The 72,089-nt window shown below is 36.9% G+C and overlaps 2 protein-coding genes and 2 long non-coding RNA genes across 6 annotated transcripts; 1 reads left to right on the top strand and 3 right to left on the bottom strand.

Moving 5' to 3' along the window:
• Positions 1 to 5,393: 5,393 nt before the first annotated feature.
• LOC142520515 (thylakoidal processing peptidase 1, chloroplastic-like) lies at positions 5,394 to 20,549 on the bottom strand. Its single transcript, XM_075623519.1, has 6 exons — positions 19,582 to 20,549; positions 6,597 to 6,665; positions 6,443 to 6,511; positions 6,272 to 6,358; positions 6,115 to 6,182; positions 5,394 to 5,949 (listed from the first exon to the last, which is right to left on the bottom strand). Exons 1-6 carry the CDS (start codon positions 20,329 to 20,331, stop codon positions 5,829 to 5,831), a joined length of 1,164 nt encoding a protein of 387 aa, XP_075479634.1. The 5' UTR covers positions 20,332 to 20,549; the 3' UTR covers positions 5,394 to 5,828.
• Positions 20,550 to 27,901: 7,352 nt separating this feature from the next.
• On the bottom strand, positions 27,902 to 44,481 carry LOC142520110 (uncharacterized). The gene is made up of 3 exons (XR_012813906.1): positions 44,362 to 44,481; positions 28,615 to 28,669; positions 27,902 to 27,999 (listed from the first exon to the last, which is right to left on the bottom strand). It is a non-coding gene; the product is annotated as an uncharacterized LOC142520110 (long non-coding RNA).
• Positions 33,201 to 37,571, bottom strand: LOC142521398 (UDP-glucuronate:xylan alpha-glucuronosyltransferase 2). 3 transcript variants are annotated; one of them, XM_075624603.1, is made up of 3 exons: positions 37,189 to 37,571; positions 36,456 to 37,072; positions 33,201 to 34,295 (listed from the first exon to the last, which is right to left on the bottom strand). In XM_075624603.1, the coding sequence occupies exons 1-3, from the start codon at positions 37,380 to 37,382 to the stop codon at positions 33,361 to 33,363; spliced, it is 1,746 nt and encodes a 581-aa protein (XP_075480718.1). In that variant the 5' UTR covers positions 37,383 to 37,571; the 3' UTR covers positions 33,201 to 33,360. The 3 variants fall into 3 exon arrangements, with proteins under 3 accessions (XP_075480718.1, XP_075480717.1, XP_075480719.1); XM_075624602.1 differs by having other exon boundaries at positions 36,456 to 37,083; positions 37,194 to 37,571; XM_075624604.1 differs by having other exon boundaries at positions 36,456 to 37,083; positions 37,189 to 37,303.
• A 19,480-nt stretch (positions 44,482 to 63,961) lies between the features above and the next one.
• LOC142520066 (uncharacterized) lies at positions 63,962 to 69,423 on the top strand. The gene is made up of 3 exons (XR_012813895.1): positions 63,962 to 64,073; positions 68,655 to 68,709; positions 69,325 to 69,423. It is a non-coding gene; the product is annotated as an uncharacterized LOC142520066 (long non-coding RNA).
• Positions 69,424 to 72,089: the final 2,666 nt, after the last annotated feature.

The raw sequence follows: 72,089 nt of genomic DNA, 5'->3' as shown, positions 1-72,089 counted from the left end.
AATGGCAGCCAATTCAAGATCATGAATTGGGTAACGAGTCTCATGTGGCTTCAGCTGTCTCGAGGCATAAGCAATAACATGCGCTCGCTGCATCAGAATACAACCCAATCCTCGGTGAGATGCATCACAATATACAACAAAATCACCCGTACCTGACGGAATATTCAACACCGGAGCACTGGTCAATCTCTTCTTTAACTCAACAAAACTGGACTCACAGTCTTCAGACCATACAAACGGAGCATTCTTCTGAGTCAACTGAGTAATAGGCTTGGCAATACTCGAGAAATCTTTAATAAATCGACGATAATATCCTGCCAAACCCATAAAACTACGAATCTCGGGTACTGATGTCGGTCTCGGCCAAGAAATCACGGCTTCAACCTTGCTGAGATCAACTGATATACCATCTCCGGATATGATGTGACCCCGAAATACAACCTATCTCAACCAAAACTCGCATTTCGACAGTTTAGCATACAGTTTCTCAGCCCTCAGAATTTTCAATACAGTTCTCAAATGCTCGGCATGTTCAATCATATTTTTCGAATAAATCAAGATATCATCAATGAATATAATAACAAAATCATCAAGATATCTCTGGAATATGCGGTTCATCAGACACATAAACACAGCTGGAGCATTTGTTAAACCGAAAGGCATGACAATAAACTCATAATGTCCATACCTGGTTCTAAACGCTGTCTTCGAGATATCAGAATCTCTGACTCTCAGCTGATGATATCCAGATCTCAGATCAATCTTGGAATATACAGAAGAACCCTGCAACTGATCAAACAAATCATCAATGCGAGGCAAGGGATATTTGTTCTTTGCTTTGTTCGGTTGCCGGTAATCGATACAGAGTCTCATAGAACCGTCTTTCTTTCGAACAAACAATACTGGAGCACCCCAAGGAGACACACTCGGTCTGATATACCCCTTGGCCAATAAATCATCCAACTGTTCTTTTAACTCTTTCAACTCAATCGGTGCCATTCGGTATGTTGCCCTCGAAATCGGAACTGTACCTGGCATCAACTCAATACTGAAGTCTATCTCTCGAATCGGCAGAAAACCAGGAATCTCATCTGGGAAGACATCAGCAAACTCGCATACCACTGGCAAATCAGCCAATGATGGGCTCGATTTCAGTAAATCAACTGAATAGATAAGGAATCCATCCGCTCCTTTCTGCAATAATCGAGTCATAGACATAGCAGATATCAAAGGAATCTTAGATCTAGAACCCTTACCATAAAATTTCCACTCCTCAGCCATCTCAGGTCTGAATCTAACAATCTTATGGAAACAATCAACGGTAGCTCTGTACATTGTCAACATATCGATATCGATAGTACAATCAAAATCAGACAACCCAAGTACAATGCAATCTAACTCAATCTCATGCTCATCATACAGCAGTATACAAGATCTAACAGATGTCACTGATATCAAAATTGTCCCTAAAGGAGAAGAGACATATACTACAGCAGCTAGGGACTCAACAGGAAATGCATGCCATGCATCAATGCAAATCTCTCAGATATAAATGTATGTGATGCACCAGTATCAATCAATACATAAGCAGGATAACCAGAAATAAAACAGTTACCTGCAACAACATCATCAGGTGCGTCCTGAGCATGCTCCTCTGTCAAGGCAAATACTCTGGTCTGCTGTATAGGAGGCTGGCTAACAGTCTGGCTTCCTCCTGGCCTCTGCTGTGACTGGGTCGATGGTGTTGGCTGAAAAGAGTGAACAGCTGATGGTCATATCCCTATCTGAGCCACTAATCCCGATGACTCTGCTCCCTGGAATCCCTGAGAACCTCTCTGGGGACAAACTCTGGCAAAATGACCCTGCTGTCTGCATATACGGCAACTGCCAAACACTCCTCGGCACTGCTCTGTGGAATGTCTCCCTCCACAAGTGCTCCAATAAGCTCCTGTATAACTCTGGCCCTGACCGGTCTGTCTCGAGCCACTAGAACTGGATGAACTGCTTCCAGATCTCTTGAACTGTTTCCCTCTAGCTTTCAACTGATCTTTCCTTCCACTGCCATTGCCACTCTCAAATCTGGGAGGAGTTTGTGGAAACTGAGCTGAGGATGGTTGCTGTGGTCTCGGTGCTGGTGCGACATACCAAGCTCCTTTCTGTCTAATCAGACCAGCTTCGGCTCCCTTTGCTCTATTCAAGGCATCAGCAAAACTGTTCGGTCGTCCAGTGTTCACCAATGTAAAAATGTCAGGATTCAGACCATTGATAAACTGATCAGCAACAGCTTCTTCATTCTCAGCCACATGAGGAGCAAATCGCAACAATATAGAGAACTTGGCCACGTACTCCTCAATGTTCAGCTGACCCTGTCTCAGATTTGCAAATTCTGCCCCCTTGTCTTTCCTGTACGATACTGGGAAGAATCTTTGATAAAACTCAGTTTTAAAGACATTCCAGGTAATAGTCGTACCTCGATGCTCCAAAGCCCTCTTTGTCGTAATCCACCAGTTCTTTGCAACGTCATGCAACTGGTGCCCAATCAGTTTCACTCTCCGCTCATCTGTATAATCCAATGAGTCAAACAGCATCTCAATGTCATCTAGCCAACTCTCGCAATCAACTGAAGTCTCAGTACCCTTCAGAGTCGGTGGATGGAACGACTGAAATCTCTTCAGCAATGTTTCCATTGGTGTTGCTGTCACATCCATTGGAGGATTCGAAGTACTGCCCTGTTCTGGGATTCGTCGGGGAGGCATATCTGATTATCAAAAGGGTTAGCAACCAAATGCGACAAACCTGTTTCAGTCCTCATCTGATCATCTTACTGCTGATCAAGAATTGATTCTGATTCATTCTCAATTAATACACATTACCAATCAAATCAGCTAATTCAGGTGAACATGTATTAAAGCAGTAATACATGCTAGCAATCACAAGTAGGAAAGAAAACTCAATCTACCCCGCTCACTAGCTTCTATCTCAATCTAGAGGATCTATCGCTCTGATACCACCTGTTGTGGGGACCCGGACGCTAATCATCTTCTTAATCGTCATTGGGATAAATAGATCAATTAATTAATCTGGGTCTAAATTTTTTTTTAAAAATTGCGGAACGTAATGTAATTCAATCTAATATACATATCAGTATAAAAGTTCAAGTATTGTACAACAAACATCGAACTCAAACTAAGGTTCAACAACTAAATGTCAAGTGCTGAATCCTATCTACAGCAACGTCAAAGTCCGTAGTCTCCACTCTAACCACGATCTCTCATCATCTCCTCGACCCTGATCATGTCCCACCTGTTGCCATTCACACATACAAACACGACAACAGCCGGATAACTCCGGTGAGAATAAAGTCCCAGTATAAGCAATGTATACATGCGATGCATAAAATCATATACAAAAGCATAAACCATGTATTAAGAACATGAATCATAATTTATGACACATTAGTGAATATAGATAAAACTCTCTAACTCGTCATCTCCGACTCGACTCATCTCTAATCTAGGGATCCCGGTTCCTGGACATTAACACATATATCGAATCTCAGCGATAGGAGTCGATCCACCCCTAAGCAATATCGATATAAGTCAATAATTCAGTGTCTTGGCATATCCGCCACAGACTTGACATATCCGCCAAAGCTATCCTATGACAATGTGCAATGGGCCAATGACCACTCTATTACTGTCTGGCCCTTCTGTCAATGACTCTCGCTCAATAGCTATCGGCTATTCTCTACTTTCTATAAATCAATAGATTAATCATATCAATGTCAAACAATTGCAATAAAATAAAGTATGACGTTTTAGGGAAGCTAGAGTCCAATCTGACTCAAGTTAATCTCCCGATTCAACATTGATTTATACCTTCCGTTCGTAGTCTCGGTCTGAAGAATTGGAAATTCTGAATTCAAGACTGTCTCTGTCAATCTGAAATGACATATCGAGAATAGTAATATCAACATTCCATTCCCAATTCAATACTAAATCCGATCAATCTGAATCTAATTCAAAATTAACAGCATAGCGGCACAATCCCGATATCCCCGTCAATACAATATCAACATATATAAATTACAAATCATAACCCATATCCGCTACAATCTGTAATCAATCAATAATCCAAATCTGTTCAATTTCAATCGATAAAATTAGAAAGTCATAACAATTCCAAAATCAACTTGTTCTTCGATCTGACTTCGATTCTACGATGTCTAACATATCCAGAACACCATATAATGATCAAATAATAATTCATCCAATATCATAATTTCAAATCATGAAGTAACATAATAAAACTTACATCTCTTTGAAGTTCTTGACGAGAGGATCACAGAACTGTGTTCGGATCGAAGTTCTGATAACCGGATCTTGTAGAATCGAATTCTAGGCTTTGGAAAGAAATCTTGGAGAAATTCTATGGAGCTCTCGGTTCTTCCCGTAAATGGTGAAGGAAATGAAACTTTATTTATATCAAAATGCATGACAAGTGTCCCACTCAAGTCATAATAGCACTTTAGCCCCTGAAATCTTCACTATTTGCAATTTGGTCCTCACAACTCTTTTTAATTCAATTTCAATCCTATGGAATTGTAAAACCATGGAATATGACGCAACATTCCAAAATTCATAAATTAAATAATCTCGGATTAAAATAATATAATCTCGGACCTTACAATAATTGTCGTAAAGAATATGAAGAAATTAGTTAATATATTTTCAAAAAAAAGTTGATATTTACACTTCATTTTGTGTTATCTATATTTCAACTTCATGTGTAAACATGTTCAAATTTATTCGCACATGAAATACAAATAACAAAAAATAAAATGTAAATATCAACATTTTTTTTAAAATACTTCATTATAAGTCATATTTGAATTAGCAAAGTTGAAAATGAGATTCGAGTTTGATATAAAAATCACTTTATTTTAACGAAAAATAGTAAAATGGCTAAATTGGCTGATTTGGATTTAATCTTTAACAAATCTATATATATAGATATGAAATATGATAGTATTCAGTATATATGGTAACATGTTGATGCACTTCTTCAAACACAACAATATTATATAAGTTCGAATAAATCATATAAATAATAAATTTAAAACACAATAATATTTCAAATATAGATAAAAATATTTTGCAAATATTTATAACATCATCAAAATTAATTCAAAAAAACTCTTATAATAGATAAAAATATTTTGCAAGTATTTAAAATATCATCAAAATTAATTAAAAAAACTCTTATAATATCGTCTCATGTATCAGATTTGATAAACGAATCTCAAGAAAAATATTATTTTTAATGTCAATTTTTTTTTTCATTTTAAGTATATACGAATCGATCATCTCACAAATATAAAACAAAAAAATTATTTGGTTAACAATTTTAGATATTGATTTGAAATGTCATCCAAAATCTCTCTATCTTCGTCAAGACATAGGTTGATTTCCAAAAAAAATTGGATCTAAATCGAATCCATTCACCCTGAAACAGATGGCGAAAAAATTTAAGTTCCCAGCCACCCTAGGACTCCTCACTAGGGAATCAAGCTTGAACATTTATTTTATCTGAGGGGAAGATCACCCAAGTAGCAAGTAAAATGCTAAAGAACATACATCATCACCATTCACCATAATAAACTGGATTACCTACATGGTACCGTCGATTACCTCGACCACGACAAAACCAACAAAAAAAAAAAAAACTAACTACTTACAGGGGCAAGGGAAGGGCAAATGATTCAAGAAAATATCTTGACTGAGCCAAACTTGTCTGGAAACCATTTCCTTAAAAAGGAGGCAAAGGTATCATGAGTATGCAACGGTGCTATTTTGCTGGAAGGAGTCGAACAGAGAGCCTGATACTTTTGAAGGAGGCCAGTACCGCAGGACTGATCTACCCACGATATCTTTTACAGGTAGCGGACCCCTAAAAGGAAATAATTCTGACTCAGACCATTTTTTCAAATTCATTTTAAAGATCTCCGTGCGGGCTATACAAATTAGGTGCTCTATAACCACATTTTCCAAAAGATTGTGAAAACATTAAATAAGATATCAGCATTGATTATGCATACTGCAATTTAGTTATTACCAGTTATGAGAGTCAAAACTGTTGTTACGGTTATCTCCCAGCACGAACACGTAGCCTTCAGGTACAAGCTAGTTTAAAACAGAAACAATGAGTTGCTCTTATAATATTACTCACATAAGATGACAAGGTGACCGTGCAAACAGAAACAAAACATTACCACTGGCTTCATTTCATAATCGAGTGGCTCCAAGATGAAATCCTCATCTTTAGCAATGCCATTGACAAACAATTTTCCATCATGAACCTGAGAAAGAAATCAAAATGAACCGGTTAATGGTGAAGACATGAGAGAAACAACTAGATCCAAATACATGAAAATAATGCTTACCTCCACATAATCACCAGCTTGCGCTACAACTCGTTTGATAAAGACATCGTATGGGCTATAACCAACTTCCTGCAGTTAAAGATAGCTAGTCAACTACCTATAAGACATGCACAAAATTATTTTGTCAATGATTCTGTCGATATGAATGGGATACCTGAAGAACGGGAGGAGCCTTGAAAATCACAATATCTGAGACTTCAGGTTTCCTGAATATATAAGAGACCTGCATAACAAGGTGAGAGAACGTGATGGACCAAAAGATTGGTTTGTAAATTCAGCACGTTGAATTAAAAAATAATAATAATCACGGATAATTCAAAAACTAGTATGACTATTATATCTACACAATAAAAAGACCATCTGAAATAGATTCACTAGCCAACCATTAGCATGCATGAAGTAGTCAGTTATCGAAGAGCAATTACCAATTAACCATCATTCAAGAAGTGAGATTCATAGATCATGAAGAATATGTAAAAGTTCAGAACCATGCACAACTCACAACCACTGATAACAGTCTTGATACATTAACGGAGGCAAGTAACAAACTATATTGCACGTGGTACTGAGACAAATACAGTGAAGTCCATAACAACTTAATGCTTTGATCACAGTTTCAAAGAATAATTAAGAAGATTGAAACAATCCTTAAACATTAACTGATACAGAAGGCACAGACAAAATTAACAAATTATCATAACCAGTGCCAATGCCTGTGCATCGTTATGATTTTTAGAGAACAGAATCTATCAAAACTATACGCTAGCCAATCCACATTAAAACTCTAGCCATATAAGAGGCCATATTCCAAGTCTTCAATTAATATGGATCCATGATTGTTTTATTTGTATCAAAAAGTTCAATACTAATTGCCATTGAATCTTGCAAAAGTTATCTGATGTTCTCACATAGCAATGAAATAATTTGTTTGTTACTTTGTTTCACTTGTTTTATTTTGTGAGGTTGCGCATTCTTAATTTCAACAATTATTTTTTAATCCCACCTTTCAAAATAGAGGAAGATCGAACTTTCTGATTGTGAAATGAATAAGAAGATGCCTTCCCCCTCTCACCATTTAAGTTAAATTCTAACTGGATATTGTTCCTTCAGGTTGAATTTGGATGGATTGATTTGAAAACTATGGATTTCGATTATAGTTTTATTGTTAACAATGAAACAATAGATGAAATCTTGCATCTACACCTTACTTATACATTAGTTACAAATGCAAAGTAGAATGAATTTCAAATAACTCTATTGTTGAGAAAACTTGAAATTCATCATAATTAATATGAAACACTATAAAACATGCAATGACTGAATTTGAAGATTATAATCTTGTTTCTCTAAATTACAAAAATACCTCTGAATACATTTGAAATCCATAGATTTGAAATTCATCGATCCAAATTCAACCTCAGTTAATTCCCAATAGAACATTACTGTGCTGGAGAAGGAAATAAAGACAGTCAAAAAGTAGGAAGATTGAAACATATCAGAATGTTGGTCATCCACATTCCGCTACGTATGAGTAGATAGAGAGAAATAAGTTAGCTTTCTTCCATACCTCATGCAAGTATTTGCATGCGGCAAAGAGATACAGGGAGTTCAGCAGAGGGGAAGGTGGTGGTGTTTCTTGTCCACGGATAATAACATCTTTACATTTTTTTTTATATGAAACAATATTATATTAATAAAATAAAAGCTATTAATTACAAGAGCGGACGAGTGATCCGCATGATAAAAAAGAAAAACAAAAGTCAAATCATATTAACAATATATATATATCCAATCTCTCAATAAATCAGAAATCGAGAAATTCTTAAACTCTATATGCTTCCCAATTCAGCTAGTTGTCCGAGTCTTAACCTTGTCCCAACATTATCCAACCGACTGTTATGAGTTGTCAAAATTCCTTCTATTCCGCTCCAACAAAACTGACCAGCAAATACAATGAACCACCAGTCCAAAAAATTCTTCCCTTCCTGTCAAGTTCACGTCCAAGATCTGTAGCAAATAGCTCCTGCACAGATCTTGTGGCTACCCATACCAAACTCATCTCCTCCAATGCTCTGAACCAAAAACATCTCGTAAAAGGACAATGAAATGATAGAAAAGAAAGGAATGGATTTCAAATAACTCTATTATTGGGGGACCTTGACATTCATCATAATTAACATGAAACACTATATAAACATGCAATGAGTGAATTTGAAGTTTATAATCTTGTTTCTCTAAACTACAAAAATACATTTGAATACAATTAATCAATCCAAATACAACCTCATGTAATTCCCAATAGACCATTATTGTGCTGGAGAAGGAAATAAAGATGGTCAAAAAGTAGGAAGATTGAAACATGTGAGAATGTTGGTCTTCCACATTCAGCTATGTATGAGTAGATAAAGAGAGAAGATAAGTTAGATTTCATGGATACCTCATGCAAGTATTTACACGAGGAAAATAGATATAGGGAGTTCAGAAGAGGGGAAGGTGGTGGTGTCTCTTGTCCCCAGATACTACATCTTCACAATGCTTTTTTTTTATAGGAAACAATATTATATTAATAAAATAAAAGCTATTAATTACAAGAGCGGACAAGTGATCCGCACGATAAAACAGGAAAACAAAATTCATGATCATATTAGCAACATATATAATTCCAATCTCTCAATAAATCAGAAATCGAGAAATTCTTAAACTCTGTATGGTTCCCAATTCAGCTAGATGTCCAAGTCTTAACATTGTCCCAACAATCTTCAACCGACTATTCTGAGTTGTCAAAATTCCTCCTATTCCGCTCCAACAAAACTGACCAGCAAATAGAATGAACCACCACAGTCCAAAAAATTCTTTCCTTTCTATCAAGTTCACGTCCAAGATCTATAGTAATAGATCCTGCACAGATCTTGTGGCAACCCATACCAAATCCATCTCCTCCAATGCTCTGAACCAAAAACATCTTGTAAAAGGACAATGAAGTAAGGGAGAAGAAAGGTCTAGTCATAAAGAAATACTCGTAGAAAGATTTAACTTAAAATATTCCTGAAGAATCCCCGACCCATACCCTTGATATCTTCAACCTCTTCAACCAACATAGCCCTCTCTAAAAACCATAACAAAGAGCTCAACTCATCCACTTCGTCATCCCTCAAGTCCATCCTAAAATGCAGATTCCAAGAAATGAAAGAACAAAAGGAAAATCCTCCGCCTAAATAAAATGAAATAGGCATATTATGAACAAAAGATATCTGAAATAAAGAAGGATAAAGATCCTTAAAAAAGGATCTCCCCACCTCTTTTCCTCCTAAAACCCGATCTTGTTCCCTCCTATAACCACCGCCCCTCACTAACTAGTTAATAGTCGAATAAGTTCTAGAAATGAACTTCCATGGAATTCTGAATGCAACATTTCTTGCTAAGCCCACATCCCAACCATTATTTTGTAACCCGTATTTGCTCACTATAACCTTCTTCCATGACTGCTAATCCTCAACAGAACACCACCACCATTTCCCCAAAAAGGTCTTATTCCTCAAACAAATGTTCACAATACCCAAACCTCCTTTTTATCGGTTTACACACCTGCTCCCACAAAACTAGACGACAATGTAATTCCCCATCAGCTCCATCCCATAGATAATCCTGCATAATCCTCTCCATAACCTCTTCTATATCCCTTGGAATCCTGAAAAGAGACGTGAAGTACATTGGCAAAGCATTCAACACCGCTGAAAACAAGGTTAATCTGCACCCATGGACAAAAAAGCTTTCTTCCATCTAGTTAACTTCAACATCTTAGACAAAACTAGTTCCCAAACCGAGATTTTCAATGGATTTCCATAGTGGAACCCCTTAGATATGGGCCAATTCTCTCTCCCACATCCAATCTCTCCGGCTAACCCTTTCACTTCTTATTCTATTTTTTTATAAGAAACCAAATTTTATTATATTAGAAGTTAAGGTTACAAAAGACGAAGAAGTTATCCACAACTACTTAAATGATAAAAGAAGCTATGTAATATCAACAACAAATAAAGCTACAATCCCTAAATAAATCTAAAATCGAGAAATGCTTAAAATCTGAGTGCTTCCTTGTCCAAAAGGCAACCTTAAACCTGATCTTTTCCCAAAAGTCATCAATCGACTATGTTATATTGTCGAATATCCTGTTATTCTGCTCCAACCAGATTGACCAGAAGATACATTGGACTGCCACATGCCAAATAGTACTTCCTCTCTTTCCAAGATCATGAACAATATCTAATACGAACATTTCACTGGCTGATCTTGGAGCAACCCACACCAAACCAAAGCTTTGGACCAAATACAATCCGTGAATGCACAATGCATTAGCAAATGATCTCGAGTCTCCTCCTATTTCGACAAAGGACACACCAATACGGACATAGTGCACGATTAGGCCATCTTTTCTGAAATGTGTCGCAGGTTGGCAATTTATCCAAAGCCACATTCCACGAGAATACTTGAACTTTGTGTGGGATCGGTGATTTCCAAATGAATTGAAAATGAAGAAAAGAAGGAAAGACACTGATCGAAAAGAATGGTTCATAGAATGATTTAACAGAGAAAGATCCTGAGGAGTCCTATTCCCAAACCCTGAGATCCTCACCTTCCACATCCAGCCTAACATTTTCTAAAACCGCCAAAAAGGGTCTCGATCAAGGCACCGGCCTTCTCGTGCCACAGCTCTAATCCGAATGGCGTGTTCTTCCACTATTCACGCAAGTTCCAGTTCGAGCAAGAAAAGAACGGTTTTTAGATAAAATAAACAAACTAGAAAACAGATCTGTCGTTAAGTCCGGCTTGCAGAACCGTCTTTCGGATAACTGTTAGTGTTAGTCGGTTAGCTCCTTTTTTCAGTTGCTGTAGTTGGTAGTAGCGATAAACACTCCTATTATATATATAAAGACTTAATGAAGTGAGCTTGGTACCGCGGAAAGCCTGTTCAAGGGGGTGGAGGAGAGAAGGGACTCCCCCAAGAGAGGCCCGAGCACAACGTCTTCATGAGTTAAGTGTTCCCACCTTGGGAGCTAGGTAAGATAGTAAGGCCTGCTTTGTTGAATATCCTTTACTGCCTTCCTTTATCAGACAACTATTCGAGTTCCACTTTTTCTACCGGGCAGAGCTGCAAAAGTGGCTTCACCCTCTTTGCCCACCCTAAAAAGATCTTCAGAGAGGCGTTAACCAGAAAAGGTAGGGCCGGGAGGGAACGATTTCTGGGATTTCTATCTATCCATCCGTAAAGAGAACGGAGGCAGCCGAGACCAACTCCTTGGAATCCTTATAGGGATTCTATTAAATTCGATCTAGAGCTTCTATTCGAGGAAGAACAACCAGACGAGTACGGTTCATAGCTTTTGGTTGACAGATTGAGGTATCCTGATAGCTTGTTAGCGATTACACCCATTGCTGGGATCGAAGAGCTAGCTTAGAGCTTTCACTTCATTGTTCAAGCTCTTGAACATAGGTTGAGTTCATACATTGAATGCTTTCCTATTCAAGATATACTACCAATTCCTTTGAAGCTACTACCACTACCGAAGCGGGCTTGCTTGTTTTGGTTACCGGTTGGGGTTTCAAACCTCTCTCTTTCAAAACATTCTCAGTCCAGAAAACGAGTTCCTCGATCAGATCTACGCTACTGGAGCTTCCTTCTTGCTTGCCCCCTACCTCTCCTTAGTAGCCTTTGGGCGCTAGATCTACTAAATTAAAGAACAAAAGGATTGGGGATTAAGACTCTCGAAAGCTAAGTAATATTGCCACTCTAAAGCCTGCTTCATTCGAAGAATCCCGCTAACGGAAATCCAGACTCGACGTTTAAAAGACAAAACGGATATCAAAGAGTGAAAATCGAACTAGTTTAGCTCATCGAAGAGAAATGCCTAGTATGGAGAAAGATAGGCAAGGCAGGATAGCAATAGAGGTGCGGAGCGGAGATTAGCGCTTTCTTTCATTTAGGAAATTAGCCCTAGAAGGCAGGCTACTGATTAGCAAGAGAAGAAGCAAACTAGAGTTGAAGAAAGAACGGACAAAGAACTCAACTCACTCACTTCTCCATCACTCAAATCCTTTCGGAAATGCAAAACCCATGATAATTTTTCGATCTCCTTCCTCTTCAACGAAATGAATAATAGGCTTGTTATGAAGCAAAGAGATCTGAAACAAATCTGGGTATCGTCTTTAAAAAATGACTCTCCCCAGCACTTATCTTCCCAAACTCTAATGATATTCCCCTCCTTAGCCATTGCCCTCACCTGTTGATAAAAAACAGGGTAAGTATGAGAAATAAATTTCCAGGAACTTCTAAATGTAACGTTCCTTGCTAAACCTACATCCCATCCATTATTCTGCATCCCATATTTGCTCAAAATAACCTTCTTCCATAGCCGCGCCCCTTCTACATAGCCTTTCCACCACCATTTCCCCATAAGTGCCTTATTCCTCAAACAAATTTTCCCAATACCCGGTCCCCATCTATCTTTCGGTTTACAGCCTGCTTCCATGCAACCACATGACAATGTGAACCTCCATCAACTCCATCCCATAAAAATCCCTCATAATCTTCTCCATACCCTTCGCTACACCTTAAGGTACCCTAAAAAGAGACATGAAATACAATGGGAAATCATTCAACACCGCCGAAATCAAAGTTAATCGCCCCTCTTGACAAAAAGGCTTTCCTCCAACTCCCCAACTTTTTCAACATCTCAGACACTATGGATTCCCAAAATTTAGTTTTCATTAGATTGCCCCTAATGGAACCTTCAGATATTTAATAGGCCACTCCTCCCACCTACACCCAATCCCTGTAGCCAACCCCTCCATTTCTGCTTCTATACAATTTATTCCCAATCGTGCACTTTTTTCCAAATTGATCTTTAATCCCGACATTTGGCAGAATGAGTTCAAAATCTCTAATAAAAGGCGCATATGATTCTCACTCTCAATAAAAAAAGTATCGTTCGCAAATTGAATATGTGATATCTCAACTTTCTCTCTACCAACTTCCATACCCCAGGCCTTGTTCATCGCCTTCGCCTTATTCACCAATCTACCCAACACATCTACCACAAGATTAAACAGGAATGGACAAAGTGGATCCCCTTGCTTAAGACCTCTCTCTCCCTTGAATTTTCCCATCGGCCTACCATTTATAATGACTGCTTTTCCATCTCTCTCTAATCTCTTTCTTTTGTAAAACAAACTCCAAAAAACTCCAATCCACATTATCATAAGCTTTCTCAAACTCAACCTTAAAAACCTAGACTTTCTTCTTTTTGTATCTCATCTCCTCCACCACTTCATTGGCTCAAGAATTTATATTCCTTCGATGAAAGCACATCGATTCTCTGCTATGGTTGTACTTAAAACTTCCTTCAAATTTTTTTTAAAGACTTTAGCAATAATCTTATACATGATAGTTGTCAAACTGATTGCCTAAAATCCTTAACCTTACCCGCACCTTGTTCTTTGGTATTAGGCATATATATGTTTCACTGGTGATGTCATTTACAACACCTCCTTCAAAAAAATCGTTGAAAACCTTCACCATCACCTTCGACAGTATCCCAGCATTCTTGAAAAAATGCCATTGTAAAAACCATCTGGGCCTGGAGCCTTTGAACCATCAATCTCAAACACCGTTTTTACAACACCCCCTCTCGCTAATCCAACTTTCTGATTTTATATTCTAACTCCGCATATTTTACATCAACATCCCCAAAAACCTCTTTATTTCCATTTCGTGATATCATTTCTTATGCCTTTGAGTTTCCTCATGAATTTGTACATTTCCCACCCCTGAAGAACCGTATTGCACCACCAAGATGTTTTGATTTGAAATTTTTTGTGATTCAACCACGCATTCTCAAATCTAAAAGGCGACCACCCCCACTTTACCTTTGAAGTGTCTAACATAACTGGAAACCGCAAACGACTATCATTTTTTACAAAGAACGGAGTATTCTCAGCAAATTGAATGTGGGAAATCTCCACCGTCTCTCTTCTTACTTGCAAACCCCGGATTAAGTTCATTTCCTTGGCTTTATCAATCAATCTACCCAATACATATACTAACAAATTAAACAGGAAAGAGGAAAGTGGGTCCCCTTGCCTAAGACCCTTCTCACCCTCAAAATTGCCCCTTGGCCCAACATTTATAAGAACCGAGAACAACAAAAACACAACCCTTAATCCACTTCCATCTCTCCCCAAACCCTTTTTTTAGCAGAACAAAATCCAAAACACCCCAATCCACATGATCATAAGCCTTCTCAAAGTCTACTTTAAAAAACTACCCCATACTTTTTTTACATCTCAACTCCTTCACCAACTCATTATCTACGAGGCAACAATCTAGAATTGTCTCCCTTCGATCAACGCACTTTGAGTTTCTCCTATTGTTGAGAGGTAACACTTTCTTCACTCTTACTAACAAGACTTTAGCAATAATCTTATACAAAATGGTTGTCAAGCTGATAGGCCTAAAGTCTTCACCTTAAAAGAATCTTGTTTCTTTGGTATCAAGCAAATATATGTCTTCATTGGTGATATCATTTATAACACCCCCTCAAAATATTAATCAAACAATTTCATCATATCTCCTTTTACAATATCCCAACACTCATGATAAAATGCAGTTGTAAAACCATCTGCGCCCGAAGCCTTTTATCCAATGCTCTCAAACGCTACTCTTTTAATCTCTTCCTTTGAAAAAGGCATCTCCAACTCTAATCCAGACTCACCATAAATAGAGCACCATTCTACTACCACGCCCTATCCACTTCCATCAGATTTGCTTTATAATTTTCGGAAAAACTCTATTGTAGTGTACTCAATCTGCTAACCATCTAAGGTTACCGATCCATTTGCCTACCCAATTTATTGATAGATGACCTGCTTCTTCAATGATTTAATAGAGAATGAACATATTTTTTGTTATGATCCTCTTCTCTCAACCATTTCACTTTCGTTTTTTTATTATCTATCTGGCTACTTCGACACAATAACTCTTCTAGGGCATACTCAGCTTCCTTTATCTCAAATGCTAACAGCTCTAACCGTTGGTCCTCACTCTCTTTCTCATCCAACTATCGAATTTTATTTTCTAACTCCAAATATTTTACCCCTACATCCCCGTAAACCTCCTTGTTCCACTGAATTATATCATTCTTTATAACTTTAAGTTTCCTCATAAATTAATATCCTTCCCAACCCTGAAGATCTAACTTATTCCACAAAGATGAAAATGATGGTTTAAAACTTTTATGATCTAACCACACATTCTCAAATTTAAATGGTGACGGACCCCACTTCGCCCTCGAGGTATCTAAAACCACTGTAAAATGATCTGATGTGAGGGGCAAGATTGTTTGTTTAAAGAAAGAAAAAATATCCACCTATCCCCCTAAAAACAAGAATCAATCAAGCCTACAACAAATGAATGAAGCCCTCAAATTTGACCAACTTTGTATCCAACACAGTTAGATCACGCAGTTCCAATACCTTACCAACGAATCAAAACACTTCGTGGTAGTAGTGAGGGACCTATTATTCATCTTTTCACTTAGTGATCTGACAACATTAAAATCCCCTTTTCACACCATTTCTCACCACAAATTACTCTCAACCCCGCCAATTCATCCCATAACACTTTTCTATCTCTCGGATTACAAGGTTCATAAACTGCTGAAAACCACCACCTGTCACCACCATCATTTTCAATTTGAACAGAAACTGAGAACTCTCCAATTAGGTTATCCCTGACCAAAACCAATCTAGAATCCCACACTATCAATATACCCTGTGATCTACCTATAGCTGGTAGTAATACCCACTCAACGAATGTGAACTTCCACAAGCTTGCAATAAATCTCCTATCCACCGACTCTCTTTTGATTTCTTGAATAACAACTATGTTCGGCATTTCTTTACGCAAGATTGCTCTAGGCAGTCATCTACATCTACTCGAACCTCCTCCCTAAAATTCCAAGAAAAGATCTTCATTTAACCACTGCAGAACCCCTATGAGTCGATCTTTTCTCATTATTGATCCCAAAATTCAACCTTTTTATCTCCCTGGATTTGTTATTCCTCGACCTACTCCCTAATTCATTCACTAATAGCACATTTTTTATCCCCCAACCTAGAAAGACAGTCATCCCTGCCATCCAAACCCGCTGAACGCAATGTCGGACCCTCTCCCTCCCCGTGAACAATACGCCCCTGCTTACCCTCGGTAAAGCTATCCTCCAACTTACCTGGCTTTTCAACCAACCTTCAATACCAAAATGAATTTTTCTCTTGTAAATTCCCTATGGCCTTAACTGCTATGGATATTTATTCCTAGTTGTTACATGTTAACTTGACGCTAATCTTAACAGACTGACCTCACATCAAAGGGTTGTCAGATATCTGAGAAACAACCATAATTAATTTTTCAACTTGTCTAGGAACATTTATAAATCTCAGTTTACACCAGCTTGGCTGTGTATGCATATATCAACAGCCCCATGCTACTGCAATAAGTGTAAGTAGCAATGGATGTTCTTCATCAATCGATCTTGACAAATATCCGTAGAACTAATAATTAAGATGTTTAAAAAAAATTAAAAATAGTTTTTGTTGTTTTTTATGTTTAAGATAACTTGTAAAGATTTTTAAAATGCTTTAAAAATAAAAATATTGATTCTAGATAAAACCCTAAATAGAGCATATGTTTCTCCAACTTCATATCCCCTTCAGAAATTTCTCTGTATCGCCCAAACATGGAATTATTTGAGCATCTATGCTAACATTAACTTTTAGAGAACATACCGAAAAAAACATTTTAAAAAAAAAATTGTGCTCTCTAGTATCTAAACTTATGTTACACGTAAGAGGAACTTGGTTTATGTTTTAGGTGGGCACTGTAAGTTCAATAACTTAAACATTGCTACGTTGAGTTCGTACTCTCTGACATTGAACAATCCCAATAACGTAAAAACAATGACATGAGCTTAGACAATAGCTCATACAATTCCATTTAAAAATTTGGAGAACCCACAAATTAAGAAAAATGATGTCGTGCTCCTAATCCAAAATAATTATGAGAGTAACTCTATAGAGAGCGCTTGTCTAATAATACTGAGAGAGTCGCATAAAGAGAAGGTCTTGGTCCTGTATCACTAGCACAACTAACTTGATTAAATAATCCTACAAGATAATTAAAAAAATCCGAGCCATAAACTCATCAATCTGAGTTGTGAAGTCATTGGTCCGAGCTATAAATTCAACGATTAGAGCAATAAAATCTGTACATCAAAGCTCCAAAGACCACCAATAAATTTGTGAAGGACTCCAATTAGAGCTCCAAAGCTGTCACCATGCGTAAAACAGTCGTATGATCATAAGCTTATTTTTGAAAAATAACCATAAGAAGCTCCCACTGGAATTCATAATTGTAGCTTAGATTATCAAGATCAAATCAAAGCAACTATAGTCCTTAAGATCAATTTCCAGCTACAAAATGGCTTAACATATTCATCTTAGCCAGAAAATCCATAAAAATTGAGAAATACCTTCCTAATCCAAAAATAATAAATCACCTTGGCTAAAAATAAAAAAACAATATCTCCAAATGAAGCTATGACATAAGGTCTTGTGTCCTAAAATAATCCAAAAAGACGAAATATGATTCAACCAGGATATCACCACTTGCACAACCCAGTTTAAGGAGTCCAAACTTAGAAGATTAGGCTCAGAAGTGATGTTCTAGCATATCCAAAGTATTGTTCGAAATATGACATTGATATGATCCGATGAGGTTAGGATTCTTAGTTTTGTTCAAAACTTATAATGACGAGAGATCTCACGGAGAGAGTCGAACAACAATAACGATGGTGCTTATCAAACTTAAATAAAAATCCAAAAATGATGAATCTCATCCGATTCCAGTAAATTAAGATAAATTCATTTCCCCCACCATCAATTTTATAACGATAAAGTCAAATGTTGGCCAAGCTGGAGCTACAATGGAACAAACAGAAGCAATTGGGTGCTAAGTAAAGACAGTTGTGGCCAACATAGAGGCCATAGGAAGCCACATGAAGAGGGCCAACAAAGACTGAAATGAAACTGCTTGGTGCCAAACTGGCACTGCCGTGGTCGAAAGTGAATATATTGACCAAGCAGGTGTTGACTAATGTCGATATACCAAAACCAAGCTGATAATTGATCATAACTAGTAATTCAATTCAATTTCAAATACATGATAACCATCTGAGTCTCTGACATAAGGTTGGCGTATTTAGATCAATGTCAGTTCATAACATTATCGCCAACAGAAAATCATCTAAAACAATATGGGAAACATATCAATATATGGTGACCCAAAACTTACAGTGTCATCCATTTATACTTGTTTCCCATTCTACAATCGCCACTTGTGTATCCATACAACATTGTTTGATTAATATTTTCTTTCAGCATACGCAAGTGACAGGACTGGAGAACCAACTTACATCAATTACCCATTTTTCTACTACCTTATCTTCTATTCTCTCCATTACTACAATTAGGCAATTGATTATAGGCTTAAGGAACACACATCGAGAAAACACAGTGAAGAATGAAATCATCAAATATCCTATATTTCACTGCTAAAGATCAGGATGGGACTTTCAAGAACAAAAAGTGACTAGTAATTTTTCTAATTGGAAATTAGGAAGTATATATTCTAAGTATTACTTATTACACTAACCGAAATTCAAACCATAACTATGCATTATAATTTACATTTCTAAATGTTGTAGTTAGTATATCATTTTTATCACCTCCATTACAAAAAACTAATTTAATGGCTTTTGTTGGGCACTCACACACCCTTTAACGCCCACACCCCCTAACCCGTTTATTTCAATAACACAAGAATGTTATTTAAGATATGTCCTATTCAATAATCATGGAAGATTTGAGGTAGCATCTCATATAATAGATCCATAAAAGTTCCAACAATAAAAATCACCATCAGGAATGACTTCAGAATAGCTCCATTCGTAGCAAAACATAAAATATTTAAAATATATATATAAGAATGATGTATGGAATCAGCTCAAATGTTGATTCCACGCGAGTACCTTCTCTGCTAGAATGCGATCACCCACATCAAACGTCGGGCACATAGAAGTTGAGGGAATTGCCCTTGGCTCAGCCAAAGTTGATTTGAATAAAATACGAACGCTAAAAGCAGTGAAAGCAGCCTTTGCCTCGTCCGAACTGAAGCAAAGATCCATCATTTTCAGCAGCCAAGCATTACTACTTGGAATACTTTGCGGTAAAGCCTTCACACTACTAGTGCCAGCACTTTTGGCCGCCTCCGAACAATTCCTACCACCAGCAAAACTCCTACTTTGTACTTTGCCTTTACTGAGGTTCGTACATTGGGTTCCACACCTATCGACGTACCCGACTGCAGGCTCGTTACAGGGCAACCACTTAGAACCATGCAAGAACGGGATAATCCACGGTGGCTTCAGCGGAGAAATACCCAAGCTACCCGCGTTAGAAGAAGCCCCCGTTGACTGTTTCACCAAAGAAATTAGTCCCGTCACGACATGTGAATGCGCGCCTCCGCCAAGAATTTCCCCAGCCAGCCTCGAATAGATCGAAGACGACGCCGGATTCATAGAACTAGGGTTCAGTTTCGAACGTCGGATATCTGCGTACCTGGAATCAGGATTGGGAGACTGAGAATACTGGAACATCTCAGACAACACAGCGCATTCGTGGAGGAATCGAGAGACGGCGCATTTTCCTGAGGCGGCGGGGGATGAAGCGAGATTTGAGGCGATGTAGCCGGAGTAGCAGACCGTGAATTTGATTGCCATTTGCGCAGTCTGAAAGGAAGGGCTTGGTCTTAAGATTTAGGAAGAACTGACGTAGAAAGCGTCAAAAGAAGGTTATAAGGGACAAAAGGGGAGACTGAAGAGAACAGGTAGTGCCGCCGAGACAGCGAAGGACCGGCGGAGATAGGGCGGAACAGTCAATACAGCAGAGAAAGAGCGACTACGTTAAGTTGATACAGCAAATAAGTTCTGAGAAGAAAAACTCGGTATTTTGTTAAGAGCGACCACATTAAGTTATGTTCTATTTTCTGCATTTAGCTTATTTCTGTATTGTTTTAGGACCTTAATTTGTGGATGAGATCATAGTCGATTTTGTTCTTGAATTTAGAAATTTTAGTTGTATTGATTTATTTTGTAATCGATGAAGGTATATTTTAATTAGGTCTAAAATCGGTCAAAACTAAATTTCAGAAGAAAGACGTGACAAGAGTAGACAAGAACTCATCGATAATTTGAGTTGATTTGAATAAATCAAAGTGTATACAAACATGGAGAAATTATAAATAGATAATGAGAAAAATCATGGGGAGTGGGAAGAACCACCCAAAAGATAAGAAGAAAGACTAATATTATGCAAACAATTTTTGACACGTCCAGTGGAACACAAATATGATGCCAATAAGAAAAGAAAACGTCAATCAAGGGGATGAGAAGTATTTACCAAACTTGGAAGATATTCAAGTTCCAACGACAGAATATGTGGGGCCCTTAGCTCCTAATCGTTATTACAATGCAATCTGATTAGGGTTAATTAATTACAGCGGAAAACGAGTTTAAATTTTCTTTACAATGAGCCCAAATCATTTTATTTGAATACTAAAAATAGTATTTAATCTCACGTCATAAACATGCCCACACGAAATCAAAATCTATCATATACAAACAACTCACATTCTCGGGACATGCCCCGGTATATAGATACATATACATATATACTGGGAACAAGACAAAACATAAAACCTCAGCCCAAGGTGTGGCTCCCTTCAGAACCCTCTCCGGTCTCCTGATATCCTGGAGTACCTGCCATTGTCCACACACAAAGACAACAACAGCCCCCCTTGGGGGTGAGCAAAGCTCCGTATGGAACAACCAATCATATATACCACAGATATCTAAGCAATGATATATGGTATGCAATGCATGTATGTCGTGGAGGTATCGGGTCAAATGCCCATCCACTGAGCACATGTCAGAAACAATCGAATCGCTATCAAATCAATGCTCGAGCTGGCACACCGGCCAATATGGGATACTCGTATGATAGCGTCGGCAAAGCGCCATCAAGTCCCAAATCTCATATCCAATCATATGGGGCCACAATTGTCTATGCCTTACGGGTCATATAATACCAACATAGCAATTGTGTTCACAAACCCCAGAATCCAATCAAATCATATCAAGGTATCCAAGGATCATAGCTCAACGTACATGTCATGTATCGATGTATGCATCAAACGATGTGTGTTAACAAAACATTTATTTTATACATCGATATCTCAATCTCAATGTCATGTATGCCACATCAATCAACAAATAAGGCATATAGACACATAATCTCATTCCAATCAATCAAATCAATCCGACATATATCATATAACACAGATACCTGTCGTATGTTACCCGGTCGCAACATACCTCAATTCTTCGTTTCCAGTTGATGTAGCCTGAAGATATTGATATTACACTTTATCTACATCAATAACATACTCATTCCAATCAATAACATACTCCAAAATCATTAATATGAGTTTCAAATATCATTTGAAACTTCAAAAATTCATATCATAATTCAATTCCGACTTCGAATACAAGTTTCTTGTCGGTTATTCTACTACATATCAGAAATTCAACTTCAAATACATGCTATTCCAGCACTTTGATATTTAGAGCTGCTGGAACTAGAAGAAAATTACCTCAGTCAGAAGCCCTCGACGCGAAGATCACAAATATATAATTTGTTTCGCGTTTAGACAGCGTTTCGAAGTCGATTCGGACGAAAGAAATTTGAATTCCCTCGTATTCTCTCAAAGCCTCTGAAATGAAAGGAAGAAAACGAACGGCAAAAATTGTTCTTATCTTCCCACCGCTCTCGCGCTCGGGCGGTAGAATTCTCGCGCCCGAGCGCGAGAGGTTCTGCCCCCGAGTGTCAAATGCACCGCGCTCGGGCGGTCAAAAATTACCGCTCGGGCGCGGCATGTTCTGTCCAAATGCCACTTGCTCCGCGCTCGGGCGGTCACAAACTACCGCTCGGGCGCGAAGTGTTCTGCCCGAACACTCAAAATTTCTACCTTGGCGCTCGGGCGGTCATTTTCTACCGCCCGGGCGCCACTCGTTCCTTGCAATTATTTATGTTTGTACTAAATTGGCGTCCGGCCTCTTCAATCGAGCTCTTACAACGTCAATTCATATTCAATATTCATTTCTCAATTTCCTTGTCATAATATACATCAAATACATAATCACATATCAATTTCATGAATTATCGATAATCACACAGGATTTACGATAACACGATACACGGTCCTTACATTTCTCCCCCTCTTAAAAGATTTCGTCCTCGAAATCTCAAACATCTCTATATACATAACATTGGCAAACATATATATGTCACCAGTTATAGTACATATCAAAGCTAAAATCAGTAAAAGGATCAGAATACATCGAATACAATGGAACAGATGGATTAGCATCAAATAAATGCGGATATGAATCTCGCATTTTGCTCTCCAATTCCCACGTCGACTCTTCAACACCATGTCGTGTCCATTGCACTCGTACTAGGAGAATCGATTTATTTCTCAATATATTTTCCTTTCGATCCATAATACGAACAGGTTGTTCGACATAGGAAAGAGAAGGATCCAGTTCAACCTCGTCAGGTGCAAGTACATGTGATGGATCGGGTTCATATTTCCTCAGCATAGAAACATGAAACACATCATGAATAGTAGATAGAGCTGGTGGCAATGCCAATCGATACGCAAGATCACCAACTCGATCCAGAATCTCGTATGGACCAACATAACGAGGAGATAATTTCCCTCGCATGCCAAATCGAACAGTGCCTTTAAAGGGAGATATTTTCAAAAATACTCTGTCACCTTTCTGGAATTCCAAGGGTCGTCTTCGTTTATTCGCATAACTCGTTTGACGATCCTGAGCAGCTTTCATCCGCTGCCGAATCAACTGAACCTTATCGTTCATTTCCTGTATCATTTCAGGTCCAGTCAATTGTCTCTCACCAATCTCATCCTAGAATAATGGTGACCTACATCGTCTCCCATATAGAGCTTCAAACGGTGCCATACCGATACTCGTCTGAAAGCTATTATTATAAGAAAATTCGACCAATGGTAAGGCATCTTGCCATCCCATTCTGAAGTTCATCACAATCCCACGCAACATATCCTCTAGAGTCTGAATCGTACGCTCGGTCTGGCCATCAGTTTGAGGATGATAAGCAGTACTCATAGCCAAACGCGTACCCATCGCTTCCTGAAAATTACCCAAGAATTTAGAAGCAAATCTGGGATCACGATCAGATACAATCGAGACTGGCACACCGTGCAGTCTCACAACATTCTCAATGTATAAACGAGCCATTCTCTTATAAGGATAAGTCCGCTCATACGGAATAAAATGTGCAGATTTCAAAAGCCGATCGATAATAACCCAAATAGCATCACAGCCCTTGGGCGAACGAGGTAAATGAGTCACAAAATCCATAGCAATATGTTCCCAATTCCATTTTGGGATTTCCAGACTATGGAGCAATCCTCCCGGTTTCATTCTCTCGGCTTTCACTTGCTGGCAGACAAGACATTTCGAAATAAACTCAGCAATGTCCTTCTTCATACGTTTCCACCAGAATTGAGGTCTCAATGTCAAATACATCTTTCGACCTCCAGGGTGAATACTGTATTTGCACAATGTGCTTCTCGAAGAAGGGCAGATTTCAAATCAGAATCATCAGGAACTACCAGCCGACCATTAAGTCGTAAAGAACCATCAGAAGAAATCTGGAATCCAGATTGATGTCCTGCCAATACCAGTTCTTTCGACTTTTGGATCTGAGCATCGCTTCGTTGGGCCTTTCGTATCTTCGATATCAAATTCGGCTCAATTTGCAATGTTGAGACAGTAACAGAATTCCAATTCGAGTGAAAAGTCCAGCCAGAAGTACAAATATCCTCATGTACCTTGGCGACACAAACAGAAGTTAAAACAGAATCATAAACTTTCCGACTAAGGGCATCCGCAGTAACATTCACCGATCCAGGGTGATATTGAATATCACAATCAAAGTCCTTCAAGAGATCCATCCACCTGTGTTGCCTCATATTCAAATCAGATTGAGAAAAGAGATATTTCAGACTCTTATGGTCCGAATATATAACAAACTTTTCTCCGTACAAATAATGGCGCCAAATTTTCAGAGCAAACATAATGGCGGCCAATTCGAGATCATGAACAGGATAACGTGTTTCATGAGATTTCAATTGACGAGATGCATAAGCAACCACTTTTCCATGTTGCATCAAAACACAGCCCAAACCTTTACCAGACGCATCTGTACATACCACAAATCCTCCGGTACCTGAGGGAATAGTAAGCACAGGTGCTGTGGTCAATCTCGTCTTCAATTCAAGAAAACTAGCTTCACATTCATCTGACCAAATGAATCGCTGATTCTTCTGTGTCAGTTGAGTAATAGGTTTAGCTATTTTCGAAAATCCTTCAATAAAACGACGATAATATCCAGCCAAACCTATGAAGCTACGGATCTCAGGAACATTCGTAGGTCTCGGCCAATTCAATACAGCTTCGACCTTAGCAGGATCAACAGATATGCCATGTCTTGAAATGACGTGGCCCAAAAATACCACTCTGTCCATCCAAAATTCACATTTGGACAATTTGGCATATAAATGACTAGTACGAAGAGTTTGAAGTACCAGTCTCAAATGTTCAGCATGCTCCTTTTTCGATTTCGAATATACAAGAATATCATCGATAAATACAATAACGAATCGGTCCAGATAATCTCGGAAGACACGATTCATTAAGTCCATAAAAATAGCAGGAGCATTCGTAAGACCGAAAGGCATAACCAGAAATTCATAGTGGCCATACCTCGTACGAAAAACAGTTTTGGGCACATCTTCGTCTCGAACTCGTACTTGATGATACCCGGAACGAAGATCAATCTTCGAGTATACAGAAGTACCTTGAAGCTGATCAAACAAATCATCAATACGAGGAAGTGGGTACTTGTTTTTCACAGTAGCCCGATTCAATTGCCTATAATCAATACACATCCGCATCGTACCATCTTTCTTTCGAACAAATAAAACTGGAGCTCCCCAAGGTGATACACTCGGTCGAATATATCCCTTATCGAGAAGATCCTGTAATTGTTCTTTCAATTCTTTCAATTCCAATGGTGCCATGCGATAAGGAGCTGTCGAAATAGGTGCAGTCCCCGGCACAAGATCAATACTAAACTCGACTTCTCGATGAGGAGGAAAATCAGGAATCTCATCGGGAAATACATCTGGGAATTCTTTCGCAACAGGAATCTCAGATAAAGAAGACTCCTTCTTCGAAATATCAATAGCGTAGATAAGATAACCTTCATCTCCGCTAGTCAACAATCGGGACATTTCCAAGGAAGATACCAATGGAATTTTGGCTTGGGAACCCTTGCCATAAAAATTCCACTTGGGTCCATCAATCGGTCGAAATCGAACCACTCCATGACAACAATCAACAGTAGCTCGATTCGTCATCAAGATATCCATGCCAACAATACAATCAAAGTCGTGCATTGGGAGGACAATCAAATTCAAGAACATCACATTATCCTCATATATTAATACACAATTATGCACAACTTTTTCAGACAAAATAATCTTCCCTGCTGGCGTCGCTATCGACAAAGTGTCATACAACGGGGTACACTCAATATCGTGAGATGCAACAAATGCATGAGATATGAATGAATGAGATGCTCCTGTATCAAATAAAACACGTGCAGGATAATCGCAAAGCGTGCAAATACCTGCAATCACGCCTCCAGGAGCTTCTCTTGCCTGATCCTCAGTCATGGCATACACTCTCACTTGAGGAGGAACTTGGGTACTCTTACCACCCGGTCCTCGATATCGTGGGACACTCGACTGCTGAAATGATGGAACAAGAACAGTAGGTCTCGTCATACCGGGGCCACCTCTAAATCCTGGCTGGGGTTGAGCAGAAGTCGTACCCCTGTTCGGACATACTCGAGAGAAATGACCTTCCTGCCCACATTGATAACAAGTACCAAACATACCTCGACACTGCTCGATAGAATGTTTACCCCCACAATGGCTACAATAGGGTGCAATCACAGGACTCCCTCGCTGTGATCCACTAGAGCTCGAAGAAGACGAAGAAACAGAACCAGTCTTCTTAAACTTCTTACCTCTCGGCCTCAAAGTAGGCTACTGAGCTGACACCGGAGGTGGAGGAGTATACTGTGGACCTCCTCTCCTAAGTCCAGCCTCGGCTGCCTTGGCTCGTTCAACTGCCTCTACGTAGCTGGTAGGCAATCCAGAAACAACATAAGTATATAAAGCAGGATGTAATCCATTTACAAACCTGTTATATTTTGCCCTCACATTCCCAGCTACGTGAGGTGCATACTTCAGTAAAGTAGAAAACTTCGAAGCATACTCTGCAACAGACATCGTTCCCTGCTGCAGATTATTAAATTCATTCTCCTGTGCAGTATAATAAGATGGAGGAGAATACTGCTCCAAAAACTGGGCCTTGAAGACATCCCATGTGACTTCAATCCCGGCTTCATTCAGTCCAATCTTAGCGGCTTCCCACCAAGATTTAGCTCGGTCTTTCAACTGATACAAAGCAAGTTTCAGTCTCCGAGCCTTAGAATACTCAACAATATTAAACAGGTGCTCAATATCCTTTAGCCAGGCCTCAGCTCTTTCAGCACTCTCAGTGCCAAAGAACCTCGGTGGTTTCAGATCCTGGAATCGAGCCATCACTACATCCATGGACAATCCTTCAAATTGCCCAACAATCCTCTCAGTACTGCTACTCGCAGTTTCATTTGTGGGATCCATCTACAAATCAAAAGATGAATATCAAAATTTCATAATCTCATCATCTCTTATCATCAATCTCATCAGATAATTACTCGAATCAAATCAAGTAGGAGCAAGTAATACAAATAATTCAAACACAAGCGCACAATTCATTTGTGCCTATTCAAGTGTACACAAAACTCAATCGAGCATTCCCAGCTATGCTCTGATACCACTCTGTGTGGGGTCCTTAGCTCCTAATCGTTATTACAATGCAATCTGATTAGGGTTAATTAATTACAGCGGAAAACGAGTTTAAATTTTCTTTACAATGAGCCCAAATCATTTTATTTGAATACTAAAAATAGTATTTAATCTCACGTCATAAACATACACACAAGAAATCAAAATCTATCATATACAAACAACTCACATTCTCGGGACATGCCCCGGTATATAGATACATATACATATATACTGGGAACAAGACAAAACATAAAACCTTAGCCCAAGCTGTTGCTCCCTCCAGAAGTACCCTCTCCAGTCTCCTGATATCCTGGAGTACCTGCCATTGTCCACACACAAAGACAACAACAGCCCCCCTTGGGGGTGAGCAAAGCTCCGTATGGAACAACCAATCATATATACCACAGATATCTAAGCAATGATATATGGTATGCAATGCATGTATGTCGTGGAGGTATCGGGTCAAATGCCCATCCACTGAGCACATGTCAGAATCAATCGAATCGCTATCAAATCAATGCTCGAGCTGGCACACCGGCCAATATGGGATACTCGTATGATAGCGTCGGCAAAGCGCCATCAAGTCCCAAATCTCATATCCAATCATATGGGGCCACAATTGTCTATGCCTTACGGGTCATATAATACCAACATAGCAATTGTGTTCACAAACCCCAGAATCCAATCAAATCATATCAAGGTATCCAAGGATCATAGCTCAACGTGCATGTCATGTATCGATGTATGCATAAAACGATGTGTGTTAACAAAATATTTATTTTATACATCGATATCTCAATCTCAATGTCATGTATGCCACATCAATCAACAAATAAGGCATATAGACACATAATCTCATTCCAATCAATCAAATCAATCCGACATATATCATATAACACAGATACCTGTCGTATGTTACCCGGTCGCAACATACCTCAATTCTTCGTTTCCAGTTGATGTAGCCTGAAGATATTGATATTACACTTTATCTACATCAATAACATACTCATTCCAATCAATAACATACTCCAAAATCATTAATATGAGTTTCAAATATCATTTGAAACTTCAAAAATTCATATCATAATTCAATTCCGACTTCGAATACAAGTTTCTTGTCGGTTATTCTACTACATATCAGAAATTCAACTTCAAATACATGCTATTCCAGCACTTTGATATTTAGAGCTGCTGGAACTAGAAGAAAATTACCTCAGTCAGAAGCTCTCGACGCGAAGATCACAAATATATAATTTGTTTCGCGTTTAGACAGCGTTTTGAAGTCGATTCGGACGAAAGAAATTCGAATTCCCTCGTATTCTCTCGAAGCCTCTAAAATGAAAGGAAGAAAACGAACGGCAAAAATTGTTTTTATCTTCCCACCGCTCTCGCGCTCGGGCGGTAGAATTCTCGCGCCCGAGCGCGAGAGGTTCTGCCCCCGAGTTTCAAATGCACCGCGCTCGGGCGGTCAAAAATTACCGCTCGGGCGCGGCATGTTCTGTCCAAATGCCACTTGCTCCGCGCTCGGGCGGTCACAAACTACCGCTCGGGCGCGAAGTGTTCTGCCCGAACACTCAAAATTTCTACCTTGGCGCTCGGGCGGTCATTTTCTACCGCCCGGGCGCCACTCGTTCTGTGCAATTATTTATGTTTGTACTAAATTGGCGTCCGGCCTCTCCAATCGAGCTCTTACAACGTCAATTCATATTCAATATTCATTTTCTCAATTTCCTTGTCATAATATACATCAAATACATAATCACATATCAATTTCATGAATTATCGATAATCACACAGGATTTACGATAACACGATACACGGTCCTTACATAATACATGTTGCTGAACAGCTGATCAGGGGGTTGGATTAGCATCCTGATCTTATTCTTGTGATAGACCAAAAAATGGTACGAGAAACTGTTCAAAAGTTATATGGACCGGCCTTGAGACAAATAGGTCGCTCGGAGTTCCACAAACCCTATCCAGACTACATAGATATAAATAACCCTTATCCAAAGGGTTATAGAGTTCATTACTTCAGCTTATTTTGAAAGAGATACTGATTACTTTGAAGTTTTCTGCATGACCTTTTTTAGGTGATAAAGTTGATTCTACTCAGAAGTCACAAAAGCCGTTTTTTATTATAGACGTTGGATTCAAAGCTTTCTATATATAAGGGTCAATCCTTTATAGAAAACAAGATTATCAGCATTACCAACGTAACGATTATTGCAACGTTAGTTTGAGCTATCATCAACTACTACTTATCTTCAAACTCAACATACAGAAAATCAGCACACGCTTTATAGTAGATATTTTATTTTCTGAGATCATTCTGTGATGTTGTTTCTTTATCTCTTCACAAGCGATTCAAGTTTGATACATCTTATTGAGGAGAGTCTGTAACCTGGAAACGAGTCTTTTCTAGAACTTTGCTATATTCATTATATTGTGCTGTGTGAAACTAAGAGTTTCAGTAGACGAAGGATAAGCACTACTGAAGTGGGTGTGTACAAGTGTTGTACTGTAAAATCCAAAGTCTTTTAGTGATACCTTCTGGAAACAGAAGAAGGAGAGACGTAGAAGATTTCATCTTCGAACTTCCATAAACAACAATTATCTACTGCCTACTGTTTTATCGTTTTCATCCTTAAACCATCAGATCGTTTCCGCACAAGTTATTGTGATTTGCTGGTTATATATTTGAACAAAATCAGTTATAATCTCTAACATGATTCTAGCACTCTTTGAAAAACGTACAACGAAGGAAAGAGTTTATTCACCCGCCCTCTAAACTATATATCGATCCCCAACAGACTTCCACTAATATATGTGATGTGAGTTGGATATAACACACATGACTTCGGCTCATACTATTAGGAGAATTCATGGCGACTACACATTACGGTTCGACAATGATGGGTTAGTTTGAACGTGAAGATGAACCACATCATATTATTGGATTCTTTTAAAATATGAGAAAAATTACATGGGAGTTTCATGGGGATGCATTTGGCCTCTACATTTTGTAAATTATAATTGACTAGTATTATTCGGAATTATAATTGGCTTATTGGACCTCACATAATCACTAAATAAATATGAATAAAATGCCAAAATAGTGAGAGAAAAATTTATAAAATTAAAGTCCATATTATATATCTCATTATAAATTATTTAAAAATGTTAGAAATGCTTACATGTTTTATCCTTGGTATATAAATTTTTGACATGATTTCTAGTAATTTTTAATCCACAATACTCAGTCAAAACAAACTAACCGGTCCTAACTATTCAAACTAGCTAAGAAATTTATAAATTGTTCTAGAGCATAGAAGATCTCAAATATACTTTCTAAAGCTCCTCCAAAGGAGGTGTCTGCTAATGTATGTCCTGCTTAACTGCTAATCTTGAGAAATCATGGGACCATGATATGCAAGCTAAGTGTTATATGTTCCCTTCCATGTCAAATGAACTGCAAAGGCAGTTCAAGGAATCGGTCAATGCTGCTGAAATCTACTTGCATCTACAATAGTCGCATTGAGCACAAATTCGGTGCATGAGCAAGGTGTGAGCATGATCGATTTCATTGAGAAGTTGAGAGGCCTGAACTTGGTCATCCAAAACGAGCTATCGACAGAAATCTTTTGTTGTCTCTCTCTTCCTCGTTTGAAAATTTGTGGTGAACTTTAATATGAACAAGCTAGAGGCAACCTTTGAAGAGTTGGTCAACATGATTATTACATATGAAGTCACTATGAATAATTAAAGCATATTTTTCTTGTTGGTTCTTCGTCTGGCATGAAGAAAAAAGAAAGTTCTGGCCCTATGAAGAAAAAGTACCGAATAGAAATATTAAATCTATTTCCGTTGCTACAAGCCCATACATTGAAGGACGTTAAATTGCAAGAAATATTCAGATATTTCACTAAACAATGTCAAAACACAATCAACAACAAAGAAAGAAAACGAGATATTGCAAACCTAACACATATGACACACTAGACTAGGTCATATTTTCAAAGAAGAATGCACAAGCTAGAGAAAGAAAGTATGTTTTACTTGTCAGACATAATATCTCTACATTCTTGTGAATTCTGTATGAAATGAAAGATGAACAAGGCTTCATTCAAAGGGAATGTATAATGTGCACATGACTTATTGGATTTAATCTTTACAGATATGTATGGTCCGCTAAGTGTTGGCACGAAATATAGAAATTCCTTCTTTATTATCTTTAATGATGACTAATTGAGGTATGTGTATTTAATAAAATACAAATATAAAAAGTTTGAAATATTTAAATAACTCATAATTGAAGTAAAGAAACAACTAGGAAATGATATTAAAGAAATTCGATCTGATTGAGGTGGAGAACAGTTAAGTACTGAGTTCCGAGAATATCTAAAAGAGAATAAGATTCCTTCACAGTGGATTCGTTCAGCAACACCACAGCTGAATGGTGTAATAGAACATCGTAATCAAACATTAATGGACATGGTTCGATCTATGATGAGATTTGCTTAACTGTCGCCATCGTTTTGGGGCTATGTGCTTGAAAATCTAGAAATGTTTGTGGAAAAATGTCCACACAAAGACATTGAAAAAAACACCATATGAAATATGGATGAAAATAATTACCAAAAATATATTATATCATGAGTGCATAAATATATGAGTTTTCAGTACCAACTATTTTATATTTGTTGTTTTTTTTTTTAAAAAAAAGGTGTTCACATTACAAAAATATTTGACCTATATGTATTTTATATTTCATATCTCTATAACCGAAAGTGTAAATCATTATTTTGTAGTCAAGTTTGTCTTAGTTGATACCATAAATATATAAATCAAAACATTGATTTAATATTTTTGTACCTAAATTGTTTAAATTAATATTCAAGCATGTATCATAAGTCTTGATATTAATAAATATGTTCCAATTTTATATTCAAAATCTTATTTTTCATTTCATATTTGAAACAGTTGGTACTAAAATAACATATATTAGTGCTATATTTTAAATTTTTTATACCGATTTTCATATGTGAAAATACATATGCATCGAGGAGTGCAGAAATTTTTTTTACGTGGAGCAAAGAGTTCAGAAACATTTTCTCTCTAAACAAAGAACTGAACCCAAAACCCAAATTGTTTGGGTTGAGAATTTAAAGATAATTTACCCTTATGTTATATTATCATACCATCACCCCTTTGGCTAAATTACCTGAGCATACTTTTGTGTAGCTAGTGCATTATTGCAAGCCTAAATTATTCTGGCTTATTAGTTTAGGCAAAAACTTGTGTGAGACGGTCTCACGGATCATATTTTGTGAGACGGATCTCTTATTTGGGTAATCAATGAAAAGTATTACTTTTTATTCTAAAAAGTAATACTTTTCATTGTGAATATCGGTAGGGTTGACCCGTCTCACAGATAAAGATTCGTGAAACCGTCTCACAAAATACCTATTCATTAGTCTATATATTTTCAAATCAAAATTAAATATATATTAATCTTAAAAACGAAGTGAGAACCAAATTTATTTACATGGATAGTGACAACTACCTAATACACAACATATAAATTATTGTAAATAAATTCCATATAATCGCTCTTTACATTCAAATTTATTAAAGAGAAAAAAGCAAAATCTATACGCTGAAAAATTCAAATCAAATCAAATAAATTTCCTTGGATCAGTAATATTGATCCTCCAATGCTCATCTTTCGTCCCACTCTCAATAGCTTTCTTTCTGTCCCACTCCAGATGAATCTTCCTCTGTTCCGACAGCACACAAACGCACCTTAAACCGTCGTCCATGGTGTCGTAAACCCTCCACCACCGTGCATGCGCGACGTCGCTAGCGTACACGCGCTGATCAGGGATATCCCAGTTACAATCATAGTCCCTATAGCACAACCATGGCTTCAACCCTAGGTAATGTATCGAATACAACATCGGAGGATCCGAACCGAACAACTGGTTCTTAACACTAGCCTCGGTGGTGGAATTGGACCAGAAGTTCTTCAGAAAGTTGACCCTCCTCGGAAACCTATGCCACCACACGAAAACCTCGTTCAAGAAACCCTGATCGCCGCCGTTGTAGGAGATGATCTCTTTCCTACGGGCCATTAAAAGGCGGAACGTGCAGTTCGACGGCTCAATCACCATTATACCAGAGTTGAAGATGGATCCATCGTTGCCGGTGGCGGACATCTGAGGGAAGTTGAAGAGGACGTCCAAATTACGTAGAACGATGATGTCCGAGTCGATAAAGACGATCTTGTCGTACTCGGTGAGCAGCCATAATCTGAACTTGCTGTAGTTGTATTCGTTGTAAGAGTTCTTTTTGGCATGCGGGTTTCGGATCCGTTTGATGATTCGAAGCTGCCACCCTGCTCGGGAGAGTGCGTCACGCTTGGGTTCGGATATGGAGCTGTCTAAGAGAAGGATGAGATCGCGGTCGGTTCGGGTTTGGAGGAGGGTTTGAGCTAGTGTTATGGCGCCACAGACGTAGGTCTCCGAGGAATGGAGAAGACTGGCGTAGGCTTCTCGTTTCGGTGTATTTTTGGAGCCTTTGATTTGGGAAACATCGAAAGCTTGGTCGATCCCTGGGAATTAATTAATTTCCATGCAACAATTAAATACATATTAAATTAAATATTCAAATATTCACAATCAAATTTAATCCAAAATTAATGAATTAAGCTATAGTTTGTTACTTTCTTTGTGAATCAGCACATCAATTTTAATAACATATTATTTGAATAATATTTCAAATTTTTTGTTGATTTCAAAATGGGAAAGTAATAAAATTGATAAATTAGCCTATATAGAAAGAATCTTTTGGACATTTAATTAGCCAAATTTTGGTTTTAGTACAACAACTTGACTAATTTTGCTTGTTTAGTTCTTTTTTCTATCGAAATATTGACATAGCATTGTGTATTTCATGAATATGTGACATCTTATCAGCAATAATCGACGTTGTGTCATCAATATCTGACGCAACATTCCGGAAAAAAAGGGCTAAAACGCAAATAAGTTATTGTACTAAGACTAAATTTTGAGTAATCAGATGACCAAACCCTAACAAATATCTTAAGATGATAAAGATTATTACAAGAAACCAATTGGACAAAACCTCACATTTTAATAGCTTCAAACATTTTGAAATTTATACTAATTTATTAGGTGTGAAATCTCAAGATAACTATTTTTTTTTATCACAGAGTTTTCCATATTTTCCCCTAAAATACTCCTCCCCTATAATAGATTTATTATTATGAAAAATAAAATATAATGAAACAACATTTAATTGGAAAATTTATCACTAAGTATTCCAAGGTTAATATAACTAAGTACTAATATGCAACAAGTATTTGTTGGTATTTAATGACAATTTACTACAAAACGCATAAATTATAATTTTAGGTTGTGTCTGGATGGAATGATTTGGATTTGAAGAATGATTTGAAATAACTTCATGCTGCGGTGAATTCGAAATCCACCACAATGAATCAAAAAAAGAGTTAGGATTTGAAATACATAATCAAATGGAATTATTCAAACAAATCGAAAAAATTGTTATTATTGACTGAAAATCATTAATTTTAAATACATCATTTCCAAACGTAACATAATTGCGAAAATATATTTATTTTGTTAGGTGCATAATTCAAGATTAAATTTTTTTGGTTGCTCACTTGGGTCCCATCATTGTTGATTTTAATCATGAAAATCAAACATTTGTTACCAAAATATGGTCTCTTGAAAATGAAATTTCAGCAATAAAATAATACCAAAATATGAAATTTTGTCTTATACTACTTAACTTGATGTGTAATATTCTTGGTTTGGTCAATTATCCATGCATTCTTTTTTAAAAAATTAATAAAAAAAAAACCTAACTATTTTATTTAAAAGGAGGTGGTGTGGTGGGTGTAGCTAACAAACAATTTTTTCAATGGAGTGACGGCTTTGAAGCAACAATATTTTCGTTTATTTCTTTTTATTTTTTATGACGAAAAAAATGTTGTTTTTACATGAATAAATAAACAATTTATTTTTTACAAAAAAACTTTTGATTACACTAATGGATAATATATATATATACGTAAATTATGTTAATAAATATTGAAAAAACATAAATCAAATATAGTTTATTAAAATAATAAAATTCAAAATACGAAGAAATTGATATTTATGAAATGTTGTCAAAGATTATAATTTACAAATTAGTTTTGATAAAATAAATTTAATAATATATATATATATTAGTAAATTATATTAATAAATATTGAAAAACATAAATCAAATATATTTTATTAAAATAATAAAATTCAAAATACGAAGAAATTGATATTTATGAAATGTTGTCAAAGATTATAATTTACAAATTAGTTTTGATAAAAGAAATTTAATAATAAAGACATCTAAATAATAATAATAATAATAATAATAATAATAATAAGATTAGATGGATTATAAATAAAGTAAGGTAAAAGGTTGAATATTGATTAAATAGATTGAGGAAAATATAACTAAAAATCAAAGACAGAAACAAGCCAAAGAAACACAATGAACCTATTTCTGTTTATTGTAAGTCAGTTCCAAACATGAAATTTTAATCCCTTTTTTTTAAAAGCAAAAAACAAGAAAAAAAATATTTTAAAAATTGATGAAATGTTATTTCACATATAATCAAACTTGCAAATATCAAATAGAATGAAAAAAAAAATAATAATAATAAAAATAAATAGTTCACATACCTTTTCCCCACAATGGCAATGCCAGATTGCAAGATCCAACAGGCAATGCAACCTTCTGCTGCAGCCTCTCCATCTCCACCCTATAATGCCACCACTTCCCTTCCCTTCTCACCAAATCGTCGCACCGGAAAAGCTCTATCATTGGCCTGCATTCGCTCAGAAAAACGACGTCCATCTTCCCATTCTTGTCCCATGTCCCTCTCTTCACTGCCAAGTTTGCTGTCAAAAGGTGCACTTGGAGCCTAAACACATCCCTTTGATCCGAAACATTGCAAGGCAACTTGGCAAGTATCATGTCCATGTGGCCGTGCTTCTCGAATTCGGGCATTGGTATCTCGGGGCACCAGGGGCCATCGATCTCTTCTTCTTCATCTATCCATTCAGGGAACAAGTCCTTCCATTCGAAGTTCTTCGAAACTCTCTGAAACCTAATCGGAACCATCTCTCCCTGCGTCTTCCATTCGGAAACATTTTCGTCGTCCATGTTTACCATTCCTACCTTCATCCCATTCCGGATTTCGCTCAAGAAACGCGGTCTTTCCCTCGTGATCATCTCCCTTGGAGGCTTTAATTGACTTGCCTCATCGTTCTCTTCCAGCATAGATTTCATCTTAATCCTATTATCCATCTAATAAACACATTATTGATCAAAAAACAAGAAAAAAATTTGTTTTTTCTTTTTCTTTTCAAATCAAAAATATATATAAGTGTAAAATACACATATTGAGCTCACCTCACCTCATGATGGCACTTCTGCAATGAACATCTAACTCGAGAAGCCGAAGTTAGGTGGTCGTTGTAATCCGCGGAAGAAGGGCAGAGCTGAAGGATTACATAAAGAAGCAAGAAAAATGCCAAGAAAAAAAGGTTGATTCTGATAACCAGAGCTTTGGTAAAAGTGGCCTTGGTCATCTTCTTGAAGGCCATATATCCTTTTTGAAGAAAAATGTACTCTATGCTACTGAAATATATGGATTCATTCTAATTTATTCACAAAGGGAAATTTGTGATCAAACTTGTAATTTGTTAAAAGTGCACAAGTTTTGAGTTTTTCTTGCCTTGCGGACAAAAGGGTGGGAGCAAACTAGAGTTTACTTGTTTGACATATGGTGCAGCTGTAGGTTTTGTATTATATCAGAAGTTTGCTTACTTCGTTAACTGGTTGATTTTATATATTTTCTTCTCTCTTTTTTTATTTATTAACATTTTAGTGTTATAAGCTGTAGAATATCATTTTTAGCTTTGTATTTTTCAAAATTTTTTAAAAATCTTAATCATTTTTATCGGAGTACTAATTACATGAAACTGCAAACATCAACATTATATTAGTGCTGCATTATATTAGTGCCGCAATGGTGCTTCATTAGCTTCACGTCCAAAAAAAAAAAGGATTTTAGCAATTTTATTCACGTGAGTTGATAAGTTTTTTGGTTTAGTCTTATAATTTGTCAATGTTTGATTTCATCAACTAACTTGGATTATTTTTTTTGTTTTGGTCCCTTTTTTTTTACTTAAAACAAATAAATATATTGAATATTGCCTATTTGGAATATATATCCACTCACATGGCTCATATATCACGAATAAAACATATATTATATACATTAAAATATATTTAAGCAAAATTAAAAGGAAATGATAAGCTTTTTTCCTCCTATTTTAAAATATTGGGTGTTGTTTTGCTTTATTTTTTTATTTTAATTTTTTAAGATTTTAGTTGATGTGTATAATATGAGTTTAGTCTTGCTACATGAGCTACGTAAAATAGCATCGTTATCAGATCAACAATTTTTGAAGGAGTTTGTGGGTTTTGGCCAAAAAAACCAAAACAAAACAAAATCCATGTCAGTGGATAAAAAACCAAACATGACGAGTTACGAGATTAAAACTCAATATAGACCAAGTTATAGGACTAGAATTGCAAGTTTTCCATTGAAATTTGACAACATAGATAACCAAATCACAAAACAACAAATATAAAGTATCAAAATTATGAAGCAGCTTCACGTCGTAAAAAAAGGACTTTCGGGAAAAAAAACAAAAAAAACTCAAAAACAACATACTAATACTCAAATTTGATAATACAGAAAACCAAAATCATAAAGAACAAATACAAAATATCAAAATAATAATAATAATAATACATGGTCATTTTAAATAAATAGTTAAAAGTACTTATTAAAATTTATCTAAATTTTTTTAGCGTCTCTCCCAGTAATAAAATCGATCCGACCATTTAAAAATATTATAGTAGTAGACTATTATAATTAACGTTCATCGTTGTGATGAATACACCATTTTGAAGTGAAACTTGAAATTTTAATAGAATTAAAAATAAAATTCAAAATTATGTCTAAATAATTATCTAATTTGCAATCTTTTTGAAAAATTACTTGTAATTTGTGTGAATGGATAATATATGCTTCCCACAAATTCACCTTCGCAAGAAAATGAGTCATTAAGATTTCTTTGTTTTGGCTTTTCTTGCTGGTCTGGATGTTATGGGTATACACTTTTGGGAAAAAAATGCATCTCGAGAATCTAATATTGTTATACTAATTATTATAATTTAGATTTTGAACTTAAAATAAAAATTTATATCAATTTTCTTCCAAAAATACTCCTTAATTCCCATAATTCTATAATTTGGAAAATCTGAATGTAACAAATCAATATAAACTAGCTCAAACATAAATTTTGAAACAAAAAATCAAAATGAGATCATTTACACGTTAATATATATCATGTGGCAAGATTCACTAGGTTTTTTTATACATATTTAAATCAAATAAAAAATAAGATTTGAAATCAGCTTATTTGATCATATTGCAAAAAACAATACATCCACGTAAGAGAGAAAAATTATATTTTTTTGTCATTAAACTTGCATGTATTTCATTTTTAGTCCTATTGTCGATCAATTTATAATCTCAGTCCACCAATTTACACATTTTTTTTCAATTTCAATCTTTTTTTCATCGGTTTATTAACTTGGTGATGAAATATGATTTTTCAACTTTTTTTTCTATTACTGAAGGTCTTTAAGAACTTATTAGAAACATGGGAAGCTCTGTGCGACAGGTTGTCTGAGAAGATATTGGTAAGGGTCATCAAACACATAATCATTGATCAAACATTCACTTACTTCACAAATTCGAAAACTATCTTGGGATAATTATCTTTTGTCTTACATTATACATACATATATATAATATATGTATGTTTTTTTTCGAATTAAAATTTAATTACTTTAATATTGTGGTGGGGGCAAAAGAGAGGAAATTATTGGAAGGATGGCCATTCACCTTTGTTTGCTAACCACTATTTAGGTTAAATGTCAAATCTATGAGACAATCGGAATCGTGAGGGTGCACCAACACATAATTTTATACCATTTTAATTTAGATTATGTTTAGACAAATATGAGAAATTTGGTTTAGGTTTGATTATTACACCACACCAAAATTAAATAAACTTGATTTAATTAATTTTATGCATGTGCCAAACTCTATAAATATAATATATCAGCCCTTTTATTTTAAGTAATAAATAATATATAAAATTTAAACCCATAAAATATTAAATCCCAAAATCTAAATGATGTTGATTTTGCCTTGCCGAATGAGTCAAGGAACAGTGGGGGAGGCAATTAATTTTTGTAACATAATTAATCATTAAAAAAATGTATAAATATATATGTTTCCTCATAATTTATTAGTTATAATATTGTTACATCTCGATGAAAATAAATAAGAACTTATTATGTTAGACCAATTTGATTATTCAAGCATTATAAGTACTTGATCGTTCTATTGAAGATTCAGAAGAACTAGTTCAACCGATCTCAAGACCTGCTATAAAAAAAAAAAGAATAGGCAAAAAGAATCCCTCTTTCATAGCCACATATCTTTCCGGCTAAGGAATGAGAAATCTTTCTCCGCAAAGCTATCCAACCAGTTTAAGCCTTAGCATCATATTTGATATACTCAACCTAGTATTTGGAAAATGCCCAATTGTTCATATAAGTGTACTTTGAATCAAGAAAGGACAGCCAAGAACAATACTTTTGTACTAAATGAGCTGCAGTAAAATGTTGAACATGCAAATTCAAAGAGCACTATAAATAGAGGATGCCAAGAAAAACTTCTAAAAACGCAGCATGATTTTACATAGATTCGAAGCAATTTTTTTAGGCTTGCATTCTCCGAAAGATTTACGAGCATATTTCACACTCATATCAACTATTGCTCAATAGCTCTCGCTTCAAGATATCTATCAGATCATCAAGATCGTCTATGGCTTCTGTCAACTACTCAATTGTTTCTGTCAAGAACATTTGAGAAGTTACTCGAAAGTTTGATATGAGGATTCATTTTCTGTTCATATATTCGTGTTGTATTTGTTGTGAGACTTGTAGTCTCAACTGTTGGTGAAAGATAATTAGGAGTTTCAACTTAGACAGTTGATAAGTCATAAGATTGAAGCGAGTCGTTACAAATGTAAAATCAAAGTCTTCCAATAAAATCCTTCCTAAGTGGAAGAATGGATGATGTATGAGCTCGCTCCGAACATCCATAATAATTCTTGTGTCATCTTATTTACTGCACTTATTTATTATGTTGCCTTTTTATATTTGAGTATAAAAGTATCATAAGAACCCATATACACTTTTTCGCACTATTTGTGGTCCGACCGTTCTTAAGAATTGAGAAAACCAGATCTTGTATAGCTAACAATATCAAGACCGATTGCATTATTTGTCGGTGTTTAAAAGAAAATTTTAATGCGTTTATCTATCCCTCTTCGAACAGATCATCTATCCTAAAAAATACTATTACTATATTTGGCATATATATTAAAAAAAAAATTGCGTCTAACAAATTAATTTATTTTGATCTTACCCATTTTCCCAGGAGTACAATACGTTATTTGCTTCTTATTTTTCAATATATATATATGTTAGACTTAATTTAATTGCAGTGATGAGAGTCAAAACCAGTAGGTCGCGATAACTATAATCAGTAGACAGTATAAAAGCAGAAGCTCTCGTATCGCATTAACAAAAGCAGTATTCTTCGAGTACTGAAACGGCTTAGAAAACCAAAGCAGAACATAGCTTTAAAAGCAGAACTTAGCTTAAGCAGAAGATAACTTAACGTCTTTTGTTTGAATCGTTACAGTCTTAAATGTTACCGTTACTTTACCTAGTTATAGTATTAATTGCACCATTAATGCTATACAAAGACATTTATCGCTCCTTACTAGTTTTGGTAAGTAACAAGACTGATTTCTCTGAAGCTTTCTGCAGGACCTTTTTTAGGTATTAAAGCTGATTTTACTCAGGAGGCTCGGAAGCTGTTTTTAATTATAGACGTTGGACTCAAAGCTTTCTATATATATAGAGGTCAATCCTTTATAGAAAAGAAGACGTCATTATCATTATCCTCGCTACGATTATTCCAACGTGAGTTATGAGCTATCATCAACTACTTATCTTCAAGCTCAACATACATAAAAGCAGCACACGCTTTATTATCTATATCAGATCTTTTGAGATCATTTTGTGCTGCTGCTATTTCGAAATCTCTTCAAGCTAAACACTTACTATATATTATTGAGAAGAGTTTGTAATATGTGAAAGAGTCTTTTCCAGAACTTTGTTGTATTTGTTTTACTGACTTGTGTAACTAAGAGTTTCAGTAGGCTAAGGGTAGGCCCTACTGAAGTGGGTGTCTACAAGTGTTGTACTGTAATATCCAAGTCTTTTAGTGATACCTTCTGGAAGCAGAAGAATGGAAGATGTAGAAGATTTTGTCTTCGAACTTCCAGAAACAACCACTGTTCAACTGCCTACTGTTTTATTGTTTCTCACCGTACTCCATCGGATCGTTTCCGCACTTATTATTGTGATCTGCTGGATTTACATTCGAACAAGATTAGCTATAATCTCTAACAGGATTCTAGCACCCTTTGAAAAATAGTCCAACAAAGGAAAGAGTTTATTCACCCCCCTCTAAACTCTTTATCGATCCCCAACAAGTGGTATCAGAGCAGATTTTTCTTGTTCTAAATATTTACAACAGATCTGGGACACTTCAGCAAAGTACACATGTTCTTTGAAGAAGATTTTGATAACTGGAAGATCCGGATGCAAGCTCAAGACAATGACATGTGGTTTGTTATCACAGATGGTCCACTAAAGATTTTAAAGCCTAAAACTGCTATTGCTGTTACTGAGGGGGCACCTTAGATGGTTGACAAGCACAGAGGATAATAGACAAGTGAAGAAAAAAGAAAGTTAATCTTGACAATGTTGCGAAGGACATTCTCTACAAAACTCTCAACAAGAACACCTTCAATAAGATCAAGATTTGTCCTACTGCAAAAGAGATTTGGGAAAAACTCATCCAAATCTGTGAAGAAAATGAACAGACAAAGGAGAATAAGTTGTCTGTAGCAATGCAAAAATTTGAAAATCTCAAAATGAAAGTTGGAGAAACTCTGAATGAGTTTGATGAACGTTTAAGCAGTTTAGTTAACGAGCTAGCAGCTCTGGGGAAGAATATGGCAACAGAGAAATAACACTCAAAGTAATGAGAGCTTTACCCAGAGAATGAGATGTAAAAACTATGGCTATGAGAGTATCTAAAGATCTGAACAAGTTAAAACTACACGACTTGTTTGCTGTGGGGCCCTTAACTCCTAATTGTTATTACAATACAATTTGATTAGGGTTAATTAATTACAGCAGAAACGAGTTTAAAATTTTCTTTACGATGAGCCCAAAACACATTGTTTGAATACTAAAATTAGTATTTCATCTCACATCATAAAACATGCCCACACGTAATAAAAACCAACTGAATACAAACAAACTCATATCCTCGGGACATGCCCCGATATATAGATACATAAACATATACACTGGGAAACAACCACTAAACCTCAACTCAAACTGTGACTCCCTCCAGAAGTACCATCTCCGGTCTCCTGATAACCTGGAGTACCTGTCATTGTCAACATACAAAGACAACAACAGCCCCCTCTGGGGTGAGCAAAGCTCAGTCTGAAGCAACAACAATATATACCACAAAACATCTAAACAATGATATATAATATGCAATGCATGTATGTCGTGGAGGTATCAGGTCAAATGCCCATCTACTGAGCACATGTCATAATCAATCGAATCGCTATCAAATCAATGCTCGAGCTGGCACATCGGCCTCAATCAGGGATACTCGTATGATAACGTCGACAAAGCGTTATCAAATCCCAAATCTCAATCAATCAGCGGAGCCACTAATGAATATGCTTTAAGGGCCACATAATGCCAAACATAGCATCGTTTTCACAAACCCCATAATCAAATCCAATCATATCAAGGTATCCAAGGATCATAGCTCAACGTGTATGTCATGTATGCCACATAAAATCAATAAATAAGGCATATAGACATATATTCTCATTCAATCCAACATATATCATATGATACAGATACATGTCGTATGTTACTCGATCGCAACATACCTCAATTCTTCGTTCCAATCGATGTAGTTTGAAGATATCAGTATAATAATTTATCTACATCAATAACATATTCATTTCAATGAATAACATCATTCAATTCCGATTTCAAAACGTAGTTTCTTGTCGGTTATTCTACCACATATAAACAGAATTAATAATAACTGACAAATAATTCTTCAATCTCAATTAAACGATTAAAATTTACTAATTATAATAAATTGAGAATAATTCAAAATAACATCACTATAATCATCTCTTCTTCGTTAAAATTATACATTATTCAACAATCTTCAGTTTCTGTATGATTTAACAATTTATCGGATTTATTCCAAAAATCGACGAATTTCAAACATCGCCAAAAATATAAAATTTATACCTCAAATCGAAGACCTCGTGTCAACGATCCCAGAACTGAATTCGGTTCGTTGATTGGATAAACCGATAAGTCGCACGATCAAAAAAAAAAATCGAAAACCCTATTACTTTTCACTCTCTCCTCTCGGTTTCCTCATCTGTGTAGAAGATGAATTCTTACGTTTCAATTTTATCTTCTTTTATTATTTTTTTCTTTTTTTTTATTTTAATATTATATTATAATATAATATATACTATTTAACATTTTAACATCGATATATCCCTTTGGACCAGTCAAACGATCAAATTTCTCAAAACTCAAAACATGAAACTTCTATATCTTTGAGTTTTCTACAATATATCCAAATCTCAAATCATTTGGACTTCGTATGACTAAGATAGGTCACAAATTACCATTTTACCCTTGAAATTAATTCATTATTTTTCAACTTATTTACGAAAATACCATCAAAATAAATTGAATATTTTTCAACTTATTTAAAAAAATACCATCAAAATAAATTGAATATTTTTCAACTTATTTACAAAAATACCATCAATGCTATTTTATTTTCGGGGTCTCACATTTGCAGACTTAAAAGCTTATGAATTTGAACTGGAAGTGAGAAGTGGAGAAGAGCCCTCATCAAATACTCCTACCAAGGCTTTTACTGCTACTGCTACTGCTGCAGTTGTTCCAAGTTCATCAACTGCTACTGTCGTTGAAAGCACATCTGAAAAGACTGCTGAACGGATCAGCAACGATGCAATGTCTTTATTTGTGAAGACAATTTTTCATATTCATGAAGAAGAATCATCGAGCTTACCAGGGTCCTAACCAAAACTTTAAGAAAGATTCACCACCTGGTGACATGGCGTGTTTCAATTCTGGAAAAGTTGGGCACTTCATTGCTGATTGCCCGAAGCCAAAGAGAGATGATCAGAAGAAAAAGTAATACAAGAGGAATAATCAGAAATCCAGAAAAGACCGCAAAGTGATGATTGCTGAGGAAAGCAAATCTAAATGGTCGGATTCTAGTTCTGAGTCCTCTAACTCAGAAAGTCATTCCAGTGCTAGCGATGCTGAAGAGATCAAATGTCTCATGGCAGACACTGAATCAACCTCAACATCTGGAGAGGCATTTGAATTTGACTTTAATGAATTTACACGAAAAAATTTGGTTAAAACACTTCATGACATCGTGGAAGAATACTCGAGACTTTCTCAGTCATTCGAGGAAGTCAAAACTGAAAATCAAAATTTAAAGGATCAAATCAGTAAGTTCACTTGCTTGCAAGTTTGCTTGCAAGAGGACAACTGTAGCGATCTTGAAGTTGAGATGAGTAAATTAAGAACTGAGAATGACTGGGTGAATGCAGATTACCAGACGATGAAGTCTGAGAATCAGAAGCTATCGGCTCTGGTAAATGCATGGAACAAGTCTTCTGTTTCATTAGGGAAGATGCAAGAATTGTAGAAACAATATGGAGACAGGAGTGGTCTCGGATTCAGTAATAATGAAGCACTTCTAAAACAAGTACTAAGCCAGAACTAGATACAAGCAAAGGGAAAAGCATTCATTTTGTTAAATCCAGTGTGGTATATGAACCAGTAGTACCAACTGTTCGAGTTGAAAGGATTGTAGATCAGACAAATAGAAGGAAGCATTATGGTCTGGATTATGTTGAACCTAAGGGAAGAGTCCACAAGAGTTCTGAATCCAGTAGAGGATTCAACTCAGGAGGACAACCCTCTATGAAGGTTAAAAACTGCCAATACTATAATTCTAGACTTGTTCAGAAGAGATACATGCCAGACAACAAAAACAGAAGAGAAGAACAACATTCTAAGATTCATTCTGTGAGAAATAACAGACCTTCTGTTGCACACACCCCTGTGGATAACCGAAGTACAAGGTCACCCAGAATTGTACAAATGTGGGTTCCTAAAGGACTGATAAGGCTCGGACCCAAATAGAATGGGTACCAGTTACTAAAACTTGTTCTTGAAGGAACAAGAGAAGAAAACTAAGATAAGCAGCTCCACATGGTATCTGGACAGTGGATGTTCCAGACATATGACTGGACAAAAGAGTCTACTCTCAAAGATAATGAGTTGTACTTGACCAAATATAACTTTTGGGGACAACTTAAAAAGTAAAACCGTGGGTAAGGTAAGATTATCCATGGTAACATTACTACAAATGACGTGCTCTTGGTTGAAAATATTTGTTATAATTTAATCGGTATTAGTCAACTGCGTGATAATGGTTATTCAGTAGCTTTTCAGAAGCACACATGCACAGTTAAAAATGCTGATGAGTCTTCTGTATTAACTGGAAAAAGAGAAGGCAACACTTACAAAGTATCTTGGAACATAGATCATGTTAATTTTTCTACATGTTTAGTTGCCTCCCTTAGTGATAAACATTGGCTTTGGCACAAGAGATTGAATCACCTGAACTTCAAGTCAGTCAATTATCTCAAGAAACAGAACATAGTTGATGGTTTACTTGATATTAATTTCGTTAAGAATCATGTATGTTCTGCATGTCAACTTGGCAAACAAGTAAGATCTAGCTTCAAGAATAAAGGTAGTAAATCAACTATAAGGTGTTTAGAATTATTGCATATGAATTTAGTTGGTCCAATCCCTATCATGAGCTTAGGGGGAATGAAATATACACTTGTTGTTGTTGATGATTTTTCTAGATTTACTTGGGTGATTTTTCTTGCTGGAAAAGATCAAACGAGTAGCTTTCTGATCAAGCTTCTGAAAAAAATTCAAAATGAAAAATAAATTTCTCTCATTAAAATCAGAAGTGATCGGGGCACTAAGTTTATTAACAAGATTCTTGAGTTATATTTGGATGAACATGGTATTCATCATAAATATTCAGCTGCCAGAACGCCTCAACAAAATGGAGTAGCTGAGAAGAGAAACAGAACTCTTAAAGAAGCTGCTAGAACAATGCTAGCAGATGCAGACATCTCTCAGCGCTTCTGGGCAGAAGCAATCAATAGAGCATGTTTCACACAAAACAGAACCATGATCAACAAGAGACACAATCAGACCTCATATGAGATATGAAAAGGGAGTAAGCCTAATGTATCTTATTTTCATGTTTTTGGTTGCAAATGTTTTGTAAGGACCGTGTATCGTATTATGGTAAATCCTATGTGATTATCGATAATCTATGAAATTGTCATGTGATTATGTATTTGATGTATATCATGACAATGAAATTGAGAAAATAAGTATTGAATATGAATTGACGTTATAAGTGCTCGAGTGGAGAAGCCGGACGCCAATAAGTACAAAAATCAAATAATTGTACAGAAAGTGTGGGGCCCGGGCGGTAGAAAAAGACCGCCCGAGCGCCAGGGTATATTGAGATAGTATTTGGACAGAATCTGCCGTGCTCGAGCGGTAATGTTTGACCGCCCGAGCGCGGTACAAGTGAAAGTCGGGGGCAGAATGTCTCGCGCTCGGGCGCGTGAATTCTACCGCCCGAGCGCAAGAGCGGTGGAGATAAGAATACCTTTCTTTCTTCTTTTCTTCTTCACTTTCATTTAGCAACTTTCGAGAAAGAAAAAAGAAATCCGATTTCTACCGTCCGAATCGACTTCGAAACGTTGTCCAAACGCGAAACCAATTATATATTCGGAATCATCGCGTCGAGGGCTTCTGACTGAGGTAAATCTCTTCTGGTTCCAGCAGCTCTAAATATCAAAGTGCTGGAATAGCATGTATTTGAAGTTGAAATTCCTATATGTAGTAGAATAACCGACAAGAAACTCATATTCGAAGTCGTAATTGAATTATGATATGATTTTGATTTGATATGAATTTTTGAAGTTTCTAAAGATATTTGAAACTCGTATTAATGATTTTGGATTATGTTATTGATTGGAATGAGTATGTTATTGATGTAGATAAAGTATTATACCGATATCTTGAGGCTACATCAACTGGAAACGAAGAATTGAGGTATGTTGCGACCGGATAACATACGACAGGTATCTGTATTATATGATATATGTTGGATGGATTTGATTGATTGGAATGAGAATACATGTCTATATGCCTTATTTGTTGAGTTATGTGGCATACATGACATGATGATTTGGATATCGATGTATAAAATGAATTTTTTGTTAACACACATCGTTTGATGCATACATCGATACATGACATGCACGTTGAGCTATGATCCTTGGATAGCCTGATATGATTTGATTGGATTCTGGGGTTTGTGAACATAATGCTATGTTTAGTATTATATGACCCTTAAAACATAGACATTTGTGGCCCCGAGGATTGATATGAGATTTGGGATTTGATGGCGCTTCGTCGACGCTATCATACGAGTATCCCTTATCGAGGTCTGTGTGCCAGCTCGAGCATTGATTTGATAGCGATTCGTTTGATTCTGACATGTGCTTAGTGGATGGACATTTGACCTGATACCTCCACGACATACATGCATTGCATACCATATATCATTGTTTAGATACTTGTGGTATATATGATGGTTGTTCCATACAGAGCTTTGCTCACCTCCAAGGGGGGCTGTTGTTGTCTTCGTGTGTGGACAATGGCAGGTACTCCAGGATATCAGGAGACCGGAGAGGGTACTTTTGAAGGGAGTCACAGTTTGAGTTGAGGTTTATATTTTGTTCCCAGTATATATGTATATGTATCCATATACCGGGGCATGTCCCGAGAATATGAGTTGTTTGTATATGATTGATTTTGATTACGTGTGGGCATGTTTATGATGTGAGATTAAATACTATTTTTAGTATTTAAATTATAGAAGAAATATTTTGGGCTCGTTGTAAGGAAATTTTAAACTCGTTTTCCGCTGTAATTAGTTAACCCTAATCAAAGTGCATTGTAATAACGATTAAGAGCCAAGGGCCCCACACAGTATGGTATCAGAGCATAGCTGGGAATGCTCGATTGAGTCTTGTGTACACTTGAATAGGCACGAATGAATTGTGCGCTTGTGTTTGATTTATTTGTATTACTTGCTCCTACTTGATTTAGTTTAAGTAAGTTATTGATGAGATTGATGATATGAGATGATGATGTTATGAAATTGATTTGTGATATTCATAATTTGATTTGTAGATGGATCCCACGAATGAAACTACGAGTAGCAGTATTGAGAGAATAGTTGGGCAATTTGAAGGATTGTCCATGGATATAGTGATGGCTCGATTCCAGGATCTGAAACCATCGAGGTTCTTTGGCATTGAGAGTGCAGAAAGAGCAGAGGCCTGGTTGAAGGATATGGAGCATTTGTTTAATATTGTTGAATATTCCAAGGCTCGGAGACTGAAACTTGCTCTCTATCAGTTGAAAGACCGAGCAAAATCTTGGTGGGAAGCCGCTGAGATTGGACTGAAAGAGACCGGGATTGAAGTCACCTGGGATGTCTTCAAGGCCCAGTTTTTGGAGCAGTATTCCCCTCCTTCTTATTATACTGCCCAGGAGAATGAATTTAATAATCTGCAGCAGGGAACGATGACTGTTGCAGAGTATGCTTCGAAATTTTCTACTCTGTTGAAGTATGCACCTCACGTAGCTGGGAATGCGTAGGCAAAATATAACAGGTTTGTGAATGGATTACATCCTGCTATATATACTTATGTTGTTTCTGGATTGCCTACCAGCTACGCAGAAGCAGTTGAACGAGCTAAGGCAGCCGAGGCTGGACTTAGGCGAGGAGGTCCACAGTATACTCCTCCACCTCCAGTGTCAGCTCAGTAGCCTACTTTGCGACCGAGAGGTAAGAAGTTTAAGAAGACTGGTTCTGTTTCTTCGTCTTCTTCGAGTTCGAGTGGATCACAGAGAGGGAGTCCTGTGATTGCTCCTTATTGTAGCCATTGTGGGGGCAAACATACTATCGAGCAGTGTCGAGGTATGTTTGGTACTTGTTATCAGTGTGGGCAGGAATGTCATTTCTCTCGAGTATGTTCGAACAGGGGTACGACTTCTTCTCAACCCCAGCCAGGATTTAGAGGTGGCCCTAGCATGATGAGACTTGCTGTTCCTGTTCCTTATTTTCAGCAGTCGAGTGTCCCACGATATCGAGGACCGGGTGGTTAGAGTGCTCAAGTTCCTCCTCAAGTGAGAGTGTACGCCATGACCGAGGATCAGGCGAGAGAAACTCCTGGTGGCGTGATTGCAGGTATTTGAATGCTTTGCGATTATCCTGCACGTGTTTTATTTGATACAGGAGCATCTCATTCATTCATATCTCATGCATTTGTTGCATCTCACGATATTGAGTGTACCCCATTGTATGATACTTTGTCGATAGTCACGCCAGCAGGGAAGATTATTTTGTCTGAGAAAGTTGTGCATAATTGTGTATTGATATATGAGGATAATGTGGTATTTCTGAATTTGATTGTCCTCCCACTGCACGACTTTGATTGTATTGTTGGCATGGATATCTTGATGACAAATCGAGCTACTGTTAATTGTTGTCATGGAGTGGTTCGATTTCGACCGATTGATGGACCCAAGTGAAATTTTTATGGAAAGGGTTCCCAAACCAAAATTCCATTGGTATCTTCCTTGGAAATGTCTCGACTTTTGACTAGCAGAGATGAGGGTTATCTTATCTACGCTATTGATGTCTCTAAGAAGGAGCATTTTTTATCTTAGATTCCTGTTGCGAAAGAATTCTCGGATGTATTTCCCGATGAGATTCCTGATTTTCCTCCTCATCGAGAAGTTGAGTTTATTATTGATCTTATGCCAGGGACTGCGCCTATTTCGAAAGCTCCTTATCGCATGGCACCATTGGAATTGAAGGAATTGAAAGAACAATTACAGTATCTTCTCGATAAGGGATATATTCGACCGAGTGTATCACCTTGGGGAGCTCCAGTTTTATTTGTTCGAAAGAAAGATGGTACGATGAGAATGTGTATTGATTATAGGCAACTGAATCGGGCTACTGTGAAAAATAAGTACCCACTTCCTCGTATTGATGATTTATTTGATCAGCTTCAGGGTACTTTTGTATACTCGAAGATTGATCTTCGATCTGGATATCATCAAGTACGTGTTCGAGAGGAAGATGTGCCTAAGACTGCTTTTCATACGAGATATGGCCATTATGAATTCTTGGTTATGCCTTTCGGTCTCACGAATGCTCCTGCTCTCTTTATGGACTTAATGAATCGTGTCTTCCGAGATTATCTTGACCGATTCGTTATCGTCTTTATTGATGATATTATTGTATATTCGAAATCGAAAAAAAAGCATGCTGAACATTTGAGACTGGTACTTCAAATTCTTCGTACTAGTCATTTATATGCTAAATTGTCCAAATGCGAATTCTGGCTGGACTTTTCACTCGAATTGGAATTCTGTCACTGTCTCAGCATTGCAAATTGAGCCGAACTTGATATCGAAAATAAGAAAGGCCCAACGAAGCGATGCTCAGATCCAAAAGTCGAAAGAACTTGTATCTGCAGGACATCAGTCTGGATTCCAGATTTCTTCTGTTGGTTCTTTACGACTTAATGGTCGGCTGGTAGTCCCTAGTGATTCTGATTTGAAATCTGCCATTCTTCGAGAAGCACATTGTAGCAAATACAGTATTCATCCGGGAGGTCGAAAGATGTATTTGACATTAAGACCTCAATTCTGGTGGAAACGTATGAAGAAGGACATTGCTGAGTTTATTTCGAAATGTCTTGTCTGCCAACAAGTGAAAGCCGAGAGAATGTAACCTGGAGGATTGCTCCATAGTCCCGAAATCCCGAAATGGAATTGGGAACATATTGCTATGGATTTTTTGACTCATTTACCTCGTTCGCCCAAGGGCTGTGATGCTATTTGGGTTATTATTGACCGGATTTCGAAATCTGCACATGTTATCCCGTATGAACGGACTTATTCTTATAAGAGAATGACCCGTTTATACATTGAGAATGTTGTGAGACTGCATGGTGTGTCAGTCTCAATTGTATCTGATCGTCATCCCAGGTTTGCTTCTAAATTCTGGGGTAGTTTTCAGGAAGCGATGTGTACACGTTTGGCTATGAGTACTGCTTATCATCCTCAAACTGATGGCCAGACTGAGCGTACGATTCAAACATTGGAAGATATGTTACGTGCGATTGTGATGGATTTCATGATGGGATGGCAAGATGCCTTACCATTGGTTGAATTTTCTTATAATAATAGCTTTCAGACAAGTATCGGTATGACACCGTTTGAAGCTCTATATGGGTGACGATGTAGATCACCGTTATTCTGGGATGAAATTGGTGAGAGGCAAATGACTGGACCTGAAATGATACAAGAAATGAATGATAAGGTTCAGTTGATTCGACAGCGGATGAAAGCTGCTCAGGATCGTCAAACGAGTTATGTGAATAAACGAAGACGACCCTTGGAATTCCAGAAAGGTGATAAAGTGTTTTTAAAAATATCTCCCTTTTGAGGCATGGTTCGATTTGGCATGCGAGGGAAATTATCTCCTCGATATATTGGCCCATACGAAATTCTTGATCGAGTTGGAGATCTAGCTTATCGGTTGGCATTGCCACCAGCTTTATCTGCCATTCACGATGTGTTTCATGTTTCTATGTTGAGAAAGTATGAACCAGATCCATCACATGTACTTGCACCTGATGAGGTTGAACTTGATCCTTCTCTTTCCTATGTTGAACAACCTGTTCGCATTATGGATCGAAAGGAAAAGATATTACGAAATAAAGCGATCCCTTTAGTTCGAGTACAATGGACACGGCATGGTGTGGAAGAGTCGACGTGGGAATTGGAAAGCACAATGCGAGAATCATATCCGCACTTGTTTGATGTTATTTCACCTGTTCCATTGTATTCGATGTATACTGATCCGTTTACTGATTTTAGCTTTGACATGTACTATAACTGGTGACATATGTATGTTTACTAATGTTATGTATATAGAGATGTTTGAGATTTCGAGGACGAAATCTTTTAAGTGAGGGAGAAATGTAAGGACCGTGTATCGTATTATCGTAAATCCTATGTGATTATCGATAATCTATGAAATTTTCATGTGAATATGTATTTGATGTATATCGTGACAATGAAATTGAGAAAATAAGTATTGAATATGAATTGACGTTGTAAGAGCTCGAGTGGAGAAGCCGAACGCCAATAAGTACAAAAATCAAATAATTGTACAGAAAGTGTGGCGCCCGGGCGGTAGAAAATGACCGCCCGAGCGCCAAGGTATATTGAGATAGTATTTGGAAAGAATCTGCTGCGCCCGAGCCGTAATGTTTGACCGCCCGAGCGCGGTACAAGTGAAAGTCGGGGGCAGAATGTCTCGCGCTCGGGCGCGAGAATTCTACCGCCCGAGCGCGAGAGTGGTGGAGATAAGAATACCTTTCTTTCTTCTTTTCTTCTTCACTTTCATTTAGCAACTTTCGAGAAAGAGAAAAGAAATCCGATTTCTACCGTCCGAATCGACGTCGAAATGTTGTCCAAATGCGAAACCAATTATATATTCGGAATCATCGCGTCGAGGGCTTCTGACTGAGGTAAATCTCTTCTGGTTCCAGCAGCTATAAATATCAAAGTGCTGGAATAGCATGTATTTGAAGTTGAAATTCCTATATGTAGTAGAATAACCGACAAGAAAGTTATATTCGAAATAGGAATTGAATTATGATATGATTTTGATTTGATATGAATTTTTGAAGTTTCTAAAGATATTTGAAACTCATATTAATGATTTTGGATTATGTTATTGATTGGAATGAGTATGTTATTGATGTAGATAATGTATTATACCGATATCTTCAGGCTACATCAACTGGAAACGAAGAATTGAGGTATGTTGCTACCGGGTAACATACGACATGTATCTGTATTATATGATATATGTTGGATGGATTTTATTGATTGGAATGAGAATACATGTCTATATGCCTTATTTGTTGAGTTATGTGGCATACATGACATGGTGATTTGGATATCGATGTATAAAATGAATGTTTTGTTAAAACACATCGTTTGATGCATACATCGATACATGACATGCGCGTTGAGCTATGATCCTTGGATACCCTGATATGATTTGATTGGATTCTGGAGTTTGTGAACACAATGCTATGTTTGGTATTATATGACCCTTAAAACATAGACATTTGTGGCCCCGACGATTGATATGAGATTTGGGATTTGATGGCGCTTCGTTGACGCTATCAAACGAGTATCCCTTATTGAGGCCGGTGTGCCAGCTCGAGCATTGATTTGATAGCGATTCGTTTGATTCTGACATGTGCTTAGTGGATGGACATTTGACCCGATACCTCCACGACATACATGCATTGCATACCATATATCATTGTTTAGATACTTGTGGTATATATGATGGTTGTTCCATACGGAGCTTTGCTCACCCCCAAGGGGGGCTGTTGTTGTCTTTGTGTGTGGACAATGGCAGGTACTCCAGGATATCAGGAGACCGAAGAGGGTACTTCTGGAGGGAGTCACAGTTTGAGTTGAGGTTTATATTTTGTTCCCAGTATATATGTATATGTATTTATATACCGGGGCATGTCCCGAGAATATGAGTTGTTTGTATATGATTGGTTTTGATTACGTGTGGGCATGTTTATGATGTGAGATTAAATACTATTCTTAGTATTTAAATTATAGAAGAAATATTTTGGGCTCGTTGTAAGGAAATTTTAAACTCGTTTTCCGCTGTAATTAGTTAACCCTAATCAAAGTGCATTGTAATAACGATTAGAAGCTAAGGGCCCCACATGTTTTGTGCACAATAATGGTTAAAATCATTTTTCTGCATTTGATTCAAAATCAGATGCTGGATTATTTCTTGGATATTCAGCAGTAAGCAAAGCCTTCAAAATTTTCAATAATAGAACTCTTAATATTGAATAACTTATTCATGTTGTTTTTGATGAAGATAACAGTGCTCCTGGAATTTCTAACGTGTCAAATCTAAGTAACAGATTAGGCATGATTCATCTGGAACTAGATAGTGAAGATGATGCAGAACCAAGTGCCAAAGATGCTCTAAATCCAGAACCAGACATTCCTCTGGTAGAACCAGTTGTTCAGACATAGGCCATACCAGAACCAAAAGTTGACATTCCAGAACCTGCTACTGCTTTAGCTGAGCATGATCCAAATCCATCAAACCAGGAATAAATTTCTTTAAACCCTTTTGTCTGGAGAAAATCTCACCCTCCATCTTTGGTTATTGGTAATCCAGCAGCTCCATTAAGAATCAGAAGGCAAATGATTAATGAATATATGCATGTTGGTTTTATCTCTCAGGATAAACCAAAGAAAATTGAAGAAGTTCTTCTGTATCTCAGTTGGATTGAAGCTATGCAAGAACAGCTGAATCAATTTAAAAGAAATGAAGTTTGGTTTCTTGTATCTAGACCATCTCATCAGGCTGTTATTGGAACCCAACGGGTATTTAGAAACAAGCTAAATGAAGAAGGTACTGTTGTCAGAAATAAAGCAAGACTGGTGGCTCAAGGTTTTAGACAAGAAGAAGGAATAGACTATGATGAGACCTATGCACCAGTAGCAAGGCTTGAAGCTATCAGAATATTCTTAGCCTTACTGCTTTAAAAAACTTCAAAGTTTATCAGATGGACGTGAAATGAACCTTCCTAAATGGTCTACTGCAAGAAGAGGTCTACGTTGAACAACCTCCAGGTTTTATTGATCATTTCTTACTGCATCATGTATTTAAATCACGCAAAGACATGTATGGTTTAAAACAGGAACCTCGAGCTTGGTATGACACGCTCTCACAATTTCTTGTCAATCATGATTTTACAATCGGCACAGTAGACAAGACTTTGTTCACTTTAGTTAAGAATAAGCATATTCTGTTAGTACATATTTATGTTGATGACATTATCTTTGGGTCAACTAACCCCAAATTGTGTGCAAAGTTTTCTAAATTAATGCAGGAACAATTTGAAATGACATGATGGGAGAATTGACATTCTTCCTAGGACTACAGATCAAACAACTTGATACTGGAATCTTCATAAATCAGGCTAAGTACACTAAGGAACTACTAAAAAAGTTTGTCATGGAAACATGCTCTGCTGCTTCCACTCCAATGAGCTCATCTACTAAACTTGATAAGGAGGAAATGGAATTTCAGTAGAGGTAACTCAGTATCGTGGTCTAATTGGTTCATTGTTACATCTTACTGCCAGTAGACCTGATATTATGTTTGTTGTTTGTATTTGTGCAATATTTCCATCTAACCCTAAGCAATCACATTATATTGCTGCTAAACGTATACTGAAATACTTAAAGGGTACTCAAAATGTCGGCCTATGGTATCCAATGATTCTTCTTTCAATCTTATTGGATATTCAGATGCTGACTATGCAGGTTGAAAACTGGATAGAAAAAGCACAATTGGTTTTTGTCAATTTCTTGGTGATAGGTTGATCTCCTGGTTCAGTAAAAAGCAGACTTCCATAGCTACATCTACTGCAGAAGCAGAATACCTTGCTGCTGGAAGCTGCTGCTCTCAAATATTGTGGATGCAACAAAAACTTAAAGACTTTGGAGTTCAAGCCTCTGAATCACCTATATTCTGTGACAATACCAGTGCTATAGCAATTACGCACATTCCAGTACTTCATTCCAGAACGAAGCACATTGACATCAGACATCATTTTATTAGAGATCATGTGCAGAAAAAGGATATTCGTCTGAAATATTTCCATACTGATCAGCAAACAGCAGATATCTTTACTAAGCCTTTGGCTGAGAATATTTTTTTTTATTTTCGTAATGTTCTCGGTTTAATTGATTTATCTTAATTACTGTTTACTATCTTATGTTTTCTTTTATGCAGTAAGTAAAATCAATATATAAACAAGAGATATGACTAAATGAAACATTTCGTTCATAAAACCAGATGCATTACATTGTCTAAGCTTTTACAATTGTTGATATCAGCAGTACTGAGATTCTCAGCAGGAACCTAACTAGAAGCTACTGGAATCACCTCCCTCTCTTTGCATGATCGTGGTTGGTGAAAGGGATGATTCCGCAGCTTAGCCCTTCTATACTATGGAATAATCCCCCTCTCTTCGCAATATCGTGGCTTGTGAAAGGGATTATTCCACAGCTTCTAACATAATTTAGAATAATCTAACTGATTATTCAGATTACAGGTCAAGGAATTTCTTCCAAGTCTTCATCTCTTGGAAAAGGATGTCTTCAAACATCATCTTACGAGAAGCTGGAAGTTGCCTTTGAAAGCCGTCTGCTGAATCCGACTCTGGAGAATTCTTCGAGAGAATGTGTTGGAACATTTCATGTTCGCAGTCTTGATTTTGATGTTAACAAAACTTGTTATTGTGTTTTTAACATATTTACTCAAGTGTGAAGTTAATAAAACAAGAAGCAAGCCGAAACTGAATTATGCACAAACTGAATTTCTGGCAAGTTTTGATATTTTGATGATATCTCTCAACTGGATGATCCAAATGACAATTCGATAACTTGACTCATTAGAAAACTTAATTTGGAACAAGTTTTATTTCACGTCAGTTGGAAAAAATCGGATGTTATCAAGGTCTAACTGATCGCTCAATTACAAACTGATTGCACGAAAACAGCAATCAGTTGGGTTTGAGTAGTTTCGGGTCATATCTCTCAGCTCAGTTATCAAAATGAAGCTATTCAGTATGCGTTGGAAAGATAAGACAAAGATCTACAAATCATCTTCAGAAGTCAAAGTCTGAATCGAAACTTAAGATGCTGATAAATGATGATGAAGCTACTGATTATGCACAAACTGAAATCAGTTATGCTGATTTCAGCACACCAGCTGAACTGAACTGAACCAGCTGAATGGAACTGAACCAGCTGCAGCTGACCAACTGAAACTGAACCAGTTGAAATGAACCAGACCAGCTGAAACTGAACCGAACCAGTCGAACTGAACCAGACCCGTTGAACTGAACCAGCTGACCAACTTAACTAAACCAGCAGCTGACCAACTGAACTGAACCGAACAAGCAGCTGACCAACTGAACTGAGCTGAACTGAACTAGCTGCTGACCAATTGAGCTGAATGACCACTTGAGTTGACCAGTCGAGAAAATGTCCAGTAAGACGAATTTGACCGTTGCAATTTCAGAAACAGTACATAAACTTTTCAAATGGTCATATTCTTGTGTCTAACGTATATATCATTGTCGGGACTTATAAATACAACATCCTGAAGATCAAACAAAATCTTTTGAATTTGATTCAAAGCATGGGCAGTTAGCATGAAGATATCAGCTAGTTGAGAGCACAAGCCCTTGTGTGAGGATACATTTGAGATGTACACTGTAAAGAAAAATTCCTCACACACAATCACTCACACATATACAAGAGAGTTGAACTTCAAGATTAGTTGAGTGAGTCTTGCACAAAGAAAATAAACTTGTGTATGTAGTATTTGCATAAGAGACGTTAAACATTATGCTGATTGTGAGGTGCTATCTACAATCTTGAGTGCTAGGAGTTCAGTTTAGGCAGTGGTGTAAGTCCTAGTTGAATGAGTTTGTACAATGTGTTGTATAAATCAAAGTCTTCTAGTGAATCCTTCCCAAGGGGAAGAAGGGATGACGTAGGAGCATTTGAAGTTTCCGAACATCCATAAACAAATTCGTGTCTATTTGTTTATTGTTTTACTTATCATTTCCATTGTTTTTAAAGATACATTGTTGAAGCATTTTATGTGCTCTTCAAATACCAAAATACTGCATACCAAGTGTTTGATAAAATGCTTCAACCAAATATTTTTACTCCTTCAACTTGCATATATTTTAAATGGATTACAAAATGTTTAATCGGTTTCTACGAAGGATTATTTCGAGTGTCTTCCGCTTGGTTTGAAAACCAAACTCGATTTAATTCATCGGCGTTCAATATTTTAAGAACCGAGCTATTGTAGCTCAACTATTTATCCCCCTAATCGATCCTGTCAGAATGCTTACACCATCCATTTGTTTTGATTTGATAAATGTGTAAATGAATTAGTTTGTGTGTTTGCAGGTATTTATATTAAGCCTCGGGGAAGCCAAAGAGCCACTTGACTGTTCATCTCATGCACGAATATCAAGAGTCATCTGTCTTTCCTTCGGACCTCGTATCTTCGCTTTTAATATTTATTTATTATTTGCATTTATTCAGGGGGAATTACTTTTACTGTGACTGATATTTCCGTGCCATGTCATATGTAGAAAGAGATTTGTTTTTTCGATAAAACAATGTGTCTACTGGTTTTTATCAAGAAGCTGGAGATATTTCAGAACTTTATGATTTCCAGTAGATATTATCATAAGACGAAAAATTCTCTTCTGATTTTATTTAATAACCGCTTGGACAACCCGCCTTTTTTTTGTATATTTTAAAATTTTGGCGTACCTGACACTCATCTTTTAACTTTTCAAAAACTCAACCGCAAACATATTGACACGTGTCCTTATGTTTTCACTGACGGCTATACATTTTGAATTTTGACCGCCTCTTCCTTTTCATTTCATCTTTTACGATCTCACACTATTGCATACTAGCTACTGCTTTCTCTCGCATTCATCTCTACTACATAATTTACTTCAAACTCATTTTATTTGCAGAAATGGCTGGAGCTTATACACTAAATGCTTACCTAGACTTTGCATCAGTTCTAAAAATCAAGGATGACAATCTTGTTAAGATGTTCAAGTCCATTGAAAAATCTGGTCTAAGGAGGTTTTTAGAGGTTCCAACAATCATATACAAGACTACCATCCTGGACTTCTATGCGAAAGCGACCATTGAGGATGGGAAAATCATTTACTCCCAGGGAGATGCATCCATATCCATCGATGCTACACTGCTGGGATCAACTTTATTTCTTCCACTCTCAAGTACTTCAAATTTCTCAATTATTTCTAAGGAGGAGATGTCCACCGTCCTTACCTCCTTCTCAGCTTCTGGAGAGGAACTCTCTTCCTCTTGCTTCAAGAAACTTCTGAAAATGGAATACCAAGTGCTTGCCGATATTGTGGCAAAGACACTTCTTGTCAAAGCTGGTACGTTTGATAAGCTGACCAAAGAAAAAGTTCAAGTAATGGTAGCTATCACTTCTGATATTAAAGTGGACTGGAGTCGATTTTTGTTCAGAATCATGAAGGACATGATTGTGAGAAAGGGTACTGGTTTTGTTGTTCAGATCAGCATGATGTTGAAGGATGTTGGTTTTCCTTTTACTTCTGAACAGGATGGTTCATCTGTTACTATGGCCGACGCTGATAATGTACTTGCTCCAAGGTCTAAGCCAACTGTGGCTGAATTTGTTGCCTTGAAAAAAGAGATTGGCGACACTCAGACTAAGGCTCAAAGACCTCAAAAGAAAATCAAGAGGAAAAGAGTGGTTGTTTCTACTGATTAAGATAAAACAGTATCTGAGGAATATGCTGCTCCAACCAAAGCCTCACTCCCAGCCACCCCAAGCAAGAAGAAAGCTCGCACAACTCTCCACCTCAAGAAAACAGGAGTTGTTGCTGATTTAAACACTGTCCCTCTGAGACAAGTGTTTCCAGAAGCTACTTCATCCAAACCAGTAGCCATCTTTACGCAACCACCTCAACTTCTGTTCCGAATTTCAAACCCACGTCTGGAGTCTTTATTAGAGAATCTACTGCAGGGTCTTCTGCCTTTAGACTCGTGCTACCTGCCTCTTTTTCAGATAAAGGCAAGGGAAAACTTGTTGCAGAATCGCAAACTCATGACGCCAAGTCATCCGTTATCACTGCTATTGATCTTTACATGGAGGAGATTGAAAAATCTGCCAGTGAAGACATGACTTTCTTTGATGATTGGATGAAAGTCAGAATTTTCCACCAAATCAATCATTTGAAAACACCAGATGTTTATGCAAAAATGGTGAAGAGTGAAAAGAAGGTCTTTGATTCTGCTAAGACCATTAATGTGATTGAGGCAATGAACAGAAGAAGTTACATTCTCGAGCAGCTGAAGTGCCAGAAGCTGGAGTCTGTTTTAAAGACTCTTAAGTCTAATTTCGACTCTATGATTCCTACTGCTGCTCAGGATCAGAATGTCATTCAGCTTTTGACTAATTGACTGAGATTGATAAATGAGCAACTTCTTGCTCAAGAACAGGCCTTTGGAGAGCCTGTGCAGTACCAAGTAGGCTTCATCCCTGGCGATGCCTACTCAGTCATCATCTCTGAATTCTGTTTGTGAATTGGCTTCAGTGGATGAAGTCATTCAATCTATTGTTCTTGCTGCTTCTACTGCACCAGAAATAGCTCGGGCTGATGATGTGGTCCAACCAGAAGCTCAAACAGCAGAACAACCAATGACAGAATCAGATGCTGCTCCACCTCAATCACTGCCAAATCTGGAGATATTTTCTGCTGAACATCAAGCGGAAATGGAAGCTATTTTGAATATTCCATCTGAATCCATTCCAGCCGCTGAGCAACTGGAAACCACTGAAGCTGCCCAACCAGAAGAGAGTGCAACTCCAGAACAAACTACTGCTATTGGAAGAACTTCTGTCGAACCAAATACTGCTCCACCAGAAGATGCCTCTACTGCTTTGATTGTTCCTCATGCTGATTCTCCTGCTCACATCGATCATCTCGCAGAGATTAGACAGCGTATGCTCGAAAGAACACCGTCCCTAGCAGAAGAAACGTTTGATCTTGAATTCGAGATAGATATTCTGAGAAGAAATCTTGATAATCTGTCAGAGATTGTTAAACAATTGTCATTTGAACATGCTGATGAAGTTAGTGCCACCAGATTCTTCCGTGACCGCATCTCAAAAGAAGTCACTCGCACAGCAGAATCATTGGCCAAACTGCATGTAGAAACCAGCCTTTTCAGACAAAATGTTTTCTCAAGTCAGGCCAACATCTTACTTGGTCAAGCTGACATCATTAAAACTGTCTCTGATCATGATTCAACTATTCAATCAGTCTCAACAAAAGTAGAAGCTATGGACTTGAAACTTGAAACTATTGATGCCAAGATTGAGTCCCAATCTCAATCTCAATCTCTCCATGATCTTAATAAGCGAGTTTCGAATCAAGCACCATTTCTGGAGATGCTGAATAATGGCATTATTACTCTTACTGACCGAGTGGATGATTACTCACTCGAGTTCAGGCCAATGATACCAAAAAAGGGGAAGCAGAAGGCAGGTTAGAAGAAGGCAGAACTTGAGGACATCATGCAGAATCTTCCTACAGAAATCAAGGTCCTCAGGATGAGGAAACGATGTTCAGAGACATCGGGACTGATGATTAAACTCTTTTGAACTCTTTTTTACTGACTATTCACTTATAGATTATTATGTTACAATTGTTATCTGCTTCTTGTTATATTTGTTGTTTACTAACTTATAGGTTTTGGCATCACCACAAAGGAGAAAATTGTTAGACTTAATTTAATTGTGGTGATGAGAGTCAAAACTAGTAGGTCGCCATAGCTATAATCAGTAGACAGTATAAAAGCAGAAACTCTTGTATCACATTAACAAAATCAGTACTCTTCGAGTACTTAAACGGATTAGAAAACCAAAGCAGAACATAGCTTTAAAAGCAGAACTTAGCTTAAGCAGAAGATAACTTAACGTCTTTTGTTTGAATCATTACAGTCTTAAATGTTATCGTTACTTTAATTAGTATTAGTATTAATTTCACCATTAATGCTATACAAAAACATTTATCGCTCCTTACTAGTTTTGGTAAGTAACAAGACTGATTTCTCTGAAGCTTTCTGCAGGACCTTTTTTAGGTATTAAAGCTGATTTTACTCAGGAGCCTCAGAAGCTGTTTTTGATTATAGACATTGGACTCAAAGCTTTCTATATATAGAGGTCAATCCTTTATAGAAAAGACGTTATTATCATTATCCTCGCTACGATTATTCCAACGTGAGTTTTTAGCTATCATCAACTACTTATCTTCAAGATCAACATACAGAAAAACAGCACACACTTTATTATCTATATCTGATCTTTTGAGATCATTTTGTACTGCTGCTGTTTCGAAATTTCTTCAAGCTAAACACTTTATTATATCTTATGGAGAAGAGTTTGTAATCTGGAAAGACTCTTTTCCAGAAATTTATTGTATTTGTTTTACTGAGTTGTGTAACTAAGAGTTTCAGTAGGCTAAGGGTAAGCCCTACTGAAGTGGGTGTGTACAAGTGTTGTTGTAATGCCTGAAATAAATATCACAAGTTGTTGAATTAGGAATATGATATTACTAAATAATTAATGATTTTTAAAGAATAAAATATGAGATATGTCGGCCATATGAAGTCTAAATGATTTGAAATTTGAATATAATGCAGAACACTCAAAGATATAGAAGTTTCATGTTTTGAGTTTTGAAAAATTAGATCGTTTGACTGGTCCAAAAGGATATAGCGGTGTTAAAATGTTAAATATTATTTATTATATTATTTTATATTATTTTATTAATATAATATAATATTTAAAAAAATAAAGATAGATATCAAACTTTAAGTGAATTCATTCAGAAACTTTGACAGAGAAGAACGAGAGGTGAGAGGAAATAGAATTTCGATTTTGTTTTCGATCGTGCGACTTATCGGTTTATTCAATCGACGAACAGACTTCAGTTCTGGGATCGTTGACACGAGGTCTTCGATTTCAGGTATAAAGTTTATAGTTTTGGTGATGTTTGAAATTCGTCGATTTTTGGAATAAATATGATAAATTGTTAAATCATACTGAAATTGAAGATTGTTGAATAGTGTATGATTTTAACGAGGTAGAGATGATTATAGTGATGTTGTTTTGAATTATTCCTAATTTATTATAATTATGGATTTTTAATCGTTGAATTGAAATTGGTGAGTTGTTTGTCAGATGTTATTAATTCTGATTATATATTCGGAGTCTACGAAATATAGGCTACACGTTGATATAAGTTTTTCGTAATTTGACGGATGTTATAAAATAGCCTATTATTTGAAGTTAATTAATTAGGGTATATTTGATGGTAGTATTGTGAATTAAATACACCAGAATATTAAATTGTTGAACAATACGAATTTATAATCGAGTTTTATATTTTGTCGAATTAATTGTTGTTGGGCTATTTGATGTTGTATATTGAGGTTGTTATGATTGTGTTGATACGGTGACAATGATATGATATTGTTGTTGAATTATTTAGATACATCACACGCCTCGGGATCAAAGAAATAACCAGATTTTTACATATACTCGATTATCAGGTACGTGTGGACGTACAAGCATATGTTGTTATTATTTAGTATTGATGAATACTATTGCGTTGAACGATGATAAATCACTATAATTAGGTGATTTGATATTATATTTGCTGTTGTTTATTATTGTTGATGTTGTTGGTTGTCGTTGTTGGGAGACGTCACGTTAATGTTGTTCGTTCACGATATTGTTGTCGTTGGAGTTGGGGTGCGACGTATCGTTGATGTTATTCGTTCGACGATATGCTGTCACCGGTGTTGGGGTGCGACATATCGTTGATGTTGTTGTTCGTTCGACGATATTGCTGTCGCTGGAGTTGGGGTGCGACGTATCATCGATGTTGTTGTTGCAGTGTGATGTTGTTGAGGTTGTTGATGGCAGATTGTACAGAAACGGCAAAGGGGTATTTCTGTTATTATTTCATTTATATCTTATGTTGTTGTTAATACAACTGTTATGTATTACGATGATGATTGTTGTGTATGCTCACCCTTTGGGGGTTGTTTCTGTTGGACAGGTTACAGGATTATGCCGTGAGACATGATAAAGGTGAAGGACTAGGTGTGTCTAGTCAAACAGTCCTATAGTTTATAGTACATAGAGACAGTATGGTTTATTGTCTTATTTGAGTTGTGTGTATGTATTTATTATACTATTTCTGCTGCACTGATGTAGATAGTGTGATGATTGCACTATTTTGTCGTATATGCATTATATTATTACGTCGTTGAAAAGAAAATTTTTATGCGTATGACGTCACATGTTGTATGATTACGTGGCGAGGTTTGGGGCGCCACAGTTGTACTGTAATATCCAAGTCTTTTAGTGATACCTTCTGGAAACAGAAGAAGGGGAGATGTAGAAGATTTTATCTTCGAAATTCCAGAAACAACCACCGTTCATATATTATTAATCACCAAGACAGTTGTTTCATATAAAGATTGTAAGAAAAATTTGTCAATTTAATCCTTGAAGTTGTCATGTTTTATGTTTTCGTTATCTAACTTCTCAAAGTTGATTTTTAATCATTCATGTAAATTTTCTATTTGTTAATTCTAAATCATATTTCACTATAGTACTATGATGTCAAACATATCAACAATGATCTGGTTACACATTAGCATTTTTGGTGCCATGTCGGTATTTTTAAGTGTCACATAGAGTCGTCAAAATGGTCCAGATCCGTCAAACCAAGTCATCTCATCACGAAAAAGAGGCAGGTTGGGTTGATATTTTAATGGCCCGCTTGAAGGCAGGCTTGGATGAGCCAATCCATTTGGGTTGCCGGTCGAGGAGAGCCGGCCCACCGGGTTTTTTTTACATTTTTGTTATATATTTCAATGATTTATATATGGTTGATGATTTTTGAATTATTTATAATAATTATGATATTTTATTAAATTTTATGAAATGTAAATGTTTTCTACTATTTATAAAGTTTTATGTATGACTCATAATTTTTAAAATATTTATATTATTTACAAAAATTTGTATATAGTTTTATGTTGATGAATTTTGATATATTTATATTATTTATGATAATTGATATATGACTTTTTCCGGAAAAAATGGTAAACTTTTTTAATATTTTGCGGGTTGTACGACCTAACACACGACCCGTGGCGGATTGGGTCGGGTTGAGGTTTTCTCTATTAGAGTAGGTGGTCAATAAGCCAACTGGCCAACTGTATACCAATTTTTTTTACTATTATGTAACTAAATATATTTATTTAATCATATTTTACGTTTTATTCATTCTGATATTTAGTTTATCCGTATACACATGCAAGCTGTATAGAAATACCTTGAATATACTATGGTACAGTGAAGTCGTACATATTATGGACATCATGAAACAAATTTAAATGTTATTGTATATTCTAAAGTTGTTCCTAGTAAATTAAGTAGCCTAAAATAAGGATAAAGATTGCTCGAAACTAGCATATATAATGTCGTGTACCACGTTTTATTGGTAGGAACATAAAGATGTTCAATCATAAAAGATGAGTGTTCATATGATGGGTTACTGAACAACCCTCCATCGAACTTTCCAAGTGGTTATCATTTATCAAGTTGATAAGTTTGCGGTTATTATTGTACACCATTGGTCCTTATGATCCGAGACAACACCGAGGGTCTACATATTAGTGTTGCACTTTGGCTTGTTTACTGACTCCACGAGGGTCATCAGCTAGCAAGATTGTGTGAAGTGTTGAAATACGTAGGAGTCAATGCATTAAAGTCGGGGATTCATTGCTCGCCTACAGATGTGAAAGTCCTATTTGATCTGATGAGTTAATGTGCAGCACTCGATATATCAATAGTTACGTATATAATCGGTATATATGAGATGAAGAGACTATACTGTACGTTAACTATAATTTATTGCAGGCAGTATCAATGATGCCTAGGGAATTACAGGGCGATGTTACTAGGGACTTTTACCATGATTTGATGGGTACAATGAAAAATAATTTCTGACATTCTTATGATCAACAAGTTGATGCATAAAATATAACTAATTAGGGTAAGCTCGAATAAGAGACACATATTGTCTCGAATCACAAGAGTTGTGAGCTCACGAGTAGCTGTATCCTTTAACTATTGAAGATCACACAAATATTAAGTTTCGTGTTTCCGTTGAGATAGTCAAATTCAAGGAGTTGAATTTAGTGATTGAAGTTTGATGAAGATCAAATATTTGTCTTGTAAAAAATTTATAATCGGATTTCATATTTGAAAGATTTGATTAGAACGACTGTTAAAAAATATTGAGAAGAGTGCAACTGCCTGAATTTTGTGAATGTATTCCAAAATTTACAGCTGCCAAAATTTGAGTATGTAGATAGGTATTTTGATTAGTTGATTATGACTAAGTTGACTTTGACTATTTGAATTTGATATAGTGGAATTTGACCATTTGACCGAGTTGATTTTGACCAGCTGCTTTTTGACTCGGTGGTTTCGAAAAGTTGGACTTTGCATCATGATAACGAGCTATTTATACTCATCACATTAATGATATTTGATCATCGATCGGATTATGATGAAACCATGATCATAGATTCTTTGATTAATGGGGTTGGAGCATTCTATTGAAATGGTAACCAGTAGGAGTCCTAATTAGCCAAAAACACCCGGTTGAAGTTTTGACTCATTGGATTGGAGCATCATAATCAAACACTATACACTAGGAGTTTTGGTTAATTTTTTTGGAGTGTTATAATCTGTAAGGACCGTGTATCGTATTATCGTAAATCCTGTGTGATTATCGATAATTTATGAAATTGTCATGTGATTATGTATTTGATGTATATTATGACAATGAAATTGAGAAAATGAATATTGAATATGAGTTGACGTTGTAAGAGCTCGAGTGGAGAAGCCGGACGCCAATATAGTACAAAAGTCATATTTGTACAGAACATGTGGCGCCCGGGCGGTAGAAAATGACCGCCCGAGCGCCAGGATATATGAAATGTGTGTTCGGGCAGAACATGCCGCGCCCGAGCGGTAATTTGTGACCGCCTGAGCGCGGTGCAATTGTTAGCCGGGGGCAGAATGTCTCGCGCTCGGGCGCGAGAATTCTACCGCCCGAGCGCGAGAGCGGTGGAGATAAGAATCAGATTTTTGTTTTGTTTTTTCTTCTTCATTTCTTCACCGTAGTTTCGAGAGGAAAGTTCGAGATTTCGATTTCTTCCGTCCAAATCGACTTCGAAACGCTGTCTAAACACGAAACAAATTATATATTTGTAATCTTCGCGTTGAGGGCTTCTGATTGAGGTAAATTTCTTCTTGTTCCAGCAGCTCTATATATCAAAGTGCTTGAATAACATGTATTTGGGGTTGAATTTCCTGTATGTAGTAGAATAACCAACAATAAACTTATATTTGAAGTCGGAATTGAATTATGATATGATTTGGATTTGATATGAATTTTTGAAATTTCAAATGATATTTGAAACTCATATTAATGATTTGGAATATGTTATTGATGTAGATAAAGTGTTATATCAATATCTTCAGGCTACATCAACTGGAAACGAAGAATTGAGGTATGTTGCGACCGGGTAACATACGACAGGTATCTGTATTATATAATATATGTCGGCTTGATTGGATTGATTGGAATGAGATTATGTGTCTATATGGCTTATTTGTTGATTGATGTGGCATACATGACATTGAGATTGAGATATCGATGTATAAAATAAATGTTTTGTTAACACACATCATTTGATGCATACATCGATACATGACATGCACGTTGAGCTATGATCCTTGGATACCCTGATATGATTTGATTGGATTCTGGGGTTTGTGAACACAATTGCTATGTTGGTATTATATGACCCGTAAAGCATAGACAATTGTGGCCACGAAGATTGGATATGAGATTTGGGATTTGATGGCGCTTTGTCGATGCTATCATACGAGTATCCCTTATTGAGGCCGGTGTGCCAGCTTGAGCATTGATTTGATAGCGATTCGTTTGATTCCGACATGTGCTCAGTGGATGGGCATTTGACCCGATACCTCCACGACATACATGCATTGCATACCATATATCACTGTCTAGATATCTGTGGTATATATGATTGGTTGTTCCATATGGAGCTTTGCTCACCCCCAAGGGGGCTGTTGTTGTCTTTGTGTGTGGACAATGGCAGGTACTCCAGGATATCAGGAGACCGGAGAGGGTACTTCTGGAGGGAGTCACAGCTTGGGCTGAGGTTTTATGGTTATGTCTTGTTCCCAGTATATATGTAGATGTATTATATACCGGGGCATGTCCCGAGATATGATTTGTTTGTATATAATTGGTTTTGATTACGTGTGGGCATGTTTATGACGTGAGATGAAATATTATTTTTAGTATTCAAATAAAATGATTTGGGCTCATTGTAAAGAAAATTTAAACTCGTTTTCCGCTGTAATTACTTAACCCTAATCCGATTGCATTGTAATAACGATTAGGAGCTAAGGGCCCCACACAGTATGGTATCAGAGCATAGCTGGGAATGCTCGATTGAGTCTTGTGTACACTTGAATAGGCACAAATGAATTGTGCGCTTGTGTTTGAATTATTTGTATTACTTGCTCCTACTTGATTTGATTCGAGTAAGTATCTGATGAGATTGATGATATGAGATGATGAGATTATGAAATTGTTATTGATTTGTGATATTCATCCTTTGATTGTAGATGGATCCCACAAATGAAACTGCGAGTAGCAGTACTGAGAGGATAGTTGGACAATTTGAAGGATTGTCCATGGATGTAGTGATGGCTCGATTCCAGGATCAGAAACCACCGAGGTTCTTTGGCACTGAGAGTGCTGAAAGAGCAGAGGCCTGGTTGAAGGATATCGAGCATTTGTTTAATATTCCAAGGCTCGGAGACTGAAACTTGCTCTTTATCAGTTGAAGGACCGAGCTAAATCTTGGTGGGAAGCCGCTGAGATTGGATTGAAAGAGGCCGGGATTGAAGTCACATGGGATGTCTTCAAGGCCCAGTTTTTGGAGCAGTATTCCCCTCCATCTTATTATACTGCTCAGGAGAATGAATTTAATAATTTGCAGCAGGGAACGATGTCTGTTGCGGAGTATGCTTCAAAATTTTCTACTCTGTTGAAGTATGCACCTCACGTAGCTGGGAATGTGAGGGAAAAATATAACAAGTTTGTAAATGGATTACATCCTGCTTTATATACTTATGTTGTTTCTGTATTGCCTACCAGCTACGCAGAGGCAGTGGAACGAGCTAAGGCAGCCGAGGCGTGACTTAGGCGGGGAGGTCCATAGTATACTCCTCCACCTCCGGTGTCAGCTCAGCAGCCTACTTTGCGGCCGAGGGGTAAAAAGTTCAAGAAGACTGGCTCTGTTTCTTCGTCTTCTTCGAGTTCGAGTGGATCACAGCGAGGGAGTCCTGTGATTGCTCCCTACTGTAGTCATTGTGGAGGTAAACATACTATCGAGCAGTGTCGAGGTATGTTTGGTACTTGTTATCAGTGTGGGCAGGAAGGCCATTTCTCTCGAGTATGTCCGAACAGGGGTACAACTTCTGCTCAACCCCAGCCAGGATTTAGAGGTGGCCCTAGTACTATGATGAGAACTGCTGTTCCTGTTCCATCTTTTCAGCAGTCGAGTGTCCCACGATATCGAGGACCGGGTGGTCAGAGTGCCCAAGTTCTTCCTCAAGTGAGAGTGTACGCCATGACCGAGGATCAGGCGAGAGAAGCTCCTGGTGGCGTGATTGCAGGTATTTGCATGCTTTGCGATTATCCTGCACGTGTTTTATTTGATACAGGAGCATCTCATTCATTCATATCTCATGCATTTGTTGCATCTCACGATATTGAGTGTACCCCGTTGTATGATACTTTGTCGATAGCCACGCCAGCAGGGAAGATTATTTTGTCTGAGAAAATTGTGCATAATTGTGTATTGATATATGAGGATAATGTGGTATTTTTGAATTTGATTGTCCTCCCAATGCACGACTTTGATTGTATTGTTGGCATGGATATCTTGATGACAAATCGAGCTACTGTTGATTGTTGTCATGGAGTAGTTCGATTTAGACCTGTTGATGGACCCAAGTGGAATTTTTATGGCAAGGGTTCCCAAGCCAAAATTCCATTGGTATCTTCCTTGAAAATGTCCCGATTGTTGACTAGCGGAGATGAGGGTTATCTTATCTACACTATTGATGTCTCGAAGAAAGAGCCTTCTTTATCTGAGATTTATGTTGCGAAAGAATTCCCGGATGTATTTCCCGATGAGATTCCTGATTTTTCTCCTCATCGAGAGGTTGAGTTTAGTATTGATCTGGTGCCGGGGACTGAGCCTATTTCGAAAACTCCCTATCGCATGGCACCATTGGAATTGAAAGAATTGAAAGAACAATTGCAAGATCTTCTCGATAAAGGATATATTCGACCGAGTGTATCGCCTTGGGGAACTCCAGTTTTATTTGTTCGGAAGAAAGATGGTACTATGCGAATGTGTATCGATTATAGGCAACTGAATCGGGCTACTGTGAAAAACAAGTACCCACTTCCTCGTATTGATGATTTATTTGATCAGCTTCAGGGTACTTCTGTATACTCGAAGATTGATCTTCGATCTGGATATCATCAAGTACGAGTTCGAGACGAAGATGTGCCCAAAACTGGTTTTCGTACGAGGTATGGCCACTATGAATTTCTGGTTATGCCTTTCGGTCTTACAAATGCTCCTGCTATTTTTATGGACTTAATGAATCGTGTCTTCCGAGATTATCTTGACCGATTCGTTATCGTCTTTATTGATGATATTCTTGTGTATTCGAAATCGAAAAAGGAGCATGCTGAACATCTGAGACTGGTACTTCAAACTCTTCGTACTAGTCATTTATATGCTAAATTGTCCAAATGTGAATTTTTGATGGACAA

The sequence above is a fragment of the Primulina tabacum genome, chromosome 12 (genome assembly GCF_025594145.1).
Source record: "Primulina tabacum isolate GXHZ01 chromosome 12, ASM2559414v2, whole genome shotgun sequence".
Taxonomy (NCBI): Eukaryota; Viridiplantae; Streptophyta; class Magnoliopsida; order Lamiales; family Gesneriaceae; genus Primulina; species Primulina tabacum.
Note: the sequence above shows the minus strand (reverse complement) of the source record. Positions and strands in the feature narration are given on the sequence as shown.

Coding starts and splice junctions, on each gene's coding strand:
- LOC142520515 (XM_075623519.1), bottom strand. CDS start 20,331: ATGGCAATCAAATTCACGGTCTGCTACTCCGGCTACATCGCCTCAAAT. Junction 6,359..6,442: donor AAGCTGGTGATTATGTGGAG/GTAAGCATTATT, acceptor TTTCTTTCTCAG/GTTCATGATGGAAAATTGTT. Junction 5,950..6,114: donor AGTTTTGACTCTCATAACTG/GTAATAACTAAA, acceptor ATTTCCTTTTAG/GGGTCCGCTACCTGTAAAAG.
- LOC142521398 (XM_075624602.1), bottom strand. CDS start 37,382: ATGGCCTTCAAGAAGATGACCAAGGCCACTTTTACCAAAGCTCTGGTT. Junction 37,084..37,193: donor TGCAGAAGTGCCATCATGAG/GTGAGGTGAGCT, acceptor TGTGTTTATTAG/ATGGATAATAGGATTAAGAT. Junction 34,296..36,455: donor ATTGCCATTGTGGGGAAAAG/GTATGTGAACTA, acceptor ATTAATTCCCAG/GGATCGACCAAGCTTTCGAT.